Source organism: Henckelia pumila, unplaced genomic scaffold (assembly GCF_033568475.1).
Source record: "Henckelia pumila isolate YLH828 unplaced genomic scaffold, ASM3356847v2 CTG_461:::fragment_3, whole genome shotgun sequence".
NCBI lineage: Eukaryota > Viridiplantae > Streptophyta > Magnoliopsida > Lamiales > Gesneriaceae > Henckelia > Henckelia pumila.
Genome location: NW_027331831.1, coordinates 5,596,130 through 5,668,218, shown reverse-complemented (window position 1 = coordinate 5,668,218; position 72,089 = coordinate 5,596,130). Strand labels below are relative to the sequence as shown.

At 32.6% G+C, this 72,089-nt stretch overlaps 4 protein-coding genes across 5 annotated transcripts in view; 2 read left to right on the top strand and 2 right to left on the bottom strand.

The window, feature by feature from the left end:
* Positions 1-32,345: 32,345 nt before the first annotated feature.
* On the top strand, positions 32,346-34,324 carry LOC140871876 (indole-3-pyruvate monooxygenase YUCCA6-like). Its single transcript, XM_073274617.1, has 4 exons — positions 32,346-33,053; positions 33,173-33,421; positions 33,657-33,779; positions 33,965-34,324. The coding sequence occupies exons 1-4, from the start codon at positions 32,346-32,348 to the stop codon at positions 34,193-34,195; spliced, it is 1,311 nt and encodes a 436-aa protein (XP_073130718.1). The 3' UTR covers positions 34,196-34,324.
* A 12,867-nt stretch (positions 34,325-47,191) lies between these two features.
* LOC140872070 (GTP-binding protein At2g22870) lies at positions 47,192-55,636 on the bottom strand. Its single transcript, XM_073274800.1, has 5 exons — positions 55,043-55,636; positions 53,904-53,973; positions 48,314-48,476; positions 47,641-47,871; positions 47,192-47,340 (listed from the first exon to the last, which is right to left on the bottom strand). Exons 1-4 carry the CDS (start codon positions 55,512-55,514, stop codon positions 47,653-47,655), a joined length of 924 nt encoding a protein of 307 aa, XP_073130901.1. The 5' UTR covers positions 55,515-55,636; the 3' UTR covers positions 47,192-47,340; positions 47,641-47,652.
* Positions 55,637-56,617: 981 nt separating this feature from the next.
* LOC140872079 (uncharacterized) lies at positions 56,618-59,483 on the bottom strand. The gene is made up of 3 exons (XM_073274811.1): positions 59,231-59,483; positions 57,877-57,968; positions 56,618-57,174 (listed from the first exon to the last, which is right to left on the bottom strand). The coding sequence occupies exons 1-3, from the start codon at positions 59,369-59,371 to the stop codon at positions 56,766-56,768; spliced, it is 642 nt and encodes a 213-aa protein (XP_073130912.1). The 5' UTR covers positions 59,372-59,483; the 3' UTR covers positions 56,618-56,765.
* Positions 59,484-70,285: 10,802 nt separating this feature from the next.
* LOC140871605 (uncharacterized) overlaps positions 70,286-72,089 on the top strand; it is a 3,270-nt gene continuing 1,466 nt past the window's right edge. For both annotated transcript variants that reach the window (XR_012147723.1, XM_073274187.1), the window contains exons 1-4: positions 70,286-70,470; positions 71,241-71,368; positions 71,680-71,783; positions 71,897-71,984. Coding sequence is in view for 1 of the 2 variants with exons in the window: in XM_073274187.1 (XP_073130288.1) it covers positions 70,358-70,470; positions 71,241-71,368; positions 71,680-71,783; positions 71,897-71,984 (433 nt within the window). In the remaining variant the exon portion in view is untranslated. The remainder of the gene's footprint in view (positions 70,471-71,240; positions 71,369-71,679; positions 71,784-71,896; positions 71,985-72,089) is intronic.

Below are 72,089 nucleotides of genomic sequence, written 5' to 3'. Positions count from 1 at the left end.
CAAATTTGCAGAGCAAATCCCTCGGATTGCCCTTTTCCCCTGATCATTTCACATAAAGTAGTGAACAATATGTCTGACCAGTTGATGTTGATTTTGGAGGCGATACAAGCCATGTATTGGAATTTCTCCATCGTTACCTTGTCGTACGATCCAACCTTGGCAAGAAGATTCTTGGCCACGATGTTGGTCAATAGCCTGAATGGAGCTTTAAGAGATGTCTTCTGAGCCGGCAGTTTGATTGGAGCATCAGTGGTTGAGAATTCCTTCAACCAGTATGAGCAGTTACCATCGGGAAGATCCGCGCATTTTGTCAAACCCCTGGTGGGCAGATCAAATGTGCTGGCGAAGAACTTTTGATTGAAGGAATAGGACTCTGTCCGGATCAAGCATTTGACAGTCCCATGCTCGATTTGAGCGGTGGCAAAGAACTCCTTCAAGACAGGCAGATCGCAGATGGCGCTGCTTCCCAAAAATTTCTTCAGTCCAGAGGCTTCAAGCATGGTGAAGACCTCAGTGATTCCTGCATTGTTTGCCTCAATAACGGAATCAAAGTTGATTGCAAGGCAAGTCTTCTGGATCGACATGATAGCTGTAGATAAGAACTCGAGCAGAGAGTAAGCAAAAGCTTGATAGTAATACGATAGAACTTTTAATGCAATATGAAAGCTTTAGCAACGGTGAAAGGTTGATATACGAGTGTAAAGAAGTATATATAGGAACCTATGGGCCATAGGGTGACGTCATGAAAAGTATTTTTGAAATTCAAAAAGTTTTGAAGAGTATAATCACCGCGCCCAATTAATGTCATTTGGTTCAAAGCACAAAGCTACTAGTACGGAGCCTGTCAGAGACTAGCTAAAGGCGGATGATATGCCAACATTTATGGCAATGTAACAGCTAAGCGATTAACGTCATACTAGCAATCATTCCCCCTAAAAACATGCATACTAACTTAGATCTACTAAGCCAAGAATATTTCGAAAATATGAAAACTTAGCGTCCGGTAAAGGCTTGGTGAATATGTCTGCTGCTTGCTGATCGGTGGAGATGTATTCCAGCCTGATTTCCTTCTTTAAGACATGATCTCGGATAAAGTGATGCCTGACATCAATGTGCTTTGTCCTAGAGTGCATCACTGGATTGTGAGTGATGGCTATGGCACTTGTATTGTCACAGTAGATTGGAGCTTCACTCGACCGGATTCCATAATCATTAAGCTGCTGTTGAATCCATAGTATTTGAGCACAACAGCTGCCAACAGCAAGGTATTCTGCTTCGGAGGTCGAGGTAGCAATTGATGTCTGCTTCTTACTTGACCACGAAATTAGTCTATCTCCAAGGAATTGACATGTGCCACTTGTACTTTTGCGATCTATTCTACAACCTGCATAATCTGCATCTGAATAGCCAATAAGATTAAGATTTGAATCTTTGGGATACCAAAGACCCACATTAGTAGTTCCTTTAATATATTTAATTATTCGTTTGGCGGCAATGAAATGAGATTGCTTAGGTGCTGCTTGAAATCTAGCACATAAACAAACTGAATACATGATATCCGGTCGACTGGCAGTCAAATAAAGCAATGAGCCAATAAGGCCTCGATACATTGTTACCTCGACCGGGATTCCCCCTTCATCTTTATCAAGCTTGATTGATGTACTCATGGGGGTAGATACAGTTGAGCACTGTTCCATTCCAAACTTCTTTACCAATTCCTTGGCATACTTGGATTGATTGATAAATATTCCAGTTTCAAGTTGCTTCACTTGCAATCCAAGAAAGAAATTTAGCTCGCCCATCATGCTCATTTCAAATTTCTCCTGCATCATCTTAGAGAACTTTGAGCACAACTTGGGGTTAGTTGACCCAAATATAATGTCATCAACATAAATTTGTACTAGTAACACATGATCACCTTTTACAAATTTAAACAAGGTCTTATCGACCGTTCCAATTTGGAAATCATGTTCCAGTAAAAATTTTAGTAGTGTATCATACCATGCACGCGGTGCTTGTTTTAATCCATAGAGGGCTTTGTCAAGTTTATAGATATATTGAGGATGAGTAGGATTGACAAAACCTGGTGGTTGTTCAACGTACACCTCTTCTTGAAGTAGACCATTGAGGAATGCAGACTTGACATCCATTTGATAAACTTTAAAGTCCTTGAAAGCTGCATAGGCAAGAAAGATGCGGATTGCTTCTAGTCTTGCAACTGGCGCGAAGGATTCCTCAAAGTCTATGTCTTCTTCTTGTCTGAATCCTTGTGCAACAAGTCGAGCTTTGTTACGCACAACAGTGCCATGTTCATCGAGCTTGTTACGAAACACCCATCTAGTTCCAATCACATTTTGATTTTCCGGTCGAGGAACTAGATGCCAAACATTGTTGCGGGTGAATTGATTCAACTCTTCTTGCATAGCTTCAATCCAGCTGGCATCTGATAGAGCTTCATCTATCTTCTTAGGCTCTACCTGAGATATGAAAGCTGCATGCAAGAATTCATTAATCATTTGACCACGTGTTTTTCGAGGAGCAGAAGGGTCACCTATGACCAACCCAGGTGGATGATCTTTGTTCCACCTAAAATAATTCCCTAAAGGGTTGTCATCAATTGGTTGACGAACGTCCTCGTTTACTGGATCATCATTGGCAGGAGGATCGTTATCAACCGATGGATCCTCTTCTGGCCTTGTTTGATCACACACAGTAGAGGGAACTGGATCATCCTTCTTTGGAGGATATGGATCACTGTCACTCTCTTCCTGTAGATTTGTGTTTTTCAGTCTATGACTCAGATCATTTATGCTCCCTTGAGTTTGTTCTGTACAGAGAGTAGATTCATCAAAAACAACATGAATGGTTTCCTCGACCGTTAGTGATCTTTGATTGAACACTCGATAAGCTCTGCTAACGGCTGAGTAACCAATAAAAGTTCCTTCGTCTGCTTTGGCATCGAAAGCTGTCAAATGATTTTTGCCATTGTTGTGGATAAAGCACCCAAAAATTTTGAAGTAAGAAATATCAGGTTTTGTGTCATTCCAGATCTCATATGGAGTTTTGTTAAATCGTTTATTAATCATAGATCTGTTTTGAGTATAACAAGCTGTGTTAACTGCTTCTGCCCAAAGCCTTTGAGAAACATTTGAATCAGCAATCATAGTTCTGGCTGCTTCTTTTAAAGTACGGTTCCTTCTTTCAGCCACCCCATTTTGCTGTGGGGATCTAGCAGCTGACAGCTCATGCTTGATTCCCTGATCATCTAGATAATTCATAAGAGTGGTGTTTAAAAACTCAGTCCCTCTATCACTCCTGATTCTATCTATCACAGTAGATTGTTCATTTTGCAAGCGTTTAAAAAGCTTAATCAGGTGAGGTGCAGTTTGATCTTTTGAAGAGAGAAAGATGACCCAAGTAAATCGAGAAAAGTCATCTATAACAACAAGAGCATATCTCATTCCCCCTATGCTTCTTACTGGTATAGGACCAAATAGGTCCATGTGAAGTAGATCTAAGCATTTGGAAGAAGACATACACCCTTTATTTTTAAAGGTTGCTCTCACCTGCTTTCCTAGTTGACAAGCAGGACAAACTTTGTCTTTTATAAAATCTCCTTCAGGCAGACCAGAAACCAAATCATGCTTCCTCAAGTTAGAGATGGACTTAAAATTTAGATGATTTAACCGCTTATGCCACAACCAATGTTTATCATGATGAGCAGTAAGACAAGTAGGTGAAGAAATATGTGAGCAAGACCAGTTTACCTTGTAGGTGTTTAGGTCTCTTACACCGGTCATAAGAGTCTCACCTTTGTCATTTTTTATGATGCAAGTGTGTTTGTGAAACTCGACCGAATGATCATTGTCACATAGTTGACTAATACTTATCAAATTATAGCACAGTTTGTCAACAAGCAACACATCTTTAATAATGATGTTACCATGGATAATCTTACCCTTACCCACGGTTTTACCTTTGGAGTTGTATCCAAAGCTGATCTTTGATCCTTTGCACAGCACAACTTCTGTTAGAAGTTCTGGATTCCCTGTCATGTGCCGTGAGCAACCACTATCTAAGTACCAGGTAGTGTCCTTGATAGAAGTGGTCTTCTCGCCCGTTTGGACTTTTAGTACCTGCAAAAAGTGAAGAACTTTTGGTACCCATATCTAGTAGGGTCCAGGTCGGATTAGCCTTTTCGGGACCCACACCTGAAACACCCTTACAGGTTTGCCCGTGTGTGTGTCCAGAAATCTGTGCGGTCGATAAGCAGTAAATGTGTGTGCTTGTGAGGTTGCTGTGTGCTGCTTGCCTTTTTGAACTTTATCAGTTAGCCTGTACCTCTTTTGAACTGGCCTGCAATTAAAGTACTGGTAAGGCTTCTCCTTTGACCATCTTCTCTTAGAGTAGTTAGACTCATTCCATGGCCTTTTGAAATTAGATTGGTTTCCCTTTTTTCTTTCATTAGGTTTTGGTTTGACCCAAGTTCCTCTTTGATTAGAGATCTGGGGATCCACATATCCCAGCCCTCTATGCTTAGAGCTTTGTTCGTTAGATACTTTCTGATTTTTGTCAAAGCTGCACTCATCATGTTCATATATCGTGCTGGACCTGAAAAATCTTATTTTGTTAAGATTGCCTTTGTCCAGGCTTGACTGAATACAAGATTCCATAGACTGTTCATTTGTTCCAAACCCTAGACCGATTTTGTCATGTGCCGGTCTTTGGATTTCTTGAATCTTGTCAATGGTTACAGAAGATTTATTCCAAGCCTTAATTGTTTCAAGTAGTTTTTTGTTCTCAGTCAAGGTTGCTTGGAACACTCTTTTCAAGGTGTCATTCTCAGTAGCCAGCAGACTTAGCTTGACCTTAAGACCATCAAGCTCTTTTCGCTGCATGCAGCTTGATTCGCTTGACTTATCTTTTAGGTCAGCTCTTTCTGCCTTTACCTCATCGAATTCCTTGGATAATGCTTTGTATTCATTAGTCATTTCGTGTAAAGCAGTAACTAGATCACTTTGAGTAAATTCAGGTGAACCAAAGTCAAATACCTCCTCAGCTTCTTCTTCGACGTCAGCCATAAGGCATTCCACCTTTTCATCATCGCTGTCATCTGAAGAGCTTTCGGTATTGGGGTTGTCAGAGTCAGACTCAGCCCACTTGCTTTTGCTTTCGTCTGCTACTAGAACCCTTTGGTCTCTTCCTTTTCTAAACGTCCTCTTGTCCTCCTTGCCCCTTCTTCTTTCGAAGACTTGCTTCTGATCATTGCTCTTAGGCTTGGTGCAATCTGCAATGAAGTGGCCAGGCTTGCCACAGTTAAAACAAGTAGGACCATCGTCTGTATGGTCCGATTTATGATAATTTTTAAATTTAGAATTGTTTTTACGCATAAATCTACCAAATTTCTTGACAAAGAGTGTCATGGCTTCGTTGCTGATTTGCTCAGCTGATCTCTTTGGAGCTTCCTCGACCGGTGGACGCATCACCGTTGAGGTTAAGGCCTTGGTTGGTTGAGAGTTAGATGGTTCATCTTATGTCCTCATGTTGAGCTCGAACTCGTAGGCTTTGAGATCTGCAAAGAGATCATGTAGTTCAACCTTGCTTAAGTCTTTTGACTCCCTCATGGCCACTGTCTTGATCTCCCATTCTTTGGGCAAAGCTCTCATAACCTTCACAGCAATTTCACGGTTAGTATAAGTTTTTCCTAAAGCAATAAGGTCACAAATGATACTACTGAACCGTTCATCAAATTCAGCCATGGTTTCCCCTGGCTTCATTTTGGCATTGTCATATTTTTGAATGGCCATGGTGAGCTTGTTTTCCTTGGTCTGGTCATTTCCTTCACACAACTGAGTGAGCTTCTCCCAAATCTCCTTTGCTGTGGAGCATGACTTGATTTTGCTGAACATGTTCTTGTCCAGTGTTTTGTATAGGATGTCCCGGGCCACATTGTCAAGATTGGCCTTCTTTTTGTCCTCAGTAGTTCACTCAGCTCTTGGTTTCTCAATCATTTGTCCTGCACCATCGGTTAGAGCTGGGTTGACCTTCATGATTTTGATAGGACCGTCTGTTATGACATATAGCATGTCATCGTCCTGTGCTGCAAGATGTGCCTGCATGCGAATTTTCCAGTCATCATAATCTTCTTTAGAAAACATAGGAATTTTGTTGAAAAAAGTCATGATTTTAAAACTTTAGATCAGCAGTTGAGAAAGGAACCCTCTCTGATACCACTTGTTGGGATCGGTTCAGAGGGTAGAGGGGAGGTGAATACACTCTGAAACTTTTCTTCTTTCTTTTCAAAATGATCAAGTAAAGTTTAGTTCACTTAATCTATTTTCTCAACTTCTAAAACGGTTTGAACAACTTAAATAGTGCGGAAATAGTTCAGAGGTTTTAGTGATGCAAAGTTTATAACACAATGTATGAGCAATATGTAAGATAAATAGCAGTAAAGACTAAGACACGATTTATGGAAGTTCGAAGGCTTAATCCTTCTACGTCTCCCCTTCTTCCACTTAGGAAGGAATTCACTAGAAGACTTTGGTTATTACAACGTCTTGCAATACACCCACTTCAGACTTAGGACTTATCCAATGCCTAATCCGAAACTCCTAGATTTACACAGATAAGATTTCAGAGTAGCTTCAAGTCTCTTCAATAATGAGTACAGTCCGGTTGAGCTTCTCAAACTGCAGAGCGGTCGAGAGGCTTGGAAACCCTAGGATGATCCTTGAAGATCATATATGTAAACTGTAGGCGAGGGTTTATTTGAGCAGCAAGTGAATGATCTTGTAAGTGTGCTCAAGTATTGCTTCAGTATATCAGATGAGGACTTCTGATAGTATTCAAGTGATTGAGTTGATTGAGATTTTTCGTGTTGCTTGTCTTCTCATCACTTCTTGAGCAATCTTCCCTTTATATAGGTCAATCATCAACGTCTTTATTTTGAACGTTCTGATGCTGCATTGAATGCACATTTAATGCTTCATAAATGCATTGATGATTCTGCATGAAGATCGTACACTTCTTTAAATGCAGACAACTTCCAGGGTCCAAAACTGGTATAAACGGTCGAATGCTTTATCTGTAGCCATTCTGCGTTTTTGCCATTTTAGTGCAACCTGTTGTCTCGATGCAAGAGTCAACAGATCTTCTGATACGCCGGTTCTGCTTTTGATAAAGATTTTGCAATGAACGTCTTGTCATAAGTACTTGTCTTGAGATATCTTGATAAGCAGTTGGCATTCTACCGGTAGATAGATTTATCCTCTGCTGGTTTGAATAACCAGTCGATAGGCTTGTGACTGCAACCGGTCGAGAGACAAAGGCGGTTGACAAGCTTCCGGTAGATAACTTGAAGGGTTTAGACGGTTGCGGTAGGAGTTGTAGTAGATTCCTGAAATACAAAAGATTGGCAGCATATTCCTATACAATGAGTTGTTGTTTGTTATCACCAAAATATCGGATTCAACACTATCCATTTTATCAACGATACTAGAAATTAAACTAGGATCCTTAATCCTCTTAAGAAATTCTAAAATATTATTATTATCGAGAACATTAATATTAATATCCTCAAATTGAGACATAAGTTTATAAAACTCATCATTATCATCTTTCCTAGTGCATACTTGTCCTTGAATACAAGCATTACAATCCTCAGTATCGGAATCTGAGATAATCGAATCATTTTTTAAGGCATTAATATCCTCAGAACTATAAGATTCTTTTTCTGAACTATTTTCAGAATCAGAATTTAGAAAGATATTAAATAATTTTTCTTTAATACTATTATCTATATCAAGATTTTTAATCTTTTCTTTTGTCCAACACTTATTAGGATAATGACCTTCTTTACCACATTTATGACAAATAACTTTATATTTTTTCTTGGGATATGACCTTTTCTGTCTACGTAACTCTTTACGTTTTTCTTTCTTATCTTTTTGTTTTTCAGATAAGTGACGACGTTTTTTATAAAATCTGTGAGATCTATTAGATCTACTAGTCTCAGGTAAATTATTCTTATCTTTAGGCATATCAATACCAAATTGGTCACAAAATTTATCAAGTTGTCTTTTTTTCTAATAAATTTTGTCTTTTTATTTGTTTATCTAGCTTTAATTCATTACAAAGAGCTAGACCTTCTTGGATATAAGTGCTAATAAGTTTTCCATAAGTATAAATATCATAAGGAATAGACAAATTATCTTTTCTTAGAATTTTTCTAACTCTTTCAGCAAATAAACCTGGAAGACCATCAATAAATTTGGCTTTCCATTGACTAGTATTACAGTCATGTAATTCATAAATTCTAGATAGAAAAGTATTTTTATACCATCTAAAATCAGTAAGAGTTTTGCAACGTAAATTACTAAGCAAAATACGAATATTCTCACTATTATCAGTAAATCGACCTGTAAAATGATCAATCATAGTCATGATTAAAGTATATACTGCATTCTCAGTGGAAATATTATTCTCAATTTTTATAGTTCCTAAAATTTCATCTCTATGAGTTTGAGATAAATAATTATCCCACCAACCTTTAAGTTGACCAGTAAAGCCTGCTGTAAGCATTTTAACAATATTTTTATCAGTATTACCATTATTCTTACAAACAGTGCTATACATAAGCATACGGTGAGCAATATTATAAATATGCTTATCTGCAAAACCATCAATATTCCATTCATAAATGCTTTTCCCATTCTAATTATTAGAAATAGTATATTCTTGTTCTTCATTAAGAACATCCATAGGAGTAGGTCTACTATAATAATATTTATTATGAGTAGGTCTATCAGCCCATTTTAATTTATTTATTTCATTATCTGAGATAGAAGAATTATCATCCATTTTGCCATCTAAAGTGGAAACATTAAAATTTTTAAATTTTTCTTCTATGAATTTTTTTAATTCTGACATGGAAGATTTTATTTTAAAATCTTTGATATCAGGAGGAGGCTGAATAGAAGAAGAAGCTATGGAGACAATGTTGGTCTCTTCCTTCTGTTGTATATGAACATCTGGTTTAATCTGAATTATAGCAGAAATAATCATTTCAATTCTATTATGTAAAGAAGTAATTTCTTCTCCTAAAATAGTCAAATAAAGATTAGTGTAATTTTGTTTTTCCAAAATTTGGTTAATATGTTTAACAGTAACCTGCAAAGCATCATTCTCAAACAATTTAGAGAAAGAAGCAAAATTAAAATTTTATTATTCTTTTCAATTTGAAAAGATTGCTGAGGAGGATACAAAGATTTCTGTATAGAACCAGACAAAAATTTTATAAGTTCTTTCAATAACATTGATATAATCAATCACATAAGTTCTAATAAACCAAGGAACAAAAGGAATTAATTTATTATGCTTTTCGCAGAAAGAATAGAATTCATATCTTATGATATCATATTCTTTTTCAGAAAAATTTTGAAAATACCAATTTCTGAAAAGATTTCATTTTGGAAGATAAAATTCAGAATTAATCTTTTGCCTAGCAAAAAATCCTTTAGAAAAATCAAGTTTGGGCGTACTATCCATAAAAATAACTATATAAAATTCATTTCTGATATTGTATCAGTGTCTCTAATGTTTTGAACATTATGAATACCATGAACAATATTATTTTTGTTGATAATTAATTCATCAACTACATCCTCTTTAAAGGATTGAGATCCATAGTCTTCTCTTATTTGAGAAGTGGATGCTCTGGATGATTGAGGTATATCAATCATATAGTCTACAGGAGAAATATGAGAATACATGGATCTCGTTCTGGAAAGTGATCTAGCAGAGGAAGACAATAATCTTCTTTGTTCATTATGAAACTGTATTTCTACAGATCCTTCATTATTTTGAACAATATTTTGTAAATCACTATTTATAATAGGATTTCTTGGAACAGCTTGTTCAATTTTCAGGAAATATAATTTCTTTCCATTTGATAGATCTACGAGTAGTGATCTTAGATCTACTAAAATTTGTCTCTATAAGAATTGTTTCATTCAAATCTTTATCTACTCTTTTACACATAGGATTTAAAGTAAATAAAGGTTTAAAATATATTCTATAACAGATACATATAACTTCTGTTCCAGAAATATAATTATAACCATGAGTTTTAACATTTAATGTCAAAGCATCAAGAATATTTATATCAGATAAAGATAAAGAGAGATTTGGATAAACATCAAAATAGACTGATCCATGAGCCAGACTAGACTGAATTATTCCCATAAGGGATTGTTTCCAATTCAAATTTCTACCATCACGTAAAGCTGCTAAAAAGCGTTCTGGTAGTCCTTCTAAAGTAAGAGGTTTAAAAGCAATTTGCACTAAACCTATATGTAAAAACTTATGAGTTTTTTGAAAAGGTAAAATATCCTTTTTGTTTAATAAACTAATTACCATCTCATTTCTATGAAGATGAATAGATTCTTCAGTAGTTTTTACTACTTGTTTTAAACCTAATCGTTCAAAAGTTTCTAATTTATTAACCAATTTTGGTTCTACTTTAAGAATAGTACATTTGTTCAATAATTCCAAATTATTAGGAATATCATATTCTTCAATAATACTGTTTTGAACAGTATCATTATTGATCTTAGAAAGATTCATTTTTATGAAACTTTTGTATTAAATCAATCACTAAACAATACATTATTTACCCCCATGGCTCTGATACCAATCTGGAACCAGGAAAACATAGATAAAGCATTATTATAGGACATGTCCGAAATGATAATCATGAAGACCGAGCGTAATTGTTCTAAATGAGAGTATATCTTAAAAATGAGATGAATTACATTATTTGTAGACTTCAGGAGAATTTTGCAAGCTTAAACTTGATAAAATATCCCAATAATAATAATTAAATAATATTGGACTTTTGTATATTGGCTCGGATCATTGAGCTTGGACTCAACTTTATCAAGCCCACACATATATAGAGGCTACAGCGCAATGCATTTGGGATAAAAAGAAAGGCTATCATTTGAGGATCAATATCGATCCCGAATCCCGAGATCCAATCCATGCAATAATATTGTCCACAACATAAAAATCATTGTAAAAAAATAACTTTAAGGTTGATAATTTTAATATATTTTTTCAATCTTTCCATACAAAAAATAAAGAATTAAAGTATACGACACCTAAGATTTTTAATATGTTCGCATGCATCGCGTGTGTAGTTACGTTAATTGGTCTTGGATTAATCACCATTTCCTAACGACTTTTTTTCTAAATATTTACCACTTCTTTAAAACAATATATATAAAGTTGGTTACTTCGAAAGATCCCTAATAATTCGTAATCTCGATCTTTTAATAGGTTTCTTGTAATATTTTGAAATCAACATGACTTTATCGTGAAGATACATCACTCATGCACAATGATACTCGATGGAAAATAAAGCATGGCTTAGTGTCGTGAAAAAGGCCTTTAAAAAGTTCTTATTTGAACTTATTATATTGAATCTTACAAATCAAAATCAGCATGTGTTTTAACTTTTAATCCGGACCCAGACTGAAATTTGGCATTGGATAGAAAATTAAAAGGCAATTTGATTCTTGTACATATGTTTAAAAATACATTTGTTAGAATAAGTTCCACATCCAAATTAGGTGTTCAAATTAATTGAATCGCATACAATACTTTTTTATTTTTCCATGCTCGATCTCTATCCGGGATTGAGTTGTTGCGCATTATTTACCTAAAGATGTCAAATTTTTGTTTTATTTCAAGTAACGTGGATTTTTTTGTGTGGTTATTTTTCCCCCGTAAGCACTGGATTCAACGAATAGTTTGATTATTTGACATCGATACTCTATTACAACGCTCTTATGGCGGCGATAATGAAACCTATATTGTGTATATTAAACTACCTAAACAAAAATAATTAAAAGAAAATAACAAAATTTTTTCCTCCTATTTTGAAATAGTGGGTGTCGTCATGTTTTTGTGTTTTCTCTTCATTTTTGCTTAGATGGATTTTAATATATGTAACACAAGCTTTATTTAAGTAATCTAAGCTGCATAGAACTAATGTCAAATAAGCAAGATTCGGTGAGTTGATCAATAGTTTTTCCAGAAAAAAATGATCAAAAAAAATTTCAAGTTATTGAATGAAAATCAAAATTCACAAAATAACTCGATTATTTACGGCGGTCGCTCATAATCACTCTGTTTAGGAGCATTAGATTCTTATAAGATACTCATAATTAAAATAGATGTTCATCAATTGTTAAAATAAGCAATAAGGACTTTATTCTTTGTTAGGTCATTCCACAAGGTGATGAAAGTCAACCAATCATTAACATTGGTAAATATTTCTTCATTAATGTCAACATACTTCAAGGTGAAGGGTTCCTCAAACTAAGAATAATATAATTAAAGTGACTTACAAATATTATATTGTTTCTTTAGCCAAATAATTAATGAAGAAGTTCGCTTACGATACCAACGATTTGGTTCGAATCAATTTTAAAAATAATTATATCAATATGGCTTCCGAGATTTTCAAACTAAAAAATGATGATGATGATGATTTCCAGCCTCTTTTTTTTTAATTTTATTTTAATGAAACTGAAAACTGCTATGGTTTCAATTTTCAGAAAATATTTTTGATTTCAGGTTATAATATATATGATAGTATCTCTCGGATCATTTGTGATTTTGAAATAAAAAATTCCAAAGATAGTCATATAATTTGGTGCATAAAGGTTTTTACTTTTTAGTACGTTCTAACGTGTTAAAATTTGATCATTATATATATATATATATATATATATGGGTTAATTGTCAATCACTCCCTAAACCACTTTATAACTTATTTATTAAATCCCTACATAAATAAAACTTACTTTCAACTCCCTGGAGAGAGAAACTTTTGTTTCTAAATACCAATTTTACCCTTATCTCTTAAAATTTTAAAATAAAATGAGAGAATGGATAATAAAAACAAAGATAATAAAAAAAAACTAATCCAAATAGTATATATATAAAAATTCAAATTAAAATCAAAGAACATAAACCATATCATATACATGCTTATGTTGATACAGGAGCAAGTATGTGTTTAGAAAGCAAGCATATACTTCCAAATCATTATTGGAAGAAATATGATAAATGATTAAAAGTTCGAATAGGAGATGGATCAATAATCATGCTTAATACAGTAGAAGAAAAATTAAAAATAGAAATAGAAGAAACAAAATTTGTAATACTCATTATATATCAAATAGAATCAGGAATGGACATTATAATAGGAAATAAATTTTTAAGAGAATATCTTCCCTTTACACAATTTCAAGATCACATAACTTTAAACAAAGGATCATCAATGATTTACATTCCCAAAATACGAACAGCATTTCGCGTAGAAAATGAAGGATTTACAAAGAATTTTCATAAACGAAATACAAATCCAATAGAACTAAAAATAGAAAATATTTTAACGATTAATCCTGAAAAAGAAATCATGAGTAAATTTCATAATATTTGTTCTGAAAATCCTCAGGACAAAATTAAGAAAAAAAAACAATTCATTGCTTCAATAAAACTCAAAGACCCTAATATCACAATCCGTGAAGCACCAAGAAGATGTAACATGGATGATGTAAAAATATTTGAAAAAGAAGTTCAAGAATTATTAAAACTTAAGATAATCATTCCTAGTAAAAGTCCACACTCTTCACCAGCCTTTTATGTTAGTAAGAAAGATACTGATAAGAAAACAATGGTAATTGATTATCGAAAGATGAATAAAGCAACAATTATGGATGGATATTATATCCCAAATAAGAATGATTTACTATCTTATATAGGAGAAATGAAATATTTTTTCAGTTTAGATTGTAAATCAGGATTCTGGCAAATTCAACTAGAACCACAAACACAATTACTTACAACATTCAGTTGTCCAAAAGGACAGTATCAATGGACTGTATTACCTTTCGGACTTAAACAAGCACCTTGTATCTTTCAAAAATATATGGATGAATCTTTTAAATCATATATAGATTTTTGTTGTGTTTATATAGATGACATATTAATTTATTCAAAAACACTAGATCAACATTATAAAGATCTAATGACAGTATTAGATATTTGTCATAAAGATGGAATTATACTTTCTGAAAAGAAAGCACAATTATTCAAAACAAAAATAAATTATTTAGGATTACAAATAAAAGATGGAAAACATTGTTTACAACCGCATATACTTAAGAAAATTCATGATTTTCCTAGTGAAATCAAGGATAAAGATCAATTAAGAAGATTTTTAGGATTATTAACTTATTCTGGAAATTACATTAAGAAACTTGCAGAAATCAGAAAACCTCTTCAGGTAAAACTTAAGCAGGACTATAAGTGGAAATAGTCGAAAAAAGATACTAATTACATAGACACTATTAAAAAGAAAATAATTAGTAATATTTCTGAATTATATTTTCCTTCAAATAAAGATATAATAATAATTAAAACAGACGCTTTAGATGAATACTAGGGATCATGTTTAAAAGCTTATACTGGAGAAAGAAATTTAGAAGAACTTACTAAAACAGCAACTAGAAATAATGAAAAATTATGCAACTATACATCAGGAACTTTTCAAGGTGCACAATTAAATTATCATTCGAATGAAAAAGAATTATTAGCTTTAATATTCACAATTAGAACTTATGAAATTTATCTTATTTCTAAACCGTTCTTAGTAAGAACAGATAATATGAATTTAACATATTTCAAGACAAGGAAAATATCAAGAAATGCAGGGAGAAATGCAGCAAGGCTAATTAGATGACAATTGGAATTGAACCATTATCAGTTCGAGATCCAACATGTCAAAGGAACAGATAATTCATTACCCGATGCATTAACCAGAGAACTTCATCCAAACTATACTATCCGTAGTAACGGAATAACAAAGGAGATCCTAAGTGATCCAGAAAATGACTGTGAGTCATCCGAACATGCCTCAGAAAGAATGGGGGAATATAAATTGATGAAATGAGATTTATATTCAGAAACATGAATTATTTTATGACTTTCAGTCATCCGAACATGCCTCAAAAAGCATGGAGAATATAAATTAATGAAATGAGATTTATATTCAGAAATATAAATTACTCTTTGAGTAAAATAATCAATTTAAGATTGATTTAATTCTTGTAAAAGAATTTATAAATGCAATGATACGCATAATAAAACTATCCGAATTACTCACGAAAAGAGTTATTTTACTAACCATTATATATATAAATATGTTTTTTTGTGCAGAGTATAATCAAGATGGAGCAACTAAGTCAATTAAAAGAACAATTGATTGAATTGCAGGAAGAAATTCAAATTCTTCAACTAAAAGAAAGAAATTTGAGTAGGAAAATTCAAAGGACAGAAGAAAAGATGATAACTTCATCATCATCATCCTCACCAAGAACACCAATCAAAATGGCAACTCCATTTGACAAAATAATGGAGATAAAAGAGAAACAGTCAGCGGTCACATCCAACACTGACAAAGAAAAAGAAAAGAAAAAAGAACCGGTGGACACAGCCAGCACCAAGAAAAATAAAAAAGAATAAAGGACGTTTAAAAGTGCCCTTGAAAAGAAAGAAAGAAAGATGGTCAATCTGCGACCACAAAAACCAATTTTTGAAAAAACAAATTTTCCAAAAAAACTCAAGACTGAATTCTTTGAAACACTAAACTATTTGAGAATAGCCAAACCATCTGCAGAATCTTGGCTACAAACTTGTGACACACAGAGCATATCAAAAGCAAGAACACTGCAAGGTGCTCCAGCGCATGAAGTCACAAGATTCTTTTCAAATGGATTATTAAGTGGATTGGAAGTCAGTCCCAACAATCAAGAAATAGAACTATTTCCATATCAGTTGAGAAATAGTATCATCCAGTTCAAGAAAGCAGTCTTTAAGGACGATCCAGTATTAACATTGAGTATTCACTCAACCCTTCCAGATTGGGATGATAACAAATTCTATCAACCAATGGTATATATTCAATGTCGAAAACAAAAAGACAAGTTCTTATTCGAAGGATTAAATGAAGAGAAACCAGTAATGGATATCTCAACACTTCCTGAGATAAGAATAAAGACATTGATTGATATGATCTCAAAGACAGGAAAGATTGATGGAAACTCAAAGGTTAAAATAAATTTTGCAACCAGTAAAATTTTATTAACCACTGGACACAAGGAGACAATCCAAAAGAAAGAACAAGTCATGTTAGCTCAATTCGAAGCTCCAATCTATGAAGCAAGAGTTGACATGACCCGAAAAACCCAACAAATGTTATGTCAAAGACTAAGAACAATGATTTCCACTCACAAATGTGGACATTGCCAACCCATTCAGACAGAAGAAGCAGCTGTCAAAGAGGACAAACTAGCTGTCAAAGAAGACAAACCAATAAAGAAATGGTTCGAATGCACCAGTGATTCAGAGAGTGACACAATGTAAAAACAAATGAAATCGTGGATCACACCACATGTCAAAGGCATCCACTCAGATGTAAAATGAGCTGTTTCCATTATGTAGTGTCGGGTGGTCCCCCTCTTTTCTTTTATTTTTAATTATGTACGCGTTTCTCCACGCCTATAAAAGGAGATGTTTTGTGCTGTAAAAAGAAGAAGTGAAGTTTGAGTATCTCTCTCTCTTCTTAAAGTTTCTTACAATCTGGTTCATACAAGACGTATGAAAACTATCAGAAACTAAAAAACATAAAATCAAAAACAAAATAAGCCTTATGGATAATAACTAAACAAGCAGGGCGTAAGGAGGATAAGGTTGGAAACCAACCATTGAATATTCATGGTTAGAGTAAACCTGGAGATCCATAGAGCAAGTACCAGTTGATCAAGTGATCGTTAAGGGAAAGCAAAGATTTGGCCTCTGCTCAAAACCAAGATTCATTCAAATAAGGTAACCTTCCTAAACCTACTGCAGCCCTTAATTCAAAGAAATAGTCAAAATACATTAATCATGTCATCATCCTTTATAAGAAATGGAAGATTAATAATAAAAAACTGGTTCGAAATAAAAGATGATCATGAATATGATACATTTCATGAATATCGTTTTAATACTTCTGATTTAACCATATTTGAATCAATTTATCAACTAAAATTTGTATTAATAACCCATGAATGGAACCAAACTAATATGAAAACATTTATCTGTTATAAATGAATCAGATCTGTAAATCCATGAATCAGATCTGTAAATCCATGAATAAGAAAATTCATAAGAATTTTAAGAATTCCGCAACCTGGTATCAGAGCTTAAATAAAGCAGATTATTAATGCCTGGATTAACTTTATATATTGAAATTAAAAATTTATTTGATAAAACAATCTTACTAAAAGATTTACGTCAAATAGATCAATTATGGAATAAAATAAAAGATCTCCAAACCTTTTATTTCAAAAATCATAAAAAAAAAAAACATTTTTCAAGCAACTGGAAAATGATAATTCAAATTTCTGAAAACGATGAAATTGAAGACAAAATAATATTTTATGAATAAGAACAAACTTTGTTATCGAAATCCGATCAACAAAAACAAAATAATAAAAGTAACAATTTTTACTAAATGGAAAATGTATGAAAATACAAAAATGAATATCTTTAATTTATATTCTCAAAATATAAATTTTGATATAGAAAATTGTGAAAACAATTTGAAACATCTTAAAAATTGTCAATCTTCAATTGATAGTTTCGAAGATTTTCAGAATTTATTAGAACAGATAGATTCAACAAAAAGGCTTTTAATAGCCTTAAGAAAATTAAGAAGTTCTATCATCTGTTAAAATGACAGAAGTAACAATTCCAAATCAAAATAGTCAGATGGTTGAATCTGAAGAAAATCAAGAGTATAATTTGAATATTATATTCAATCAAAGTAAGTTTGCTGAAATACAGAAAATAAGGTTTTCTAATTCAAAAACAAATCTAATAGACCAACCAGGAATAATAAGTAAGATTTCAAATTTTATTAATCCCAGAAAAAATTTAATTTATTATTCGATTCGTACAAAAGAACGATCTTGTAAAATAAATAACGAATCAAGGTTTAATACTCTGAAGTTATTAACAACTCAAGATATTAATACCATCATGGCAAAAGCCAGTGAAAAAAAACGATCTGAACTGAAATATGTTCATATCGGAGGAATTGAAATAATAATATCAGCTCACTACCGAGAAGAAATAGATACACCAATTAAAATAACAGTTCGTGACAAAAGAATACGTAATTTCGAGGATTCTATCCTTGGAAAAATTGAAGGAAATTTATGTTACAAAAAGATGAAATTTTGTATTTATCCACAATACAATATATCTCTTTTTGATAAAAACATAAATGACGTTTTAACATTAGATTATTACTTTTATAGAAATATTCTTATGTTAACATAAAACCATCCGATCAATATAAACTATGTTGTCGGTTTAACAATAAGTAATAATTCTCAAACATGAATAATTTCAACAAAACCAACTATTTCTGTTGAAAGAATGTTTGAAAATATTACAAGAATTGAACACTCTCGAAAAGCATTTATTGAAGAAATAAATCCCTATAAAAGATGGAGTTCAGATGACCTCCAAATCACAAAACAGTCTGTACCAAGAAGATCATTATCATTTGCTAGAAATGATGAAGATATTCTTGATAAGATTGGAACCATGAATCAAAATATTCTTAAAATTAAACAAGCTATTGTTAATGAGTTAACCTCATCGCAATGACGTCCTTAATAAAATTAGAAAAAGATCTAGGAGATTTAGAAAATAATATTAATAAGATCAATCTATCAATACAAGAATTATAAAAAAATTTCAAAGAATATATTGATTTAGCAACGACTAGATTAGTAATTGAACAAGAAAGACATAGTAATGAAATATTAAACTATCTTAAGGAAGTTCTTCCAATAGATAAAGGAAAAAGAAAAATGGAAGAAGAACCACCATTCAAAATTGAATCATGGTATAGAAATCCCCTTAGTTATGGCAAACATAAGTATGGAGATGTTTAGTGAAACCGACTTATCTGATTTTGAACAAATAGGAGTAAATACAGAAGAATTATATCATTCACATCAGGACTCAGAACAATACAGAGATATGGATATTTCAGAATCAGAATCTGAATGATTCTAGACCACGATTAAATCTACGAACAAATGTAGAAGGTAGTGGTGGAAGAGATGATGAAGAATTTAAATATAACAGAGACCAATACTCTGGATCTTATAAAGATGTTAGAGATATTCTTAGAAAATAAAAAACATCAGGATTTGTGAAACAGAATATCTTAGATTTAGGTTGTTCAACAGCCAAAGAAAGAAAATCAAAGATAGATCATTGGGCAAATGAACTATCAGTACAAATTCAATTAACACCATTATTAGACAAAAGTGAGAATATTCAAGTTTTAACTCATGGGATGATAAAAATGACACTGGTAGGAGCAGTAAGAACTTGGGCTGAAAACCTAGTAATTACTAATCTACCACAAGGAATGACAGGACATCGATATTTCGAACTATTTGTTGATGCCTTGTACCAAGAATTTTTAGGAGTTTCTAATAATGATGCTAATTTGATAGCTAAGAACATAGAACAAAATAGAGCAATCTTTATTTTAGATAATATTAAATTATGCAATTTATATTACTTAAAAGAATTTATTTGTGATTATGAAACAAACTATTATCAATTAATAGATGATGATAAAAAGGAACATTATAAACTATCTTTAATAAAATACCTAATATACCTATAAACAGTAAAGATGAATTCTTAACTAGTCCTTATGCTAAAACTTTAGGAGGAGCAATTAAATTCATCAAAGACATAATAACAAAGAAATGTCATGAAGTAACACTAAATAAAAGAATCTCTAAATCCTACAAACAAAACAATAAACTTTGTTGTGACAAAATGGAATTCACAGTAAAAGAATACGGTTGCAAAATAAACATGTCACACAAATATTTAAAACGACAGAAACAGAATAAATTTAATAAACCTTATAAATCTTTTAGTAAGAAATTTATTCCCTATAAGAAAAAGAAATTTAAAAAGGATTTTTTCAGAAAACCTTATAAAAGAAAATTTTATAAAAAGTTTGATAACAAAAAACCACCTTGTCCAAAGGGTAAAGGAAAGAATTGCACATGTTGGTTGTGCAACGAAGAAGGACATTATGCGAATGAATGTCCAAAATGAAACGAAAAGAAAAATAAAATTAAACTTCTTGAAGAAATATATACTATTGGATTCTATCCCGTAGAAACAATTGAATTTTCATCCGACGATGAAAATATTTATTATCTTGATGAATCAAGTGAATCAGATTTTGAATCCGATTCCACATTTGATAATTCAAGAAATAATAATGATTAAAATAACGACAAGGGAATTTTCGAAAAGACAAATATAGAGAGTAAATTGAAATTTATGTTTGATTTAGGGAGTTATCTACAAGTTGCCCTATATATATATTATTATTATTATTTGATGCTGTGAACAAATAATTTTAAGGGAAAGTAAAGCATATGTGTGAACATGGTCTATCCGGGTGGATGTGTAATCATTCAATATCTAATTATTGTGAAGTTTTAAGGTTGTCATTAATTTGCGTTACGAACGATGTTAGAAGTACTCTGGGATACTCGACGAAATCTTTCTACACTCAAATTAGCGATAACATTACGACATGTAATTCAAAATTCGCAAAGCTTATAGAGCATATATAAATTGTGAGCGCATGTCTTGAAATTTTGTCTTGAAGTTTTGGATGAAATCTCTATTTATATATTTTCAAGATGGTTCATGAGTTTGAAAGTGTGGGTCACTTTTGAGCTTTATGCAATTTAATAATTTATTGGGCCCTTCCTCTCTTAATAAATTATAACTCCCAAAATTGGTTTTTGTTGAAAAATATTATTATTATTAATATTATGTTGAATATTGAATGTTGAATGTTGAATATTGAGTTGTAAAATGTGGAAAATTAGTGTGTGATGATGTAGATGATGATGTATTTATTTTTGGACTAATCTCAAATGTGGATCTATAAATAGGTCTTCATTTGTGATGAAAAATACAATTGAATTGAGAGAAAAATATTGTGAAGTGTAGAGTTTGATATATTTTGAGTTTTGGAGTTTTTTACTTTTTACCATAAATTTTTACTTTTTCACAACACGTTATCAGCACGATCGCTCGAAGGTTCTCTATATTTTTCGACGCTCCAAAATACAAGAAGAAGTAAAAAATATTCAAAAAGTAAGAATTTTTATTTTACTGTTTATATATTTTTATTGTGTATATATTAATATATAATATCATGTTATGAAAAAATAAGTTTTTTTTTCAAAACTTGTTATAAATCCTGGGAGGATGTTAAGACGACATCCCACACTCCCGGTAAGGGATACGACAAGTATAAAAGCCTCTAAGGTTTTTAAACAATAACATGATATATATTTATTATGTATATATATTAACTATATTAATATATAATTTCATGTTATTATATAAAAGGTTGTCTATGACACTGACCTTATAATAACGTGATATGATATATATTATTATGTATTTATATACTAACCATATTTGTATAATCTCATGTTATTATATAAAAGGTTGTCTACGACACTGATCTTATAATAATGTGATATGATATACTATACCTGACTTTATACTAACTATATTGGTATAATTTCATAACATTATATAAAAGGCTGTCTACGACACTGACCTTATAATAATGTGATATGATATACATAATTATTTAATTATGATTATCATTATATGCATTGCATCATTATCACAAATTTTTATTCAATACATACTCGATTTTTTACCCCCAACGGTCACAAACGGCTAGTTTTTGGCCTATAAATATGTTCACTCAAACTTATTTTCAATCACACCAAAATTCACTATTTCTCTCAAAATATTTTTACTCGATTTTTAGAAGATGGAGATGATGGCATTTATAAGGATATTTTTCATAACGACTATGATCATCATGCTTACGAGTTTTGTATTCACCGGCGATTTTCCACCACAGATTTTTTATTTATTTATATACGCACTTGTAATTTTCATTTTTCCATTATTTTGTATTGTCATATTAATAGAAATTAACTAATAAAATGCATTGTTATTTTTCTAGTACCACCATGTCAAACTTGACAAAGATTGAATTCGTTGCGCTCGATATCACCGGAAAGAATTACATGCCATGGACTCTCGATGTAGAAATGCATCTTGAGTCATTGGGTCTAAGTGATACCATAAAAGAAAATAATATATCATCCTCACAAGAAAAGGCAAAGTCTATGATTTTCTTACGTAGACATCTTGATGAAGGATTGAAATGTGAGTATCTCACAGAAAAAGACCCAATGATTTTATGGAAAGGGCTGAAAGAAATATTTGAGCATATAAGGGAAGTTATACTCCCGACCGCCCGTGATGAATGGAATATGTTAAGATTGCAAGACTTTAAAAAAGTCAGTGATTATAATTCAGCGATGTATCGAAAAAACACACAATTGAAATTCTGTGGACTTGAAGTCACAGAGATGGAAATGCTTGAGAAAACATTTTCCATTTTTCACGCATCGAATATAACTCTACAACAACAGTATAGAGTGCGTGGATTTTCGAGATATTCCGAACTAATCGCATGTCTTCTTGTGGCGGAAAAGAACAACGAATTGTTAGTAAAAAATCATCAATCCCGACCCACTGGATCAACGACATTTCCTGAAGCAAATGTCGTAATGAAAAATGAAAACCAAAATCAAAGGCATAGACCAGATTTTGGTCGTGGACGAGGTCGAGGAAATGGGCGTGGACGTGGACGTGGACGTAAAAATTATCGCGGTCGTGGTCGTGGCCATGGATATGAAAATAATCGAGGTAGTTATTTCAATAACTCATCTCAAAAGAACGTCACGAATCACCCACCAAAAAGGCAGCATGAAAATACGAGTGAAAATGAAAATCACTCAAAAAGATCTGAGAGTGTTTGTTATAGATGTGGCACTCCAGGACATTGGTCACATATTTGTCGAACCCCTGAGCACCTATGTAAGCTCTATAAAAAATCGACAAAGGGGAAAGGAAAAGAGACAAATTTTGTTGAAGATAGTGACAGTTTAATTGGTTCAACTAGTTTCAATGCTGCAGATTTTTTGAATGATTTCGAAGACATTGATTAAAATATTGGTGGGACTACATTGTAACAAATTTGTATTTTTCATGCATTCTTGTATTATAAAGCATGTTATATTTTGCATTTGTATTGTACTTAATTTTTCTTTATTGCATTTTTTTTGTGAAGATTGATATGGAAAATGCTATGAGCAAACATGGAAATAATATCATGGAAATTTGCATACCAGATAGTGGTACAACACACACTATTCTGCGAGATGAAAGATATTTTTTGGAAATAAAACCAACAAAAACAATGGTGAATACCATATCAGGTCCTGTAGACTTGATTGAAGGTTGTGGAAAAGCACATTTTTTGTTACCTAATGGTACAAAATTTCTGATAAATGATGCTTTATATTCACCACAATCGAAAAGAAATTTGTTGAGTTTTAATGACATATACTCTCATGGGTATGATACTGAGACGATAACTGATGGAAATCAGAAATATATGTGTCTTACCACATATAAATCAGGAAAGAAATATGTGGTTGAAAAATTATCAATGCTCCCTACTGGATTGCATTATACACATATAAGGCCAATCGAATCAAATATGGTGGTTAATAGTTCCTCAATATTAACAAATTGGCATGATCGATTGGGACATCCTGGTTCAATAATGATGCGAAGAATTATTGAAAATACGCATGGTCATCCATTGAAAGACCAGAAGATCTTTCAGAATAATAAGTTTCAATGTAAAGCATGTTCTCTTGGAAAACTTATTATAAGACCATCGCCAGCTAAAATCCAAACTGAATCACCCATATTTCTTGAACGTATTCAGGGTGATATTTGTGGGCCAATTCATCCACCATGTGGACCATTTCGATACTTTATGGTATTGATCGATGCCTCTAGCAGATGGTCACATGTATGCTTATTGTCAACTCGAAATGTGGAATTTGCAAGATTGATGGCTCAAATAATAAAATTGCGAAATCAATTTCCCGATTATACAATCAAGAAAATAAGACTTGATAATGCTGGAGAATTTACATCCCAGACTTTCAATGATTATTGTATGTCAATGGGAATCACTGTTGAACATCCTGTAGCTCATGTTCATACGCAAAATGGATTAGCTGAATCATTGATTAAACGTCTACAACTGATTGCTAGACCAATGATTATGAAAACAAAACTCCCTATTTCTATATGGGGACATGCAATTTTACATGCTGCGGCATTAATTTGCATCAGACCAAGTGCATATCATAAATTCTTCCCATTGCAACTTGCATTTGGTAAAGAACCAAATATCTCTCATCTGAGAATTTTTGGATGTATGGTGTATGTGCCTATTGCACCACCTCAACGATCAAAAATGGGTCCACAAAGAAAAATCGGTATTTATATCGGTTATGATAGTCCATCAATCATTCGATATCTTGAGCCTCAGACAGGCGATGTGTTTACAGCACGCTTTGCTGATTGTCATTTTAATGAAGAAATCTTCCCAGTGTTAGGGGGAGAAAAGAAACACATCGAAAAAAAAATCACATGGTATGCACCATCATTGTTACATTTGGATCCAAGGACCAAACAATGTGAGAAAGATGTACAGCAAATTGTGCACATGCAAAGAATTGCAAATCAAATGCCAGATGCATTTGCAGACACAAAAGGGGTAACAAAATCATATATACATGCTGTAAATGCCCCTGCTCGAATTGAAATTCCAAAGAAACAAATTGAAGACACTCATGATGTCATAAAATTCTTGAAGCGTGGAAGACCAGTCGGTTCCAAGGATAAAAATCCTCGGAAAAGAAAAGGCATAGAGAAACACGACGATCATAAAATAGAAAATGGTGTTCCAGAAGAATCACCTGATGATGAAAATATTCTGTCAGAACCACAAACTGACGAGAATCGTGAAATCTCTATCAATTATATTAATATTGGAAAAATATGGAACCGAAAAGACATAGAAGATATTGATGAGATATTTTCTTATAATGTGGCTTGTGACATCGTAAATGAAAATGCGGATCATGAACCAAAATCTTTTGGTGAATGTAAAACTCGTCATGATTGGGTCAAATGGAAAGATGCCATCCAGGTTGAATTGGATTCGCTGAATAAACGCAATGTTTTTGGACCTATAGTCCTCACACCTGAAGGTGTAAAACCTGTTGGATACAAATGGGTTTTTATTCGAAAGCGAAATGAGAAAAATGAAATAGTCAGATATAAAGCTAGACTTGTTGCACAAGGTTTTTCTCAAAGACATGAAATTGATTATGAAGAAACGTATTCTCCTGTTATGGATGCAATTACGTTTTTCGATATTTGATTAGTTTGGCAGTGTCTGAAAATTTGGAAATGTGTCTTATGGATGTTGTTACAGCTTACTTATACGGATCACTTGATAGTGATATATACATGAAAATCCCTGAAGGATTTAAGATGCCTGAAGCACAAAGTTCAAAACCCAGAGAATTTTATTCTGTAAAATTGCAAAGATCATTATATGGGTTAAAGCAATCCGGCCGAATGTGGTATAATCGGCTAAGTGAGCACTTGATGAAAAAGGGATATGTAAATGATCCAATATGCCCTTGTGTTTTCATCAAGAAAACAACATCCGGATGTGTAATTATTGTTGTATATGTTGATGATTTAAACATCATTGGAACGAATAAAGAAATTCAAGAAGTTATGATGTACTTGAAGGAAGAATTCGAAATGAAGGATCTTGGAAAAACCAAGTATTGTCTGGGTTTGCAAATCGAACAAAAAGAATGTGAAATTTTTGTTCACCAGGCAAATTATACAGAAAAGATCCTTAAACGTTTTAATATGGATAAATCAAATCCATTAAGTACTCCAATGGTTGTAAGATCATTAAACATAGAAAAGGATCCATTCCGTCCATGTGGAGATGATGAAGTTATTTTTGGTCCAGAAGTACCATATCTAAGTGCCATTGGTGCCCTTATGTATCTTGCAAATTGCACTAGACCTGATATATCTTTTGCTGTAAATTTATTGGCAAGATTCAGTTCATATCCAACAAAGAGGCACTGAAACGGAATTAAACATATATTTCGTTATCTACGAGGAACAACAGATTTGGGACTTTTGTACTCAAAATACACCAATCAAAGTATCATTGGTTATGCTGATGCTGGATATTTATCTGATCCACATAAGGCACGTTCTCAAACCGGATATGTATTTACTCGTGGAGGCACCGCAATTTCTTGGCGTTCACAGAAACAAACACTCGTAACAACTTCATCAAATCACGCTGAGATTATTGCACTACATGAAGCAAGCCGTGAATGTGTTTGGCTAAAATCAATGACACAACATATCCAAACTTCTTGTGGATTATCAGTAGACAAGAAGTCTGTGACGTTGTATGAAGACAATGCTGCATGTATTGCTCAAATGAAAGAAGGATACATCAAAAGTGACAGAACAAAACATATACCCCCAAAGTTCTTTGCCTACACTCAAGAGCTTGAGAAGAATAAAGATATTGATATCTGTTATATTCAATCAAGTGAGAACTCATCAGATCTCTTCACAAAGGCACTTCCCACGACGATATTCAGAAAGCATATATACAACATTGGGATGCGCAATCTGCGAAATATGTGAAGAATCACTCATGTTAACATGAGGGGGAGTTTATGTGGCTGCACTCTTTTTTCCTTACTATGGTTTTTATCCCACTGGGTTTTTCCTAGTAAGATTTTTAACGAGACAGTATAAAACACGTAATGAAGACAGTCATCATATCACGATCATCATCACAAGGGGGAGTGTTGAAAAATATTATTATTATTAATATTATGTTGAATATTGAATGTTGAATGTTGAATATTGAGTTGTAAAATGTGGAAAATTAGTGTGTGATGATGTAGATGATGATGTATTTATTTTTGGACTAATCTCAAATGTGGATCTATAAATAGGTCTTCATTTGTGATGAAAAATACAATTGAATTGAGAGAAAAATATTGTGAAGTGTAGAGTTTGATATATTTTGAGTTTTGGAGTTTTTTACTTTTTACCATAAATTTTTACTTTTTCACAACAGTTTTGATATAGTTGAATAATTATCTTACAATGGATCATTACTCATATACTGATATATATACGCACACATATTGAAATAAGACCAAAATTTGATGAATCGAAGGACCAAAAGTCTGTATGTAAACCAACTTATGAAATTATGTGTTTTCTATTTTTTTATATAAATATTATGTGCCTTTAATATTACAGTTAATTGTTAAAAAATCCCCCCATCATATGATTTCTTATGATTCAGTCCCTGTCAGATTTTTTCTTTTTCTGCACTCCCTAATCCATTAAAAGTTTGTTTCTACTCCCTGGGCCCACAAATCAATCCATGTGTCATGATTTTGTACTCAATTTGAAATAATTAATGCCAAAAATATATAAATCAATACGTAAATTAAATGTTTTTGTACTCAAATATCTTAAATTAATACCAAAAAAATTGTTGATTTTTGTGATTTTCAAAATACTAATATATGTAAAAAAAAAATGATGAACAAATATTTTAATATAAATATTTTGTACATAAACATGTATGTATAATAAGTTTTGGTAGTAATAAAGTAATTCAAATGTTATACCCAAAATCTTGATTTTGTACTAGATCTGAAACTATTAGTACTCAAATATTGTATATTAGTAACGTATATTTAACTTTTTGTACCGTTTTTTATCCATGAAAAAAGTGAGATTAGGGAGTTTAAACAAAAATTTCTGACACAAGGACTGATTCTTAATTTACACTTGATATTAGGGACTGATTCCCAAATAGCCCTTAATATTACTAGTAGAAGGGGCACACCCATTGTGTGTGTGATATAACATGTGAAAAAAAATGCTGATATTTATTTATTTATAAAAATAATAGTTTTTTTAAAAAAAAATTATTTTGTTTTAATTCATATGATAAATAAATTTTAAAAATAATAATTTTTAGCAGCAATTTTTTTTCTAGATTAGTTTTTGAATCAAACAAGTGTCTCCTCTTTTTAGGTGGTCATACCAAAATAGTTACTAAGAGGTGCTCCTTCTTAATAATATATTAATAATATAGTATAGATAACATATTTATAAGTGATTTTTACTGATCCAATTGCCAACAAATTGTTCCGCTAATTAACGTTGTTCCGCTATGCGTGAACCCGCTGGCGATATTTTTTCAAGTAAAATTTTTTGTAAGATAAGTTGAATTGATACACATATGCAGTGGTAATAATAATATTTTTTTCGATATAAAAAAATATTTACGAGTCATATTTTATCGGAGATTTATCTGACAAAATTGTAGCCGAGACAATGTCGCATAGTTTTTTTTTAAAAAAAAAATTTATTTTTTTACTCCTGCCATTCTGATTTCGTGGCTGCGCAATAAAAATTTAAATTAACAAGTTCTACATTCTCTAATGCTAAAGTCTTCCTTTAGTACTTCAATATTAATTATTTATTCAAATTTTTTCCTTATCTAATTACGATCCTATATTTATATATTGATTTCCTGATCTTGATAAAGACATTTCTCCCAATGATAATTAATCGAGATATTCGTACTCTATAATACTTTCGGCTAATCCTAAATCAGTAAATAACTCCATATTTTTTTCCCTATTTCAACAATAAAGTTACTTTTACTACCTCAAATACTTTCGGCTAATCCCAGTAATTAGTAATTAAATAGAGAAAATAATTGCCTCCTTAATTAATTAAGTCTACGTTAGAGTGACTTTTATTATCTAGGTCAAGGTTATGTATTGCGCATGCGATGGTGGAATTAGGCCATGTCAATACTCATTATGGATTTTTAGTATCATATATATATATATATATATATATATATATATATATATATACATATAGCCAGGAAAAAGAGAATATTTTACTCTTTTTTTTTAAAAAAAAAGCAAAGAATCAAAATATTGTCTGGTATATTGGTTAATTTCGGATTTTGGTTGTCTGGGTTGATGGGGCCGATGTGACACTTACATATACATTAACAATCTGGCTCAATGAAAATTAATTAAAATTTTCGAAATCAAGATGCAGAATTAAGACCTTGAAAGTAAGTTTTTTTTAAAAAAAAATTGTAAGGTATAACCTATCAAATGAATATCAAAATATTTATAATCTAAAATAAATTTTCGACTTTTTTTATGTAGTAGATATATGAACTTGAAATCCACCAATTAAATTTTATGAAGAACTGAAAAAAAAAATGAATATTCCACACGTGGAGTATTTACAAGTTCTAAAAATAAGTGGCTTATGAAGAAAAAATTCATAATCACTTATTTTTAGAGCCTGCAAACACTACCATAATATACTCCACGATTACACACACATACATACACATACATATATGTATATATATGTGTGAGTGTGTGTGTGTGTGTGTTTTTTTTTTTTTTTGTGAAGTTGAGGCAGATCTCTAGGCCCTACATACTATAATACACACACTCATTCAACTATATCATGCTTAATTATATACATGGTTGTATCATGATTATTGACGATTAGTGCACATTGGTCATGTTTGCCAATAGATCATGATCATTATATTTATATTGCCAGATTTTCATATGGGACAGTGCTTAAAAGCAATATATAACGTATAGAACACAAATTTTATAATCTAGTTAATTAGTCGCGATGAACGTAAGTGATTACCCTTCAAAACGGTTTAATTTGAATAATTTTAAAGCTTTCATTTTATTAGTTGATTTTACGTTAACATAAAAGTAGTATTCTAATTAATATATAATACGTATAATCGTCATATACAATTAATCGGAATATATAGAGGTCTATGTTTCATAATCGCTCGATCACTAATATATATATATATATATATATATATATATATATATAGTATTTAATGAAATCGAGATAATTAAATTAATGTATAGACAAAATATAATTTACCGACCCAACGCGCGATCGCTTAGATTCGAGTTTGAGTGGATATATAAATGGAGCCATCCATTATTGTCGGGGTACTTCTGTGTGTGCAAATTAAGTTGGGTAGCATTAATTTGTCCGGCCAAAAATATCTAAAAATATATGTGTTTGACTTGTAAATTAATTTGGATCATTAATTTATCATTTAGTACATTAAGAATTTTAGTGATGAACTTCGATGAATTAAAGTTCAAGAAGATTACAGAAACTGCAAAGAACTGGTCAATAACTTTCAAGATCCATGATGCTCGTAATTTGGGAGGACGAAATTGGGCACTCGAGGAACCAAGCGGAGAAGAAAAGATGATGAAGTCAAAACAATTGCAAGTTGACGAGGCTATCAGTGGAGTTCTGCACTCGATCGGGGAACCAACAGGCAACAACTAAGTAGAAAGAGTGAGAGGAAGGCCAAAACAAAGCAGTACTTAAAAGTTAGTTGTGTTGTTAGTATTGCAAGTAGTGAGTCAATGGAGTTAAATAGTTGAGAAACTGATTCGAGCCAGAACCAGCAACTAAGCAGAAAGAGATAGGAAGACGACCAAGCTGTCAAAATAGTTAAAAGTTATTGGGTTTGTTAGTGGGGTTATTAGTGTTGCAAGTAATGAGCTAATGGAGTTGAATAGTTGAGAAATCGACTAAAGAACCAACTTAATTTAAAAGGACATCCATGCTGAAACAATGATATGCAACTCATCATCGACAAAATAAAACAAATCTCTACAACTTATGTTTCAGTCTTCGATTTTTTCTAGTTTATATTTTTTATTTATTTTTTACAACATTTTATCTAGTTCCTCAAATTTTTTCTCTATTGTAAAAATTTGTTTTCAATTCTTAGTGATATAATAATGTATTCATATCATTTAAAGAACTTATTTTACATGTTCTTCAATTACATTAGTTAAATTTCGGTTAGTTGCATCCAATTCCGGAGAGGTTATAACGATTAACGATTGAAACGAAACTAATAACGTTAGATTAGAAGTTAGGATTTGTGCATTTTTTCATCAAAATTTGGCACGATTTAATTTGTGTCTGGTACACCCACACGCAAAAATTCGAGCCAAACAATATGTAATTTATTCACTTTTTTTTGGTAATTTTATCCATAAAAATATTATATTCCTATTATTAATATTATACATATTTTATCCTCCTAACAAATTTAAAATTTTCGTCCCATAATTAAATCAATACTACAAGCAACACAAGCTAAAAAAATGCGATGAAATTACAATCACACCCCTATATGATAGCCTAGTCCTCTAGGCACTATTTTGGCTAGATTCTCCCCAACATAGTTCCCAAGTAAGAGGAACAAGGAACACAATCTATCCATTATTTAGTTATACTTCTTCATATATTAATATATATCCCAATAATAATATTATATATCACTCCATTCTGTATATATAGGATATTGATACTTATTTAAGGCACCACTAAATAATTTTATGCTAATCTCAATCTTTTGTTTTTAAAGAATTCATCAACACCAAGATAAGAATATTTGGAACCTTTAATTTCTTAGATGCGTCAAATTTCTCTATTTTCGGTAACTGATGGGAATATTTTCTATTTGTACCAAATTCTTTTAAATTTCAACACGATCAAATTTGTTAAATTTTTTTAATCCGAACGACACAAGGTGCATTATAAGAATGAGGAATTTGTAGACTTTACTATAAATTACAAAATGTTATCTTGATTTGACAACTTTGTTCAAAACCAAATGACTAAATTAATTTAGAAAGCTGGTTAATTCGTTAATTGAACTCATTTTTTGCATCACACACTATAAATATGACTCACTAGCTACTTTCTTGAATACACAGAAACTTTTGTAGACTTCTGCTTATGTGAATCAAACAAAAGCAATTTTGAGGCAAGTTTTCAATTCAATTCTCTCTACCATAATTCTGCCATATGAATGAATCTATACGGGTGAATTCAAGAATTGCATATATAAGTTCTGATCAATAATTCGAATCTTATTCGGGTTTATTTAGTTATTTTTATATATATTTAAACTATTAGCATTAAGTTGTGACCATTCTTGAATATCCATGGATGGTTACATGAGAGAAATGGAGGCCAAGACTATTCATGATCCATATTACAACAATGGCAAGAAGAACACTTCTTTCTCGAGGTCGAGACGCTGCGTTTGGGTTCCAGGGCCCGTGATAGTCGGTGCCGGGCCTTCGGGCCTGGCGACTGCGGCCTGTTTGAAAGAGAAAGGAGTGCCAAGTCTTGTACTAGAGAGATCAACTTGTCTAGCTTCTTTATGGAAACACAATACATATGATCGTTTGAGTCTTCATTTGCCTAAACGGTACTGTGAGTTGCCTTTGATGCCTTTTCCTAGTGATTTCCCAACTTATCCCACTAAACAACACTTCATTCATTACTTGGAATCCTACGCCAAAAGATTCGAAATCCAGCCTGTTTTCAACCAGAGAGTGGTGAGGGCTGAGTATGGTAAAAATCTCGGCTTCTGGAGGGTTTGCGCGGCTTCGGCGACGGAGGAGGAGGTGGAGTACGTTTGCCGGTGGCTGGTGGTGGCGACGGGGGAGAATGCGGAGGCGTTGGTGCCGGAGATGGAAGGGATGGAGGAGTTTGGTGGAGATGTGGTGCATACGAGTGCGTATAAAAGTGGAGGAGTGTACAAAGGGAAGAAAGTAGTTGTTGTAGGGTGTGGGAATTCGGGGATGGAGGTGTGTTTGGATCTTTGCAATCATGATGCCACACCCTCGCTCGTGGTTAGAGATAAGGTAACAAATATTAACATTATTTGTCATGTGGAAATTATATATATATTTTTTCGTTTTTATATGTATGTATGTATCAAATACTTTGATCCCCAATTCATGTATATATGTGACAATTCCAGGTGCACATTCTGCCACGAGAAATGTTGGGAAGATCGACTTTCGGGTTGTCCATGTGTTTGCTAAAATGGTTCCCTGTTCGACTTGTCGACCGGTTCCTACTTGCTGTGTCATGGCTCACGCTCGGTGACACTGCTCGATTTGGTTTGGACCGTCCGGGACTAGGGCCGCTCGAGCTCAAGAACTTGTCGGGAAAGACGCCGGTGCTGGATGTCGGAACCCTTCACAAAATCAAAAGTGGAGACATCAAGGTACAACTCAATCACTAGTACCCACTTTTTTTTTGGGGGGTCACTTTTCAATTATGGTTTAGCTTTAACAAACGGCACTTCTAGTTCTAGCTAGCTAGTGTGCCAAGACCCAATGGTTTTGTCAAACGATGATATAAAAAGGATGCTCTTTTTTGCCCTACTTTGCATTTTACACAAGTTTACTATATATATATACACACTCAATGGCTAATTTTTTTAATCAATTTAATTATAGGTGTGCCCCGGAATCCGAAGACTAAGGCATCAATCAGTTGAATTTGTAGATGGAAGCGTGGAACATTTTGATGTCATAATCTTGGCAACGGGCTACACTAGCAATGTCCCATCTTGGCTAAAGGTAATTACAACCATTGTCCGTCATGCAACGGGCCAACAATTTGGTCGATGTTATCCTTTGGGTAGTATCCATATGAACAGTACTACTCATATGTCAGCATCGAAATTTCTTAGACTATACCTTTAAATCTTAAATGGAGGGACTTGTTTTGGCTGAATAATCAATATTTTCCCTTCTCTTCTCAGGACAATGATATGTTTTCAAAGAAAGACGGGCTACCAAAAATGGCATTTCCGAACGGATGGAAAGGCGAATGCGGGCTATACGCCGTGGGATTCACCAAACGCGGCCTTCTCGGGACGTCCATGGATGCTAAGAACATAGCTAATGACATTGAAAGATGCTGGAGGGGTGAAGCAAAGCATTTATCAGTCATTTCTTGGCCACAACACTATTCATACTACCATTGTCTATAATTGTGCATGGCCAGGGAAAGTATATGTATATATGCGCCGGAACTCTCGTGTAGAGGGCGAAATCGAAGCTTCACAAATTTAGGAGAGGGAAAAATCATGTATAGTTTTGTCATATTTGATTTTATATATAAAAACATACAAAATTTAGGGGGAAATTATTTCGAATCAAACCGAGTCATGGATAAATTAGCTCTAGATCTATAACTAAATACGTGATTTGATCGCTCATTAAACAATAATAATTATTGAATCCAAATAATATTCTTTCTAATAAGTGCACTCTTTGCAATCAATGAATCGAACTCGTAGCATTGACTCTAACACTAATTTTATGATCCAATATTTGTCGTTTAATCAAAATCTATATACATTTTGTGGTAAGTAATGATGCAACTAAAATATTTTAACTTGTATAACAGTCCAAATCTTACGGTTCGATTGCACTTCTAACAGAGATAATTATTGTAATCAAGTAGTGTGACTAGGTAAATAATTAAATACAATGCATACATGTCATCGAGTATATGTGTAGGTGTGAGTCTGTTAGTCGATGGATCGAAATTGGAAAGACGCAAAATAGAATGATGATCAAAGAGATCGACAAGTCTCGTCCCATGGACATTAATTCATAAGTATTAATATCAGTGTGCGACATTTTCCTAATTATAGCAATGTGAAATTCTATTGGAAATTACGAAATCGAGTGTATATCATGTTTCAAAGCGATATATTTGACCGTTAAATATATTTATTGCTACTTAACAACAGTAATTGTACATTTTTTCAGCTCTAGCTAGCTCGCACGTGTTTCGTAGTTATATGCATTTTATACATGCGTTATATTAATAAGATATGATTTTTTTAATTAATCCCTTCTAACTATTGTTTAAAAAATGTATTAAAATTTTGTGTGTGTATTAATGTATATACATAATTCTTTTTAAAAATATATATAATTTAACCTTTGAGTTAGGTAGTGTTTACAACCTTTACAAATAAATGATTATGGATTTTTTTCTTAACAAAATTGTGAAGAAAAAATCTATAATCACTGTTTTTAGACATTAAAAAACTGTTTTATAAATCAAATGCCACATAATTAAAAATATATGTTCAACCAATTGGGGCATGCATATACTTCCAATCAGACATTGTTTTCGTGGCTCATCAACTATAATATTGAACTTGAATTTCCCAATCAGAAAACAAATGCCTTTCCCATTTAAAGTAAATGACCATTGCTCGATTTGCATTTCATATTTCCTACTTTTGAAAGCTGTCATACAAAGACAAAATTTAACGCAAAGTGCAATATTCCTTCTTAATAATTTTATGTCGCTCTACTTTTTCTTTTTTTTTTTTTTTAAATCTCAATGATTTTACAAATTGCTGAAGTATTTGAACGTCAGATCAATATAGTCATGATAAAATCGATTTTCTACCTCGACACTTCTTGAACTATATCATGGGGTTACATTTATAGATTTTCAAACCAAAATAAGATTCTTGCTAAAGTCAAATCGTACGGTACCTGTTTAATGTGCTTTCTTTAGTTGTAATGCACTTAAAATAGCACCATAATGTATTTTGTATGTTGGTGCCAATCACAGATTTGCTTGTCTAAATTGAGGGATAACTAATTAATAAAAGATATCGATGGACAGCATTTGGAGTTAGATCAATTTGATCAATAATTTATATTTTTAGTAATAAATTGAGGGATATCTAATTCATACAAAAGAATGTTTTTGCCTTTTTCAAGTAATACATAAACGAGCAGGTCTTTTGTGAAACGATCTCACAAATATTTATGTAAGAGATGGGTCGACCCGATCTATATGTATCTTGATAAGTAATATAATTTGACATAAAAAGTAATACTTCTCATGTGTCGGGTCAATTAATAAGAAATCTGTTTCAAAAAAATGAAATCGTGTTACGGTTTTACAAGAGTTTTTGTGTCTATAAAGATTGAATTTTTTTTCCGGTGTCTCTGAAATTAGTTAGCTTGATAATATTGATTTTTTTTCGATGCACACAAGCATATGTATAATTTACCATTTAATTAAAAATCTATCTTCTCTACTAACTAATTGTCCATCAATTTCGTGAAACTTTAATTAAATTCACAGAAATACCCTCACATCCTCATTTTCTTTTAAACTCGTCTCAAACTTATCTCCAACAATATCTCATCACTTATAATTTTCTATTTAAATGTAGAATTTTTAAATTACTATATTTATTTAATCTTGATCTAAAATTTTGAAATATTTAATTCATCGTGTCGTTCATAAAAATAATATAAAAATTGATTAACATAAAAAAAATTTATATGTACACATCGTATGCAAGAAGCATGTTAAAAAATGAGCTTTACAATACATATTAACATGCATGCAGATGCATGTGCATTCAGAAAATGACTCATCGTCAACTTCAGCATCATCTATTAATTCATTCGTTGATCACATCCATTGTGTGTTTCTGAGTGTAAATGATTAATCCAGGGACCTCCATTTTTTCATGCACATGATCGTCCACCGCATTATTCTTATAAAAGTACAAAGAGCTAGAACATTACATGATCTTTCTCATGAGTGTCAGAGACTATATATTATTTGAAAATGATAAAACATATATATAGGGAAAAAAATTATCTATATATATTATCGATAACTGACAAGCTCGATCGTTGTTTATTTCATACCCAGAAGTTCGTTGCATGTAAAGATATATATCTTAGGTTGCGCTTGGATGAAAATATCATGGATTTCGATTATAGTTTTATTATTATCAATGAAACAGTACGTACTTGCTTATCTACACATTAATTATATAAAACAGAATGAATTTTAACTAATACAATTATTGAGTAAACTTGAAGTCAATCATAATTAATATGAAAAATCCACCATAATTAATATGAAATACTATATACACATGAAAGATGCGTGGATTCGAAGTTTATAGTCTTACTTCTCTAAACAAAAAATAAATTTGAAAACCATGGATTTGAAATCATTTCAATCAGGCGCAACTAATTTAATTTCTTCTGATAATCTTTATTATAATTTATACATATGATAAATGTAAAAAAATTTTAATTTACTCGCTATTAATATTGCTCCAAATGGAAAATACTTATCTTCCAATGTCTTACTTTCTCATGGGAATTTTTCCTTCCGAATTCAGTGGCAAAAACTAAAAAGGACTTGAAATGCTTTTGATATCATTAGAGTAAGACAACTCGATGAGAAAGGGAAACTGAGCATATATAAATGTATTCACTCATCTCATAAATTAAAACAAGAAACAAGTACAATGAATCTTTCTCAATCTAAGCAAATAATTGCGTTCTTTAAGTTTAATGGCCCTTAACATTCTTTTTCGCTTTCAAGATATATAGACAGATTCTACGAATTGAGATGATGAAATTTATATTGTAGGGAGGAAAAAATAACTCAAAAAGAGATATACTCTTTTAAGTAATAATGAAGCTAAGGGAAGAACATTTACATTTTGAGACATTGCACTTAGATTTTGTGTGTGTGTTTCTCTTTTCGTTTTGGGTTCTCTACATTATCAAATTTAAATTTTAATTTGTTATATTTGTTTCTTAGCAATTTTAGTCATTTGTTCTAACATGACGTTGATATAACAATAATGTGACGCACACATGTGTAGCGACACATTAACTATTGCGATGGAAAAAAAGAATAAAATTACAAAAATACAAAACCAAAATTTGAATTTTATAGCATCGAAAATACAAGACTAAAAATTGAAATTCTATCACGCATGCACACACATATATATATATATATAAATCACAAAAAAGCAAACGACTTTTTTCCGTGATCTTACTTGTTCCTAGAAAGTAGTCCATAGAAAAAACAACTAGATATAATAAAATAATGAGGGATTTTCCAAAAATGACCTCTCTTGAAATACCATAATCAATTTTGACTTTTAAGTAAGTTAATTTTTAAAAATAGCCTTTAGTTCCAAAAATAACCTTTAACAATGATTAAAATCAGAAAGTTTATATATAAAAGAAACAACTAAAAACATAGGAACGAATTTTCTACCACAATTAATAGTCAAATGAAAGATAAAATATCATTTTTAAAAATTAATTAATTAATTAAGACAAATTATTATTTTCAATAGGAGATAGATGGTGAAGAGTTAAAATTTTCATTTATTTTTATTTTTAAATATAAAATAAATAATAATAATATGTAATAAAAATAAAAATATTGATGAAGATAGAGTATTAACAATAACAAATTAAATAAAAAAATAACATCATTCATAACAAATTAATAATAATTAAATTAATTTTTTAAACATCTAAATTAATTGATGAATTGTTATTCTAAAGTTAAAATTGAATTATCGATTTGAATAATTTGAAATATGGAAGAGAAAATTACGATTTTGTACCATAATTGAATTACACATATTAGACTTCAAAAATAAAATGAAATTTTAAGAAAATTAATCAACTAATTAAAATATTCATGGACTTCATATCATAAATTTACATTTTTTTTTATAACTATGGAAAAACAAATCTTATTTCGCGTAAAAAAAAATGTTAACAAATAAGCACAACATATAACGAAAGAATTTAAGTATCCGAATCTATTTCAGAAGAGTATTTTAGGATTATTACAATAAACAAGGCTATATTGTGAAATGTTTAACACATAAGACTATTTTTAAAAAATAGTCTTTTGGGAAGGGCTACTTGGAAACAAAAGTATGTCTTAGATCATAGAATCATAAAGTTAACTAATTTTGGTTCGATAATTTTGTCACTTTGTGATTTTGGTCATTTGTATTTTCAGATTTAATTTTTAGTCCTATATATTTTATTTTTTGCAACTTTAATCATTTTTCATCGAAAATGTTGATGTGACACTACATACGTCAGCTCCATAGCAGCGCTGTATTGGTGTCACATCAGCGCCACGTTAGAAAAATACTAAAATTGTCAAAAAAAATAATAAAATTAAATTAAAATATGACAACATGGAGAATTGAAATCAAAAATAATTAAATATACCGAATCAAAAAAAACAATTTTCAAAATTCTTTTTATACATGTCATGTGATCGGAAAACTTGGGCTTGAGGCCTTCCGAAATTGGGCTTTAAGATTTTATGGGCTTTCAGTTGATCATATTAATTTGGACTCTCTTCAGTATTCCCTAGCGAGTTTACCATGCAATTTATATGGAAAACAAGAGTGCCATTTGGAGGACAAAAGCATTATAAATTTTATAACAAATTTCATAAACACATCGCCGTTGGAGGAGAATTGTATTTAATCGGAAGGAAATCGTTTGTAATTGTACTTAGGATATGATAAATAATATAATGTGAATGAGAGTTATTTATTTCAAATATTTGAGACATTCTTCGATTTTGTTTTGTCCGACGTCTGCCTCAAGTTTCACAAGAAGATCCGGTCTCTTATGAAATGATCTTACGAATCTAAATGAATTAGATGGGTTGATCCGATATATATTTATAAAAAAATAAAATTTGACATAATTTTTTTTTAATTAATGAGCGAGTCGAGTCGAACGGGAGAAATGATCATACAGAATTGAAATATATATAAAACCATCTCATTTATAAAATTTGTATGCACGAATATTAGAGTTATAAATCGTTTCCATCCATAAATGATATATGTCTCGTTAGTTATCTCATTTTTCAAATCAAACCAAACCATCTTTCGATAAACCATAATAAGTAGTAATAATAGCCACAAGCTAATAACAATAAAAGAGACAATTTATTTGAGAAGTGCACACAAACATACATTCATTAATTAAGATTAAGAAACAATAAATACACATGAAAGTCCAAAATAAAGAAGGAAATTAAAAGTCTAAAAAGTGAAGAAAGATTGACAAATGTGAGAGAAGACTTGGAAGATGAGGGGATGATAACAAACACTGTTCAAAGACAGAAAACAAATCAAGAGCCTCTCAAGATCCTCTGCTCCCAACATCTCTTTCGCCATTATCATGTCCACCATCGATGCCTCGAAATCTCCCCGAGGATCCCTCGACTTCTTCTCCACCGCCACACAGTACTCTCCCACCATCGAAACGCCGCCCAAGCTCCGTCGAGTACTCCTCCTCGACGACGTCGCTTTCCGCCGAGAGTAGTAAATCTTGGCTGACATTATAAATTGATCGTCGGAACCCCGTAGTACTTCACGATTCTTCTTCTTCTTGTTGATATTCTCATGGGTTTTTGTCATATCGTCGCTGGTGGTTCGAGGCGGCGGCGGTTGCGGCATACTACGGCTGCTGCTTGCCATAACGATATTCTTCTTCGATGCACGACTGCAGGCGCGACGTTCTCCGTTTTCATGGATACTTTTCAGGCGAAAGGACTCGCCGGAGCAAGACGAGAAGCTGAAGAAAGGTTCGTTAATTTCCGGGAACTTGTCGTCGGCGGTGCTGAAGCAGCCGCTGTGGGAGTGGGAAGAAGAACTCCGGTTGGCGGCGTCGTTTTTCTTGCAGGGATAATTGGGACCTGAAAAGCCGTCGTCTGCGAGAGTTTTTTCAGGGTTAATCGTAATGTCGTTTTCAAAAGGAATCATGATATTATTATGATTATGATCATGAGTAGTTTGCATGGAGATGGAGCTATCAGCTGCGACATCTGGTAGGGCTCTGAGGCGGCAAGAGCCGAAAGAAGAAGACAACAAACGAGAAATTATGTGGATCAAGTTGTGATTTTCCATTTTGGAAATATCAAATTTCGTTTTTTGATTTTCATTTTGTAAGTGCATGCATTTTATATAGGGAAGAGGAGCAAGTTCGGGTAGGCTTAGGTCACAAGCATTAATGACTTATCTAATAATTAATATTGAGTTTTGTTCACAAGTGACTCGTATAATAGATGAGTTGACTTGTATATGATAAGCACATAGTTAGATATAATTAATGGACAACATAACAAAACTCATATTATATATGTGTATATTTTATGTGGTGTCATATTTGAATCTTAAATTAGGCTATTATCTCCATTATATATATGAGAATGTGTATTTATTCTCACATGTGCGGGGTAGTATAAAAGATTTAATGTTTATCCATTAATGATGTTATAAGGATAATATTTTATATAGAAAATTGTAATTTTAGTATGGTATATTTGTCATTTTGTGATTTTGGTTTTTTTTTTTAGTTTTAGTCATGCATGTTTCGATTTTGGTCTTTTTTCTAGTTTTAGTCATGCATGTTTCGATTTTTGGCAATTTTAGTCATTTTTTTTCGAAAATGCTTACGTGATAGCATACACGTCAACTCCACATCAGCACTAAATTGGTGTCATATCAGCGCAACATCGTAAAAAAGACTGGAATTGCAAAACAATACAAAAATAACGGACTAAAACATAAATTTGAAAAATAAAAGATCGAAATCACAAAGTGACAAACATACAATTTTTCTTATATTATATATTAGACAAAAAATCTCGTGACACGACCTTACGAATCAATTTTGTAAGATCGATCTCATATTTAACTCGATCCATAAAAATATACTGTTTTTATTATAAAATATAGACTGGGTCGACCCGTCTAACAAATATAGATCTATGAGACTGTCTTACCATAGACATAATATCTAATTAGCTCTTGGCGCTGAACGAAAGACGTTTTCATAAGAATCAATAAATAATGACACGATCTGACTCATGCGGAGGGTCTTTTTGGGAGTCAACTCTTTTATAAAAATAAATAAATAAATAAATAAATAAGGACACGAATTTATGGATCTTGAATTACTTTTATGATCAGTACGTATGCGCTTGATTTTTAAACTTACATCACTTATCCCTCCTAAAATATACATCGTTTAAGTTCACCGTAAATTTGTGAAAATTTGGCCAAAATGTTTAGAGTGGTTCTTTTGTGACACAATTTCATGTAGCAATATCTATGAGATATGTCGAATTCATCTATATAAATTATAAACAAATTAAAAATTATAATTTTGACGTAAAGAATAATTTTTTTTTTTGAATCGATAGGAGATCAATCTTTCAAAATAATTCGAAAACAATTACATGCGAGTTTTTATGAAATATTTGATGCGATTAAATTTAAATATGTATGTAATTGGGTCCGTGGGCATCGGCGTATTTCCTCCGTGACAAAATGTCCCTATGCCTACGTCTCATTAAAAATTCCAAATATAACAAAACAAAGATAATATTATTAATAAAATTTAAAAGTATAATGTATATGTGATTAATTTGTTCCCTAGGATTAATTTTTCAAAGTCCACCACACAAAAATATATAATGGACCGTGGACGTACGTACCCTGATTATTTTTAGAATTATATATATATATATATATATATATATATTTTAAAAAGAATCTCCTTCAATGTATAGATGTTGGCTTACGGTAGAAAATTATTATTTAAACAAAATACTTCTCGAATTTATGCAAAATTTTGAGCTCATCGAATTTTCGCCTAAAAAAAATTTGTAACTTTTGCATTTTGTTTTCAAAAAAAAAAAACTTGGATGAGAGAATCTTGAAATTTGAGAAGCTTCCAACGAGGCACAAACATAAAACTTGAGTGATTTGAAAGTTGAGCTCCAGTGTGTCCCAAATGCTATCAGACACTGTTGGTCTCAGTTTTCAAAGCATGATTTCGATTTATTTTATTAAAAATAAATTAAATTTCAGGAGCATTAATTATTTGGGTAAAATAATAATTAATAACTGTTAATTTGATATTTATGTTTTTATTTTCTTCTAAATGTCCACTATTTACATTTATTTTCAAGGTCAGTACACTTTGTTTGATCAAATTTGAAATTAATTGTATGTGCAAATTCAAATATTGATCCACAAGATGAAATCTTGAATGGTATATATTCGTACTCTATAACCTAATAGCTAGTACTAGCTAGGCTACTCACATTTGAAATGGGAAAGACATATATCAGATAAATTTTTCTGATCCCGGCCAGGTGATAGAGTTGTCGTGACTTGGTTTCGAACTCGAACTTGATATCATGTTTTGAAATTTTGATGAGTTATAAGTCATCATGGGTAAACTCAAATTATATATGTTTTTGGATGACATACATTTGAATTGGATTGAACATTGATCTTTCATGTTTATATCGGGATTTATTCAAACGTAAATACCACATTTTACAAGTAAATTATATTTTACTACAAGGAAATTTAAATAGTATGTAATTTGTGACACAGAGTCACATTTATTGTGAAATTATTCGCAGTCGGAATTCCAAAAATTTGTTGAAACAACCAAAGGCTATCAAACAAACAGTGTGATTAGGACAATGAAAATTCATATACAATAATGATATTTTCGAATTTCAACTACCAATTGTTATATAATTTTGTTGAGAACACGAGCTCCCATCCTAAAGTTTTGACTTGTGGCGCGATGATGATGTGATTGTGTCATAGATTTTTGTAAAGTTTTGTACTCTTTATGTTGTATTTATTCAACTTATAATTTCAACTTTCACATGAGACCCAACTCTTACTTTAATCAGTTGTTACCATTATATACCATTATATATATATATATATATATATATATATATAGAGTTCTTTTATGGTGCTCAACACTATATGCCCACTTCATATCCACCATATACAAGTCAACTAATCTATTGTACCGGTCAACTCATCTATTATACATGATGGACATGAAGTGGGCATATAGTGTTGGGCACCATAGAAGAACTATATATATATATAGAGTTTTGTTATCCTGCCCACCCACCGTGCCCACATAATGTGCCCACCATGAGGTGTCACTCAACTATTGGACGCACAATTAATCACATCCAATAGTTGAGTGTCACCTCATGGTGGGCACATTAGGTGGGCACAGTGAGTGGGCATGATAACAAAATTATATATATATATATATATATATATATACATGCACGTGTCACATCAATTATATCTCACGCATTTGAAAAAAAATAGACAACATTAAATATTTTTACGATACAAATATCTTGCAATGTTAGTGAAAAATATACAACATTAAATATTTTTACGATACAAACATCTTGCAATCTTGCAATGTTAGTGAAAAATATACAACATTAAATATTTTTACGATACAAACATCTTGCAATCTCAGTGAGATGTCTAACAAAAAACATCTAAAGTATTAGAATTATATATCTATATATATATATATGTGTGTGTCTTTGAGGCACACTCGTTGTGTACATAACATGAACATCATACATGAATATTATTTTAAACATATGCATGGAATAAAATATTTATATTTTTAAAATATTTCGGTATAAATGATATTTAATATTATTTAGTAAATGTAAACGTCCCAAAGTCTTATTATTTTTGCCAATAAATTGTTTGATATTACATGATCAAAGTGTTAATTTTATTTATATAATTAAATAAATACATTATACTAATGTACCCGCACTCTTAGGTTGTATTTGAATGGAATGATTTCAAATTTATGGATTTTGATTGTATTTTATTTTACAATGAAATAATAGATCAAATCCTAAATTCATGTAATATTTATTTACACATTATTTATATAGAGGATGTTTGGGAGAACTTATAAGCTGTTTCAGAGTTTATAAGTTATTTAAATTTGTTTAGCAAATTTTTTGTCAATTAGAGGGTGTTTGAAATAGCTTTTAAGCTCTTAAAAATAGCTTTTAAGCTGTTTTAGAGCTTAAAAGCTCTCCGGATCTGTTTGGTAAATTTTTTTAGAAACAGCTTATAAGCTGTCAAAATAAGTTGTTTGACAGCTTATAAGCTGTTTTTAAAAAAGTAAGAGGGGAGGTACTTTTTTCAAAAAGATCTTATTTTAACATTTTATCTCTCTAAAATATCCTTAAATATTTTAATAAATCTCCACCATATTCTTTACCCATTAAATATTAAATATTATTTTTTTAAAAAAAATTCAAATCACATAAATTTTTCTAAAATAAAATATTATAACAATTTTATTTTTTAAAATATATGTTTATTCTAAAACTATTTTCATATATGTATAACTCGAAATATTATTTTCATATAATTATACTATTTTTGGTAATTTCGACGATAAAAAGATCTTATAATACCAAACACATCAACATCTTTAAGTTATTTAAAATAAGTTTATCCAAACACTTTAACAGCTTATTTTTAAAATAAGTTCTAACAGCTTATAAGCTCGTAAAACAGCTTTTAAGCTCTAGGAGCTTATAAGCTCTTTTTAATAAGGTTGGTCAAACACCCTCTTAGTTTATAAGCTGTCAAAATAAGTTGTTTGACATCTTATAAGGACATACACAGTGGAAAACATTTGGAGATAACATTTCTCCAAATGTCCTCAAAACACAAATGTTTGTAGGGAGGACATTTGTGCTAAGTAGGAAATGTCCGGACACTACATTTGTATTTTAACTTTTTTTTTTTAATGATTCTAACTTTTTTTAAAATTTATTATTAAATAATAAGTATTTAATTAAAATAAATAAATGCAATAATAAATATTTTAAATTTATGAGAAAAATTAAAAATTAAATTAATAAAAATAAATAAATGATAAAATGATAAAATGACAATTGTAACATTTATTTTCAAATTTAAAAATATTTTATTAAAATAAATTTGGCATTTTAAATTAATTGTAATTGTCATCACGATGTAACCGTTAAAATAATGTTGGTAATTATTTTTTGAATGAAAAATAAATTAAGAGTAATAAAATATCAGTGAGGTCCACAAATGTTTGGTTTGTAGAATATTTGATTGTTAAATGTGAGATATTTGAAAGGTGATATATTTGATAGATGATGTGGCAAGATAGACCCACAAATATTTGGTAGAAATGTTTGTATTGTTGTGGATGCTCTAAGCTGTTTTTAAAAAAGCAATGTCGCACTTACTTTTTTAAAAATATATCTTATTTTGATATTTTACTTCTTCATATTATTCCTATATATTTTATTAAATTCTCACCACGCCCTCTTCCATTTTTTGCACATAATTTCTCAAAAAATAATTTCTAAATTAAAATTAAAAATATTTTTATTTTTAAATATATATTTAACATTTATGATAAATTTAAAACTATTTTTTATGTATATTACTATTTAAATTATTTTCATAGTATTTTACCCGTTTTGATAATTTCGACAATAAAAGATCTTATAATACCAAACACATCAATATTTTTAAGTTGTTTAAAATAAGTTCATCCAAATACTTTAACAACTTATTTTTAAAATAAGATCTGAGAGTTTATAAGCTCCTAAAATAACTTATAAATTCATAGAGTTTATAAGATGTTTTTAATATGTTTAGTCAAAAAATATCATAAAGTACAATAGATTTCAATGACACTATTATTGGGCGGGATGGACTTGAAAAAATTCATTCTAATTAATATGAAATTCTATTTAAAATGAAAAAAGTTAATTTAAAATTTATACTTTACTTTTCTAATCAATAAAAATACATTTGAATATATTTAAAATCTATGAATTTGAAATTTTTTGATCCAAAATCAACCTTTAAAAATTCAAATAATGTATAAAAGGTTTTCAATTAATTAATTATTTCAAAATATCCATATATATAACGGCTTCCTAACAATTCAAATGACAATCAAAACTACATTTGAATAGAACGTTCTCATTTAAAATATATATATACGAAATGATCAATCTAATAATTGATAATTTAAAAAATATATATATGAAATGATCAATCTAATAATTGATAATTTGACAATAATACGTTAATTTGTAACAAATGGTCCCTTTGGATCGCAAATCAAACCATCATTTTCGAGCATAGAATGTATATTCTACCAAAGATTCTTTGTTTTGTGTAAGACATCGATGATAGACAGTAAAAAGGGTCCTGTAATAAAATCAATAAAAACACGTACACGACAACATAGAGACCAAATCAAAACTACTTCAAATGATTTTACTAATAAAGATTGAGTAAGAATTATATATTTTGTCATATGAAAACCAATGGAACAGACTAAAAGAATACTTTCCATTAATCCTACTTGCTACAAACCATTTGGCTAGCAGCAGGCTCAGGTCCTGCAAGTAAAAAACAATACAACTATGAGAAACAAGATCCCGATCATTCATGGGATCGAGACAAGAACTTCGAGTGGGGAGGTGGAATGAGAACTTGAGAAGTTCAGAGATTTAGGGAACGCGACATCATTTTGTTTTATATTTTAGCACACAATCTTGAAAAAGGAAATAACTTGAATTAAGGGGTGGAGACGATGGCCCCGACACACCCTCTCTACATTTTTTTTTAGACAAAAGGCAAATTCTACGTTTCGTTTAACCAACTGTATCAGCCTCTCATGAGGATTGAGGTAACAATACCTTGCAGGAGGCTTAATGCTTGAGCCAGTAGTTTCTTAACTGAGACATGTGCAGAAGTATCTCCTCTCTTCCTTGGTTTGTGACACTACTGGTCATGATCCAAGGTGGTGCCGTCTGGAAAAAGTTGCGTATCAGCTCCTGAAATTCCTGAACGTTTTCTTCTGGCCGTCTCCCTCCATTCCTTTTCTTTTTCCGTTTGTCACATTTCGTGAATATTAAAGTCATCGGAATCTGGAGAAAGAAACGAACAAAATCTAGACATCACAACTTTCTTGAACCTGCTAAAACCTCTTTATCAAAATTTCTAGCGGTTTTACTTGTTAGTAAAGATGATCCTTAAACCATGTCAAGATAAACGTTAAAAAATTATAAATGGATTTGATAACTTTTCCTGCAGAGATAAACCATTCAAGCGCTTCAATTTGTTAGCTACATTTGGTCTTAACATTTTTTTGCAACACCAACTGAATATTCGTCTACATGAATTAAAAAAGCAGTTATCAAACTCTTCGCAAGTACCAAATAAGTATAACGCTCGTAGCACCAAGTATGGCATAAAGCATTCCATAAAGCCACCAAAAAGGGTAACAGAAAAATGGCAAGAAGCTTTCTAACATAAAATAAAATAAATATTGTTTTGTATTGCCTTTCAGAAGTAGTAGAAATTAAAAACCTGATTTTGTCCCAACCAACTAGCATAATCGAGATCAATCTTTTTTGCGGGAATGCTGGCATCGATCAGAAGGAAAACGGAGACAAGTGTAGGCCGGTTGAGGAAGTAATCCTTGGTGAATTTGTCCCAGTCTGTTCGAATCTCATGTGGAGCAGCTGCGTACCTATTCAACAACAATAGTTAGTCACCGCCACAAGTACCAACAAATTGATCAATTTACTTTGCGGCTAACCGGAACAGAATGAAGAAAATTTCATCATTATTCACTTGAATTTCGCTTTGGATCTATCATCCTCACATTTAGAGCACACTTAAAGGTGCCATGGACTTCAGAAATGCACCAAGAACGAAGCTTTATTGTTACGCGTGGTTTATCAAAGTACTGGGCCTTGGCTTGTGTCAGAAGCAAGGACTGTTTTACTAAACCTTGAACATAGATGCATGACTTGTAAACTTTTAAAAACTATGTTATGTGTTTGAAACAAGAAGATTTTCGTATATCTTACTTACTTTTCTACTGAAAATGTACAGCCTTTTATACAAGTTACATCATCATAATAAAGGTAAATAGATCACTAATTGATCTCAAGATAATTTCCTATTCTAGATAATTTACACAAAAGGAAAGTATATAATATAGTGTCTACAATATCTCCTAAATATTTCTGAAATCTTCAACATTCCCCCTCAAGCTTAGGAATAGATATCTCTCATTCCAAGCTTGCTACGAAGATTTTCGTGACTCGGCTTTGTGAGACTCTTGGTTAGGATATCCGCTTCTTGATCATAAGAGGAGATATAGGATAATTTAATGTCCCCTTCTTCCATTTCATCTTTAATAAAACTTTGGTCTATCCTTACATGTTTCATTCGGTCATGCTGGACTGGGTTGTGCACAATGCTGATAGCAGATTTACTGTCACTGTACAACTTGATAGGTGAGCTGATAGTAATTCTCAAGTCTTGCATTAATCGTTGTAGCCAAATAACTTCACACATCCCTTGTGCAATAGCTCGATATTCAGCCTCGGCACTACTCTTTGCTATTACGGTTTGTTTCTTGCTTCTCCATGTAACCAAATTTCCCCACAACTTCGAGCAAAAACCAGAAGTTGACTTACAGCCATCACTTCCAGCCCAATCGGCATCAACATATGCCTCAATGCTGCGGTTATTATTATTTTTTGAGAGCATAAGTCCTCGGCCAGGAGTTCCTTTGAGATATCTTAAAATATGATTCACTGCTTGTAAATGGCTTTGAGTCGGAGAATGCATGTACTGACTTACCACACTAACGGCATATGCAATATCAGGCCGTGTGAGAGATAAGTATATTAGTCTGCCAACCAAGCGTTGGTATCTACCAATGTCTGCATAAGGTTCATTCTCCTTAATGTTGCTCTTCCAATTTTTTTCCAAGGGGGTTCCTGCCGGTTTGCAACCCAATTTTTCAGTTTCTTGCAACAAATCAAGAGTGTATTTCCTTTGAGAAATGAAGATACCATCTTTACTTCGAGCTACCTCCATGCCAAGAAAATACTTTAAAGATCCTAAATCTTTTATTTCAAATTCTTTCCTCAATTTTCCTTTGAGCTGAAGAATCTCACCACTGTCATCACCTGTAATTAGGATGTCATCCACATACACAATAAGGATGGCCTTCTTTCCACTTTCTCCTGCTTTGATGAAAAGAGTATGATCTGCCTTTCCTTGACTATATCCCAGTCGCATGAGAGTGGAGCTAAATCGAGTGAACCACGCTCGTGGGGATTGTTTCAACCCATACAATGATTTCCGCAGCTTACAAACTTTACCTTGCTCATGTTCTGACTGGAAACCAGGTGGAATCTTCATGTACACCTCCTCATCAAGGTGACCATTCAGGAACGCATTTTTGATGTCTAGCTGGTGCAATTCCCAATCCAGGTTTGCAGCAAGAGACAACAACACGCGTATTGAATTGAATTTTGCCACTTGAGCGAATGTTTCTTCGTAGTCTATTCCATATGTTTGAGTAAACCCTTGGGCCACCAACCGAGCTTTGTATCTTTCAACTTCTCCATCAGCTCTATACTTCACTGTAAAGACCCATTTACTTCCAACCACTTTCTTATCCTTGGGTAGATCCACTATATCCCATGTTTCATTCTCATGCAAAGCTGTCATTTCTTCCAGTACAGCACTTTCCCATTTTTTATCTTTCAAAGCATCATCAATATTTTTGGGAATTTTCACATTGTCGATTTTTGCTGTAAAGGCCTTAAAAACAGGAGACAACCTTTTACAAGTTAGAAAATTTGCAATAGGATGCATAGTACAAGATCTAACCCCTTTTCTTTGTGCAATTGGAAGTTCCAAATCTTTGCAAACAACAGGTTCCAATTCTGGGATCGATGATTGGTTGTGCTGAGAAGGCTTTGGTCTGCGAGAGTAGGTCTGAAGAGGTTTCTTGGAAATTACCTCCTCTTGTACTTCTCTCCCTTTTTCATGAATCTGGATAGGGCTTGAAACAAGTATAGGAGCTGAATTTAGAAGATGAGACACATCTTCTGATATGGGTAACGATACAGTAGGATCCCAAATACTATTCTCGTCGTTATTTTCCCCCTGGAGAGGAGAGCGAGAGTAGAAAAAAGTATTTTCAAAGAAAGTTACATCCAAAGAGACAAAAAACATTTTTTGTGAAGGTGAGTAGCACTTGTATCCTTTCTGGGTTGGGGAATATCCTACAAAAACACACTTGAATGCCTTGGGATCAAGTTTACTTCGGTTTGGCTGTTTGTTATGGACAAAAACAGTACAACCAAAGATTTTTGGGGATAAAGAACTGAAAAGATTAAGGTCAGGAAAACTGGCAGCTAGGGCACTCAAAGGGGTTTTGAATTTGAGTGTTTTCGAGGGTAAACGGTTTATCAAATAGGTAGATGTGAGAATCGCCTCCCCCCAATAGAAATTAGGAATGGAGCTAGTGAACATAAGGGACCTAGCAACTTCTAACAAATGACGATTTTTTCTCTCTGCCACCCCATTTTGTTTTGGTGTATTGACACAAGAGGTTTGATGGTGTATCCCATTTTCTCCGAAGTACAGGTTGAATTCACTTGATAGGTATTCCTTTCCATTATTTGTGCGAAAAACATGAATATTGGACTGAAATACATTCAAGACAAATTTATGAAATTGTTTGAACCAGTAGAAAGTTTCAGATTTGTCCTTCATTAGGTATACCCAACACACCTTTGTGTGATCATCAATAAAGGTTTGAGTTTTAGTGAGGTTCGAAGTTCGAGCAGGTCCCCATATATCACTATGGACTAGGTGAAATGGCTTTGAAGGCTGATACACATGCGTAGGATAATTGATGCGAGGTTGCTTTGCAAGTACACATTGTTCACATTGAAAGGAATGTTGATCTTTATTGATAAAAAGATGAGGATACAAAATTTTCATATACTGAAAGCTAGGGTGCCCCAAACGTTGATGCCACAACATTACATTAGAGTTAGAAACAACTGACATAGACATATTGGATGACTTAGACTGGCTAGAATTCTTTGTTTCCAACAGATAATACAAACCATCTTTCTTCTCAGCAACTCCAATCATCTTCCCCGAAGAATTGTCCTGAAATTCACAATGAGAAGGAAAAAAGGTTACAACACAATTCATATCCTCGGTTAGTTTGCTTACTGACAGGAGATTGTGAGATAAATTTGACACAAATAACACTGATTTTAGTGTCATATTTGATAGACAAACCGAGCCCTTCCCTACAGCAGGTAATACTTTTCCATCAGCAACCCAAAAATCAATTTTGTTGTGGCAACTATTATATGTGTCAAAAATGGCCTTTGTTCCTGTCATATGGTCTGAGGCTCCTGTGTCCACAATCCAGCAATCTGTGTGTTGGGATTTTGAAAGGGAATTCTGATGAATTATACCTGTTTTGGCCATAGCAGCAGTAGGAGTTTTTGAGGTTTGATTTGCAGATCCCGTGGATGCTCTAGTTTGTTGCAACAGTTGACGCAACATGTCCAAATCCTCACTGGAGAATTCTGGTCCAGTAACGCTAGAGGTGGACTCAACAAGATGGGCTGATTTGGGCAGTTTTTGTTGCTTCTTGGGCTTCCAATCAATGGGCTTTCCATGAATTTCCCAGCAAGTATCACGAGTATGATATGGCTTTTTGCAAAAATCACACACCACTCGACCATCAGATTGATATCCACGGGCTACTTCTGGTTTGTACGGCACTGTGTGACGATCTCGATTGAAGCGATTTCCGTCTTGTTTGTGCGCAATCAGAGCAGAACCCTGGGCATCTAAGGAAGAAGTCTCTTGTCGTGGGGAATGCAACATAACACGTTGTCTACTTTCCTCCCTTCGAACTTCAGCAAAATTCCCGAAGAGACGGAAATGGTTTTGTCCCCAGCGACCGTCCATGAACTTCATCCAAATCATGATTCAGACCTTGTAAGAAATCAAAGGTGCGCTCCTTTTCAAGCATCGTCTTGTATTTTGTTGCATCAGTTGTGCAGGACCAACCCATGTCATAGAACAAATCGATTTCTTGCCATAAGTCCATGAGAGAGTTGAAGTACTCTGTCACGTTCAGACTTCCTTGCCTCGTGTTTCGAAGTTTCGAGCGAATCTCAAAACATTGAGAAGTATTTTCTAAGTCCGAATAGATTTCTTGTACAGCTTCCCAGATTTCCTTAGTTGTCTGGTAGTACAAGTATGTGCGGCCAATGCTTGGCTCCATAGAGTTTATGAGCCAAGCCATAACAATGGAGTTTTCGGCTTCCCATGAACTGAAGCTTGGATCAGTTTCTGATGGAGCCTTTTTTGTACCTGTCAAATATCCGATCTTCCCTCTTCCCTTGATTACAAGAATGACGGATTGGAACCACTCTCGATAATTCAACCCATTGAGCTTGTGTTGGGTAATTTGCAGCGAATGGCTGTCAAATGAAAGATTTGAGGATATTGGGGTTGGCGGAACCACCTGGTTTACCACGGTGGAGGATTCTGAAGCCATATTATGATAGGCTGTAAAACTCGCAGAGATGCACACCCAAGATCGGTGGCTTTGATACCATGAAACAAGAAGAATTTCGTATATCTTGCTTACTTTTCTACTGAAAATGTACGGCCTTTTATACAAGTTACATCATCATAATAAAGGTAAATAGATCGCTAATTGATCTCAAGATAATTTCCTATTCTAGATAATTTACACAAAAGGAAAGTATATAATATAGTATCTACAATATCTCCTAAATATTTCTGAAATCTTCAACAGTGTTCAACCAGTTTACGAGGCCATATGGTGAACATCCAAACATATAGATATAGAGCATGGATGCAGCATATGATTTGAAATGCCGCACATTGTAGAAAACCAGGACGCTATGATGTTTAAAGTACAATTATGATGTTCATTTATGTTAAGAAATGAGCAGGTCCATTCGAACTACTGTCTCACAATTATTTATTTGAATATCTAAACGACTCTAACTTTTAATGTCAATCACGTATATGAATCCAATAAAGTGAGCCAAAATCAAGATATTTAAAGTTAAGTTGATACCCATAGCCAGGCAAATCGACGAGGTACCAGCTATCATTAATGCGAAAATGGTTGATACATTGTGTCTTCCCTGCAAATGGAAACATGATAATACAGTTACTTTCACAACAAAAATTTTTCTTTGAATAGTTCCAGAAAAATATTTTCTAACATCTTATACAGGAAATTTAATGCTTCGCTACCTTTTGCATCACAGATTAGACAAACTAAATGTCTTTTATGACAATAAAAATTCAACTCACCATCTATACAAAACCTGTTTAGCTTCCAAAAAATGAACAAAAGAACACACCTAAACACGCCATCAGTGTTGGGTGAAGCAATCTATGTCTATCACGCCGCAAAATGAAAAGTTTTATGGCACGACTTACACATAAGCTTCCCGTAGCTATGGTACTATCTGTTATAAGTTCATTTGATCTCTCACTCAATCACTTTTGAGCACCATTATAAGATACAATAACAAATCCCCTCTATTTGGCAATGCACAAAACCTGGTCCAAAGATGCCTCTTTGATCTCTGGTACTATAGGCTCTTCTTCACTGGGGAGTTCTCAGTAAAGATGGGTTCTTTTTATAGGTTATTTCTTCCAAATAATCCAATCATTCGAAAATTACCTGATTTTCTTATTTTGGTTCTGATAATGTTTAATATCTCTGATAACTATCAAGGAAGAGCAGGCAGCATAACCAATAAACAGTCCCACACAATTACCCAAAAAAGGTGCGAGTAATAGTAATACTCTTAGTCACCATTTCGTTCGTGGATTGACGATGAAATGATATGTAATATAGGAATGGAAAATCTATATATGCATAATGATGTTATGACCTTCGCACCAGGCGGTGCCTCAAATTCTTCCAAAACATCGTCACTTCACAAGTCTGATCATACTTTGTGATAAAAAATTTCCATAAAAAATCACATGCTGGAAAAAGGTCAAACCAAACGGAAGTCAAACTGCAGCAAGTTTCTCCTTGAGTTGGAAAAACATGAATTAAACTTTATGAAAGGCTAAATTACTCATCCCTACGGATTGAAACCAACAATCAAACATAATATCTGCAAAAAAAAAAGGCCACAGCAAAATGATGCCTGGCCAACTAGTCCTGTCTACGCTGCTATAAAATGCACATACCAGGCTTCTTGGAAGTGAGCGCGAGCTTCTTCCGCCTAACGAGCGAATTGAGAAGCGAAGATTTCCCCACATTAGACCTGCCCACGAGCGCGAATTCCGGCATCCCATCGGAAGGACAGTCCTCAGTTGCTACACTGCTCTTCACGAACTCGGAATTCACGACGTCAGTACCATCGCCTGCCGCATACTTACTCAGCACGATATTCGAGCCCTTCAAGATTCTGGCGCCCAAGCTGGAGATTTCCAAAGACGAAACGTCAGTATCCGGCGGCACGAAGAGGGTTTCAAGAGAAAGCGGCGCAGTTTCTTGGGGCTGCGACGGGGCAGCAATAGTTGCGGAGAAATGGGAGATGGATGCAGGAATGGATTTGGATACGAGGGTTGAGGTAATAAGCAGAAGGCTCTTCTTGGGCTTGGGAGAAGTGAAATGAGAGATGAGGTGAATTCTTGGAAGTTGATGGCTTAGAAACATCTCTCTCTCAGCGCTAAGCTATGGCGTTTTCACCTTCAGTGTGTGCGTCACTCCGGATATTTCAACTCAATCTCATTGAAATATTTCTTTTCGGTCGGTTGGATAAGTAGGGAGCAGTCTATGCTAACCTATTCGGGGCAACGTCGAATGGGGTCGGATCAAACGAGATATCAAATAAACTTAATCGATAAGCAGATGAAAAAGTGATAATCGAACTATTTTTAGATAGTTTTTTTTATTACTTTTAGGAAATAATTCGAAGTTTTTTTTCAAATAAATTATTCCTTGAAACATTTGAAAGAAGAAGATGTAGATAATACATTTAAATTAAATATGAATTAACAAAACAAAGATTAGAGGTTTTAAAACATAATACAAAGAAGATGAACCATATAAGATGAAATTCACAATGAAAACTACATATACAAATATAGTGAATAAATATAATAGATAAAGTGCACGTCTACTTTCATAATAATTTGTTGTATTTGGTCCTTCGACAATTTATAATTGATGAATGATCGTAATTACTTCAAAAAAAGTGTAAATATGCTTTGAGGGGTTGTGAAAGTTGATGAAATAATTAAATATTTGATTCATGATTAACAGTTCAATTATCTATACCAATTGGGTGAGTAAGTCACAGAACTTGTCTAACTACTATGTTAGTGCAAAGATTTACTTGCCATAAAAATGTAAATATACACGTGCATAAATCTTAAAAACAGCTAATTTGATCAACCCCGAGTTCCAACTCGGAAATGAAGTGGTTTTTACTAACATGGCTGAATTCAGTCCATGCTTTCGTATTACCCCATCTATATTATGTTTTAAGCACGTCATATTTCGTCTCAAACAGGTAAAATCATCCATTTTTAAATTGTTATATACTTATATAAACTTCATGACCAAATGTGACTTGTGAAAACAACTTCAAATGATAATCCAAGTATCGGCATATCCTTGATCATTGGATTAAAATTTGGCATATAATGCATCGACACAAGAAAATAATGTCTCGCAAACATATGGACCACGCTTCTTATGAAAACGGCAAAGCCTATAAAATTCGAAAAAAACGAACACGTCTTCCTCTTTAGCAGTAAATTGAAGCCAAGAACTCTATAATCACAAAACGTTCATTTCCGGGGTACAAATCAAGGTTTTACACGTATTCTTGTCCTTCATGAAAGTTTGAAAATTGAACCCAGAAGACGAAACCAATCAAAACAATGACCAAGTGACTACCAGTTACCCGCCTTCTTGTTTTTCTTCTTTCAAAGGAAGCAACGATTTTAACCACTCCTTCCAAGGGGCATCTTCTTGTTGCTCGATCCACGAAAGAAAGCAGCTATCCAATAGACAGAAAAAATTGACGTAAAGAAGTTGATAACGAACGGGGATGAATCGAAAATTGGCAACTTGAACAATTGGCCAGATGCCACCCTCTAAAATCAAGGCTGGGAGAAAGTCTCTCTTAACATCCTCTTTGACCTGAGTGGCACTTTTACCCGTAGAAAAACCCATGTAAGTGAAAAACACGAGTAAATCCAAGGGCCCAAAGATTATGCCATCGACTGCTACTTTACTGCCGACAAAACGGAAGGAATTTGGCTGTAGTCGTAGCCTTAATCTAATGAAACGGTCCAGCCCTTCATACCTGCGTGGAAGAAAGATTGAGAACCGTACTACTGCCTCTGTGTGTGTAATGACGAGAATCAAACATTGCTAGAAGTCTAAAGCACCATATGTTTCTAATCCATGAGACACAATTCAGCAGTGAAGATAAAAATCCATGACAAGATGCTTAAGAGAGCTAAAACTCTATTCATATTACTCTTTATATAGGTAAAGCTATCTCGAGACTAGTTTATAGTATTTCCTATAACAAATTACATGAAAAATACATTATAACCTTAATTATATCAAATCTGATTTCAAAATATATTTTTTGGATTTCAACAGCATTCAGTGTTCACAACATTAGTAAATGGCTATTATTGCATCATGAGAATTTCCTGAGATACATTCCTGACATACATGGTACCATGTTAGAGAAGACAGTAGGATACTATCAAATAATGCAACATTGCTTCATCACTGCGATCTCATCTTAGAAATTACTGGGCGAGAATGTTTCAAAATCTTCTCTTTTGTCGATTTCAATCTGGTCATCGTTACTCATCAAGCACATGAGGCAGCAAAGCCACAGAAGACAATCCAATTACCTACTTGTCCATTTTCAAATTTAAACACAGGCCACAACTTAAAAGCAGCAGTTTTCATATTCAATTTAACAGGACCTTTGAGTACAGAAAACGAGGGTTTGCTTCTGAAAGTCATAGCTAAACAGAAAACTAACCAGAAATGCCCAACTGGACCAACAAATCCAAGCCCAAACAAGCTTGTAGTAGCAACTCTTCTCCAATTGATCTTCAATTCTTTATCTTCAACCTGCAAGGAAATAATGGGTTATCACTATTCAGAGTGTGAAAATAAAGCTGTAAATCTTCTCAGATAAATGGATATCCAAATTGTCAAAGCATGGTATGACTATCAGACGAGTGAGCAGGAAGAAGGATAAAAACGTGCATTTGATGCTCATTTTGGCAGGTTTCACGCACAAGGGGTTGATGGCAGTTTAATTTTCAACAAGTATTAGAAACACCAGGAAAAGGAAACAAGGAAGATAAATTTTGTAATATCTGATGCATAAAGGACAAAAGCACAATCAAAATACCCAACGTAAACAAGTGGATCAAAACAACTGGATCTTTCTAATCATTCATAGATAACAGCTTTGCCCATGACTGCAGAAACTATCATGCATTTGTTCCATCCAAAGGAAAAAACACTTATATACAAGTAGATAAACAGCACAGCCTTAAAGAAAGCTAAACGACAGATTGCATAAACATTCTTCATGATCTGAAGAAAATAGGTAGCAGGTTAAAGATGAACATGAGGACTTTATTTTCTTTCACCAACTCAATTAAATTAAATCAATAAAAAGTATAAGAAGAACGGTCATGTGGGAGGTTCATGCCATTTTGGAAAAACAGACAAAAAATCATTTGACTGTCAACAAGAGATGGAACGCAAAGAAAGTCTTCCTCCTCCACTAAAACACTTAATAACTATGCATATCCACATATTATAACATTTGACTTGACATAGTTTGTGAAAAAAAACATGCAACAACCTTCACAAAGATATAGAAACCTAAACATACAGATCAGCAGATGCAGATGTGACAAATTAACGTCATTGATCACTCATCTTCAGGAGATATTAAATGCCCTTTGAACGATGAAACCATAGCAGGACAGACAAATATAAAGGGTTTTCAGTCACCAGCATTTAGTTCAACAAAAAAACCAAGATACAGTAAGTTCCATCCCGAAAATTTCTAGGTTTATCTACCGCCGTGCCATCTGCACCCAAACATCCAAGAAAATTCACACACCATCATCTACTCGAAGCACACACAACACAAACACATATCTCCTTCTACTAACACACAAATATATACAGTCATACAACAACATGAGAAAAAAGAAACACAAATACAGACAGATAAAACAAAATCAGGCGCAACCCATTTGCGCCCACCTCATAAAAATAAAATTTAAAAACAAGAAACTACATAAAAACCAGAGCCACCAAAAATGATCGAGAATCGGTGTAAAAAAAAAGATCAAAACAAAATTCCTCACATAGCTTCTTCTGGAGGTGTATTGAGTGACGGTTTGAGCAGCAATATCACCGGCTCCCCAAATCAAGCCGGAGCTAATCACCTGGGTCTTAACTGGGTGCGTCGCCAAGCAATTCTGGTACCATTTCCACAGCCTCAACATAATATCACAATCATAACAGAGAAAAAAAATGAATTCAAACGAAGAAAATGGAATGCGGGAAGAAACAAAGAGGAGTATATTGTGTTGTGTCAGTTTTAGGTTGAATTTGACAATGGGCTGAATTTTATATTATATTTTATTTTACATATTTTCTCTCTTCCTCTCTTTATCTTTTTATTTTATTATTCGTAATTCAATTTTTTTTATTATCTTTATATATGTCTATTTTATATTTTATTATATTATATATATCCCGAAAAAATTTAAAAACAAATTATTTGTTCGTCTTTGTAATTAAAAAAAATATCCATAACTGATTAGTTTCTTGTTGAACAATAAATCTATATATTGAGCTAATTTTGAGCGGTTTCAAGTTTGATGAACAAATAATTGAGGAAATATGTATTCTAGATTTTTAAATAATATATAATTACATTGTATGTCATGTATTGAGGTTTGAAAGTTTTATTTATAAAATCAATTATGAAAATCTTTGACAAATTAAGCTGTCAAATTATCAACAGTGGGCCATCATATGTTGTACAAATACGAATAAATTAGAGATGATTTAACTAAATATGTTTAAAAATCTTATTAGTGTTTGGGTTCATAAATTTTTATTTATGTTAAATGAATCAAACAATAAGGAAACATGGATTGAGAATGGATATATATTAATACATATATGTAATATATTCAAATTTTAGTTGTTATTTTAAGTAAAGTTTTAAAGAGAAATTACAGAATCTTAAAGATATATTTTATTTGTAAAGTTTTAAAACTTTTTATGACATTTTGTTTTTAAGTAACTTGTAAATTGAGCCCGATATGTTATTGGGCTATACTTTTGATGGGCCCTAGGATGGTCTTTGAGGGAGTTTGGCCCGTGTAGTTTTGGAAGGCCATTAGGCCTATATAAATTTTCACCGCATTTTTTCATTTTATTTTATGGATGGGTGAACCTTTTAAAAAGAAAAAAAAATGAAATGGATGGGTGAACTTATTCGTGCTTAGATTGTACAACTTTAATCGTATGGAGTAGATTTGAAATTCACTTGAATTTTATCTACCTAAGTAATCTAAGTAATTTGAAATATATTCTCTCAAATCCATCAATTCAAGAACAACCTTATAGAATTATCAATTCAACCTTCGATTCGATCAATTGGATTCCTGTAATAAGCGAGTGTAGATATAGAAGACTAGGGGCACAACTCCAAATTATATGGACGATGGTTTCTTTATAATAGATCTATAACCTGACTTAACTCTAAATTAGTTTTACAAATAATATGATTTCAAGAAATTGACTGGCCGGATGTGGTGATTTTATTTGCGCCATGACGTCTCTTAACGAGTCGGTTTACTCGATATATTACTTAGGTCTATGTGGTGTTGGAAGAGTGCAACACAATTATAAGATACTACGTTCAAGGATACTACGTTCAAGGACACTAGATAGTAGAAACAGATGACATCAATACAGCGAGGTCATTTTCTATTCCACTCTACAAGCACCGAAGCCTCTATTATTGTCGAGATTAGTCATTTAAGGCGACAATTCTTACATTTTTTTTTTCTAAATCAATTTCTCTCCACGTTTTACTAATGCAGTTGCTTACGTGATGACAAATAATGTATTAGATGCCAGATATGTTTTGATTTGGGTGATGCCCAAATTTTATGCAATGTTTTAATGACTGATAATTTGAGTTAACGTCAATACAAAGTAGTTATTTTTTTTTAAATGAAGCATATACACCAATAAATACATAAATGGAAACTTGGAGAAAAATTCCTACACACAAAGCATAACGAGTACGAATCCAATCTATGTTCGATTACATAGTCGACTTCTTAAACACCAAGGCATCACTCTATCAACTCGACCATCTAGCCATGCGATCTCTGACTCGGTCCTGCTCCACCTGTTGCCAAGCACACATACAAAGACAAGACAACAGCCGGATTATCCGGTGAGAATAACATTCCCAGTAAAAGAGACTAGCATGCAATATCAGATAAGCATCTCAAAATGAAATATATCAACTTCCAGATATTCAAATATCAACCATGCAATTCCAAGAGAAATCAAAATTAAATGCATGTCTTAAAATTCGGGATTATCAAGTCTGGATAATCAAAAGAGTTGTTGTTTTTGCTTTTGGGATCCCGAGGATGAGATCACGTAAACAACTCACCGACTCTCCCGATCGAGGTGGTGTTACGTATCTCCATCCTCTAGACTTTGGTGCGACTATAAGGAGTATGCTAGCACTAGGCGAACCTCTACGCCTAGGCCACTCGCTTAAAAGCCCCCAAAACGTCTAACATAAAAGGGTCGTCCTGCCCGCTGAAATCAAGGATTTTGGCTCAAGATGAATGCAATGCAAATCATAACTCATTCAATAAATTCAAGTAATTCAATTAACATGCAAGTATGTGATTTCTTCGGAACACTCGAATCAAGTCGGATTCGAGTTACTCGTTTTATTCCAGTCTAAGTCGTCTTATACCTCTTTCAAACGACTATGCTCCAACCTGAAAACAACAACAATAAACTCATTGAAGATTCAATCAAACTTCCTAGTCGATAATAAGAGAATCGATACTATACCGGCTACAATTTCTAAAACGATACAACTCCTGCAACCTCGCAACTCAACGGCCTTCAAACGAATCTGCAAAAGAAGTAATAAAGGCCCGAGATCACTATCGACATTCAAACATGACTTAAAATGGCTCAATCAACTCAACCCAACTATAGCCCTCAACTCAAACCGGCGGCATAACGGCTATATTCTAATCAAACCGAGATCACAGACAGCATAATATCAATCCAATAAACTCAAATCAACCAACATTCAACCAAAACAATCTGATTCCAACAAATCACAAAACTCACTTTTTCGAAAATCCCTCCAAAAATCATAACAATTTCAAATGACGTTCTATTTCAAAACCGACAGAGAATAAACGATCAGAACTCTGCCAAGAACAACATACTAAAAACTAAATCGATTCGAACGACATCCAAAAAATAGAATGTATCTGATCGAAGAAAAACTTACGATAGAACGAAGCTCTTGCTGCCATGATCGCTAATCTGCCTTCAAAAATAATTTCGAACGGACGGATCGAGCTCGGGGTGAAATCTGGAAAGCTTGGAAGGCGTTTTCTCGCCTTCAATGGAGGGAGAGACGATGGAGGAGGAGGGTGGAGTGAATAGAATAGTCAAAGGAGTTATAAATATCTAACAAATCCCAAATTTTTACTTTAGTCCCTGAAAAATCCAAAATTTGCAAAAATGACCCTGATCAAAATCAAGTCGACTTTTGAACTCTGTAATCTCCGATTATCTCAAATAAAGTCAATTAAGATAAAATCGGGGCGTTACAATCCTCCTGCCTCCACTTCTCTTCGATCTCTAACAACCACCGTAGCTCGCCACCGCCGCCGTAGTCACTCGCCATTAATCTCTTTCAACTCGGTTTGCTTTATTTCTGAATTTTTATGTTACGTTGTTATGTGATTGTGTTCTTATTAATTTGTATATTAGGATTTTGGATTGCAAGTTGGTGTAGAAAATGAGATATAGGGTAATGACATTGGTATTTGAAATATCGATTATTGAGACTAATCATTTTAGGGCGAGGCACATACTCTCACACTGTTCTAATTTTTATTTTTTTTTTGGAATGGTTTGCGATGTGGTAACGAGTGGGGAATGATTATTTGGTTGATTGTAGAGCTTGTCCGATGTCTTGCGAATTGGGTGTTATTTAATGGTAGATAACGTGATATCTATATGCATTCTATGCTTACGCAACATGCTTAGGCTGTGGGGCTTTTTTTTAAATAATAAATCTTCGTTGGCTCATTGCAATTTTTCAATAAAATTTCTAGGTTGGTTGTTAAGTGATGTGAAGTCTTCTTAATAGTTCAAACTTGATTTATCAATGATTTTTTTGGGAAAAATAAGGTATAGACGGTTCAAACTAAAAAATCTTTTCTTTGGTTTAATTGTATTTTTTCTTCTTTGTTACCATGAAAGTTGTCTATCATATTTAGGGCATGCTGTTTTATTTTTTGATTTAGAAATGGTTCGAAAACGAGTAGGATGAGGAAGTAATTAATATAGATATGTAGATATGTATTATTTTCTATTAGTATGAGATCTCATTGGTTTCTATTTGTGTGGAGTATTGAAAAAGGAAATTTGTGCTGAGAAACTCAATAAACAGTCCATATGACAGGAAAAGTGCGAGAAAGTTTTTAAGTATTGCATTATTGTACCTCCGTCATTATGTGATGCAATTAGTTTACTATTACAATAATTTGATTTGTGTCGAGGTTGAATTTTTGTTAGGATAATTGAGGATTTTCAAGGATGTTGACTTTTTCAATTACAACGTGGGATTCCCAAAGTGTAGAAACCAAGGGACTAGTCCCGATTGTGGTGTGTTTACTTGCTTATGGACAGAGTGCTATGCTGGTGATGACCCTTTTACATGGAATCATCAGACTAATTTCAACATAAACGGTACAAGGGCACACGTTGCTGCAACCATACTAAATGATGAATATGGGTTGATGAAAATGGATTCAGGAAAATGAGAATGGAGTGGACAATTAGTTTTGGCGTATACTGTATTTTGATCGGATAGATAACTGTCTTGATGAAGTTTGTACTGTATTTTGGCAGAATGGGTGTGTAATTTCCATTTATTGAATCATTAATATGTGTCGGTTGTGGTTATTAACACTTATAAATTGATTGTGTCACACTTTTATACAAAATTTGACAAAAAATGATACTTCACATAACCAATGTTATACTACATTTACCTGTTAATGTACCACGAGTCAATACAACTGGTACTAAGTTTCTGACCTAGCACCAAAATATTATACCAAGTTAAACCAATTTTATACTACACTCATGTAATAATGTACTACAAGTTAATACAACTAATACTATGTTTTTTAATACACACCAACACCACCATGGTAAAAAGTATGAAAGATGTACCAAATTTAACATAACATTATACCACAATAAGTCTCTATCATACTTTTTTTTCCATCTATTGTACTACTAGTTAATATAATCGGTACTGTATTTCTGACCACGAACCAACACCACCATGGTAAACATGTATGGAAGATATACCAAATTTAACATAAACTCATACCGCAAATAGTCTCTATTATACTTCTTTTTCCATCTATTGTACTACTGATTAATATAACTAGTACCGCGTTTCTTACCACGAACCCACACCACCATGGTAAACATTTTGAAAGATGTACCAAATTTAACAACATATAATACCGCAAATAGCCTCCATTATACCTCAGTTTTTATATATTGTACTACGGGACAATATAACACAGTTTCCATTATAGCCTCTATTATACCTTATTTTTCATATATTGTAATATAAACAATACTGCATTTTTGATCATGCACCAACACCACCATGTTAAAATATGTATGGAAGATGTACCAAATTTAACAACAGATAATACCGCAAATAGCCTATATTATACCCCATTTTCCATATATTATACTACTGGGCTCTAAAACAGATACTACCTTTTTTGACTGCGCACCAACACCACCATAGTAAACATGTATGGAATATGTACCAAATTTAACAAACCATCATACCGCAAATAGTCTCCATTATACTTTATTTTTGATCTATTATACTACTGTTCAATATAACCGGTACTACGTCTGACCACACACCAACATCACCATTGATGCTACAAAATTAGGACATTGGATGTATATATAAGGTTGTTTTAACCATAGATGTTACAAACATATACTGATATACATGCGTTTGTTAATCACCTTACATGGTATCAAATTAGATATTAGAATGCATAAACATGTGATAATCATTATTGATGCTACAAAATTAGACATTTGATGTGTAAACATGTGTTGATCACCATTGATGTTACAGAATTAGGACATTGGATGCATACATAATGTTGTTTTAACCATAGATGTTACAAACATATACAATTGATACATATACATGTGTTTGTTAATCACCATATATGCAACCAAATTAGTCATTTCATGCATAAACATGTGTCAATCATCATTGATGCTATAAAATTAGACATTTTATTTATAAACATGTGTTTATGCAATATAATGTCTAATTTAGTAGCATATATGGTTCTTAACAAACATATGTATATGTATCCATTGTATATGTTTGTAACATCTATGGTTAAAACAACTTTATGTATGCATAAAATGTCCTCATTTTGTATCATCAATGGTGATTAACACATGTTTATACATCAAATGTCTAATTTTGTAGTATAAACCAAAATATTTTAGCTTGAAAATGAAGTAGTCAACAACGCAGTACCATTTATATCTATATGTAGTACTTTAGTTAGCAAATAAAGTATAATAACGTCTAACTGTGGTATGAGAATGTGTTAAATTTGGTACATCTTCTATACATGTTTTACATTGTGATGTTGGTGCGTGGTCAGAAACATAGTACGATTTGTATTGATACGTAGTACCGTTGCTTAAAACTGAAGTATAATAACGTCTAATTGTAGTATGAGAATTTGTTAAATTTGGTACATCTTTCATATATGTTTTACATTATGGTGTTGGTGCGTGGTTAAAAACACAGTACCATTTATATCTATACGTAGTACTTTAGTTAGAAAATAAAGTATAATAACCTCGAATTGTGGTGTTGGAGCATGGTTCAGAAACGCAGTACCGTTTATATTGCGTAGTACGTTTACTTAAAAATGAAGTATAATAACATCTAATTGTGGTACGAGAATCTGTTAAATTTAGTACATATTTCATACATATTTTATATTGTGGTGTTGATGCGTGATCAGAAATGTAGTACCATTTGTAGCTATACATAGTAATTTTGCTTAAAATGAAGTATAATAACGTCTAATTTTGGTATGAGAATTTGTTAAATTTGGTACATCTTCCATACATATTTTACATTGTGGTGTTGGTGCGTGATCAGAAACGCAGTATCATTTGTAACTATACGTAGTACTTTTGCTTTAAAATGAAGTATAATAACGTCTAATTGTGGTATGAGAACTAGTTAAATTTGGCACATCTTCCATACATGTTTTACATTGTGGTGTTGGGGCGTGATAAAAAACGCAGTACCATTTGTAACTATACGTAATACTTTTGATTGAAAATGAAGTATAATAACGTTTAATTATTGGATGAGAATTTGTTAAATTTGGTACATCTTTCATTCATGTTTTACATTGTGGTGTTGATGCGTGATCAGAAACGCAGTACCATTTGTAATTATACGTAGTACTTTTGCTTGAAAATGAAGTATAATAACGTCTAATTGTGGTATGAGAATTTGTTAAATTTGGTACATCTTCCATACATGTTTTACATTGTGGTGTTGGTGCATGATTAGAAACGCAGTACCATTTGTAACTATACGTAGTACTTTTGCTTGAAAATAAAATATAATAATGTCTAATTGTGGTGTGCGAATTTGTTAAATTTGGTACATCTTCCATAAATGTTTTACATTGTGGTGTTGGTGCTTGGTCAGAAACGCAGTACCATTTATAATGATACGTAGTACATTTGCTTGAAAATAAATTATAATAACGTCTAATTATGGTATGAAAATTAAACATTCATTCTACCAAAATTAAACATCCAACTTCATCAACATAGTTATAAATGAAAATTAAATATCCATTTCACCAAAATACAGTACCACATTCATCAACATAATTATAAATAGAAATTAAACATCAATTATACAAAAATACAGTACCAACTTTATCAACATAGTTATACATTCGATCAAAGTACAGTGCAAAATACACCAACAAAATTGTTCACTCCATTCTCATTTTCCTTAGTCCTTCTCCATCAAACCATATTCGTCGTTTAGGATGACTGCAACTATGTGTGCCCTTTTACCGTCTATGTTGAAAAGTCTAATTAGTCCATGTAAAAGGGTCATCACGAGCATATCACTCCACCCATAGGAAAGTAAAACACACCACAATCTGGATTAGGCCCTTGGACTCTACACTTTGGGAATCCCGCGTTGCAATTGCCAAGCTCAAGATCCTTGAAAATCCTTAAGTATCCTAATAGAAATTAAACCTCGACACAAATTGAATTATTGTAATAGTAAAAATAATTACATCACATAATGAGAAAGGTAAAATAATGCATTACTTACAAACTGCCTCGCACTTGTCTTGTCATATGGGCTTTCTATTGAGTTCCTCATCACAAATTCCTTTTTTTCATTATTCCACACAAGCAAAAACCAGTGAGATCTCACACCAATAGGGAATAAGACATATCTGTATATCTCCATTACTTCATTTTCTAGATCGTGTATCTTTACCACAGTACTGTTCGTACACTTGGAGAGAAAGTTCACATATTGATGATCCTCAAGTGGTTTGTTATTGTAGTGCTTACCAAATACATGTAATATTTTGTTATTTTGTTATTGTAGTGCTTATCAAGTGGAGAGAAAGTCCACATATTGTGTAGTTTGTTATTGTAGTGCTTACAAACAAAAATGTGACAAATATTTTATTTAATTGATTTTGATTCTAATTTCAGGACAAATTTTAGATTTTATACTAGTATATATAATACCATGTTTCATGGAAATTCAAACTTTTTTCATCCCCTTCATTATATAAGAGCTCGTATTCAATGGCGCAAACCCCAAATTTGATTCAAAAATCACAGTCACATTCGTCAAATACCAATCAACCAAAATGCAAATCACTGCCCCAATGAGCAACACGAATATCAATATAGTAGTAATCATAAAACACACGCCATCATAGTCGATTCCAAACAAAATAACAATAACCCATTAAAAATTGCAGCAATAATAACATTCAGAATAAGGGAAAAAAAGAAAACAAAATCGGATTCATGAAGGAAAATAAAGATTTGAACTGTCAAGACCACAAATAAAATTTTCAAAATTTTGCATACAAATAATTTTAAAAATTGATTTCCACAGCTTCGAGAAAATTTTAACAACCTAGCTGAAATTGAATAAAAAGTTGGACAAATCGAACAAACACATCATAAGATGAAAGATATCAGAAGAAACTCACTTTCCTCTCTTGCTTACATATGCTCGTTGTCCCACGTCAGTGGCAACTTCCAAATCGTCAGTTGCAAGTCCGTGAGTTTTGCGTGGATGCTAGATGTTGGGAGAAGAGATGGATATTGGTGGAGAAAAAATTGGGAGAGGAGAGAAGAGGATGGAAAATAGGTGAAGAAAGGTGCTAGGGATTTAACAGAGCCGCAAGCATAATGAGGAAAGGGAAGAAGAAAAAGAGGTCGTGAAAAGTGAGAAAAAATAATATTAAAAAATGATATAAAATAAAAATTTAAGAAAAAAGAAGATAAAACATGAAAAAAGAAGTGAAAAGAAAGATTTTAGTGGTATTAGGTAGTTTAAAATTTAAATTTATGACATAGGTACTGAATCTAAAACTAAGTTCTTGATTAAATATGTAAACCTAATTTACCGATAAATAAATAAATAAAAGTTACGCATTAATGTGCATGGCATAGCCGCACGCATAGGTGTACAAAGGACAAAGCAGATTCCCACCCATCCAATTATTTTGAGAGGATACAATAGAGAGTGGCTTGGCTATTCCACTAAATGAAATATACGAAGAAAAAGTTTTAGAATCTTGCATATCTAAGTTCTAACGATTTGAATCTAAATAAAATAACATAGAAAGTGGCTTAAATATCATATTAATCTATTCCATAATATATATATATATATATATATATATATATATATAGAGAAACGTGTTCGTGCGTGTATGGATACATAATGAAGTTGTATAGTCATATTTATTATTCCACAGGAAAATTTCACAGTAATATTTCAAATATGCATCATATTTATCATCAAATTTGCGGTCTATCAAAAAAAAATATATATAAATCTCAAATGTATAAGAATCCAATAAATATACTTACATGGTAGAAATATAAGAAACATGATAACTAAGGCCCCGTTTGATATCAAAAGCGACACCAAAAAAGCATTTTTTTATTAAAAAAAAGTGTTTTTTCAGGTAATAATTGCTTAAAAAAGCACTTTTTAAAGTAAAAAAAAAAAAAGCTTTTTCAAAAGTTAAAAATTATATTATAACTTGAAAAAACACTTATTTTAAAAAATCTCTACAAAATTCAAACGGGCTCTAAACCTATTTTTTTCTCAACCAAATAAATAACACGTATAATATTTTGAAATTACTTTTATAGATTTTATGCTTTGAAATATGCGACACGATCAATTGATTTCATTTTCAAAGCTCTTTAAGGAATAAAAGTGAAGTCAAGAGATCTCAAATGGAAAAGGAATCGTTTAAAAGCGAAGATGGTTGAATATGATTCGGCCAAATTTTTTGACAAAGATCGATATTGGATCCAATAAGTGAATTGGAATTTGGGAATAGTCAATTTTTATTTGCAAATATATTTTTAAGAACTCATATTTATTCGAAAAAAAAAAACATTTTTTTGTGATATGCCGAGTTGATGAAGTAGATAAGAAAATGATCAAATACTCATGAGTTTGATTTCTTCTGCCAATATTTTTTGGATCGAACCTCTCACACAAAAATTTTCAAATATAATTTATCCGACTAACTTAATTTGCAGCTTAGTACATTTGACTCGAAAGTTTAACCTGTCCATATTTTGAAAAAACAAAAACAAAGATTACATATATAAAAACGGGTCGGGTCAAGGCGCCTGGTCCTGTGATAGAATAAAACCCGAATACCCGATTAACCGACTCAAATAAAACTTCCAGCTCCGGGAGGCATCAAATTATAACAGAGGAGGATATGAGAGGAAAGCAGAGGGGAATTGCGTAGGGAGTAAGTGAAACCCTAAGAGAGGGAGAGAAGAAGATGGTGTTCTACTTCAAGGTCCGGCCCGAATCGGGGGATTACACCATTTTCATGGGTCTCGACAAGCACGAGAACGAGGAGCTCATTAAATATGGTTTCATCGAAGACATATGGTACTTTCTGTCTGTTTTTTTGCTCATTTCAATTGATGGGTTTTTTTCGCAAGTAGCTGTTGCAATTAGCTTATTTCAGCTGTTCTTGATGATATGATGTTGTGATGATTTTATGGCGTTAGACAATCTTGAGTATTTTTATAGTGATCGATTTGAATTTGATGAAGAAATCCCTCTGATGGTTGTTTAGAGCAGTAATGTCCGTAAAATCGTTATTATTGTATGCAACATTGTGGGTAGGGGTCTTGATCCTGCCTCCTCTCCCTAGTCTATACTAAGGGAGAGGCTCATGCCATTCCACTCCAGAGGAGGTTGGATAATGTTAATTGTTAAGAGGTAGTTCCCTTCTGTGGGAAAGCTTTTAAGTTCACCGAATATCTGGTTTTTGCATTTGGACCATGTTTCGTGTTCACTTGCTGGGCAGGCCAGCAATATATTTATAACACGATCTGATTTTATTTAGACTCACTTCGTACATAACAAATTTTTTTTTTGAGTAAATACAAAGTGTATAATAAAAAGATTAGTCATCCATTAGACGAATCTTATGAATTATTGATTGAAAACCAAATTCGCCTCCTGGTCTGGACACAATTAATCGACAAAATTACTCTAGGGTGTGGGTGCCATCGAATTACTATGCCTCTTGCTGATTTATAAAGGGATTGCCTAAGACATCTATGCCTGCTTGGTCGCTGCATAGATAAGCATTTAACACCTATTTGTGAATTCTCTATTTTTGCATTCTTGACTGGTATTATATTCTGTAGGTTCCATGTGGATAAAATGTCTTCAGCCCATGTTTATTTGAGATTGCACAAGGGCCAGACTATTGATGACATTTCCGAAGGTGTATTGGAAGATTGTGCCCAACTGGTGAAGGCAAATTCTATCCAGGGCATGTTATTGGTTTATGAGTTATTTTGTTACACTGCGTTTCATTTCTAAAGTTTTCATGGTTTCTTTTTTATCTGGTGAATGCCTTTGACTTAATCACTTGCTTGAGGTTTTATCTGGTCTGATTAATGGACCATGTGCATAATTTTAGTTGGCGGCATCAACATGATTGAGGTTTTATCTGGTGAATGTTGTTGACTTAATCACATCGCATGCTTGAGGTTTTCTCTGGTTTGATTGATGGACCATGTGCATAATTTTAGTTGACGGCATTAACAAGCCCCTTACAATTCAAATTTTTTCTACTTTCAGGAAACAAAGTGAACAATGTTGATGTTGTTTATACTCCATGGCAAAATCTTAAGAAAACTGCATCCATGGACGTTGGGCAAGTTGGATTCCACAACCCAAAAATGGTGAGCTCCATTATGCATTTTTTCTTGTAATCACTGAAAGATCCTAGCTTTTGCAGCTTTCCATCTTTTTCTGACTGAGCCTTGAGGTGTAAGTTTATATTTTTCTTGCTCAGGTTCGTACTGTGAGAGTGGAAAAGCGGATAAATGAGATCGTGAACAGGTTAAACAAGACAAAGGTTGAAAGAAAACCTGATTTAAAAGGTGTGTGTGCGTCTCTTCGTTTTTTCTGGTTGCAATTCTTCTTGCTCTTTTATGTTTTCTCACTGGTTCTTCAAGTCATGTGTCTTTGAGTATATGGCTTTTATA

What these genes read in the sequence shown, in the direction of transcription:
- LOC140872070 (XM_073274800.1), bottom strand. Translation starts at nt 55,514, where the DNA reads ATGTTTCTAAGCCATCAACTTCCAAGAATTCACCTCATCTCTCATTTC. An exon ending in GCTCACTTCCAAGAAGCCTG is followed by an intron (nt 53,974 to 55,042) that starts GTATGTGCATTT and finishes TTCCATTTGCAG; the next exon opens with GGAAGACACAATGTATCAAC. An exon ending in GTCGATTTGCCTGGCTATGG is followed by an intron (nt 48,477 to 53,903) that starts GTATCAACTTAA and finishes GTTGTTGAATAG; the next exon opens with GTACGCAGCTGCTCCACATG.
- LOC140872079 (XM_073274811.1), bottom strand. Translation starts at nt 59,371, where the DNA reads ATGTTGAGGCTGTGGAAATGGTACCAGAATTGCTTGGCGACGCACCCA. An exon ending in ACACCTCCAGAAGAAGCTAT is followed by an intron (nt 57,969 to 59,230) that starts GTGAGGAATTTT and finishes ATTTCCTTGCAG; the next exon opens with GTTGAAGATAAAGAATTGAA. An exon ending in GGTCCAGTTGGGCATTTCTG is followed by an intron (nt 57,175 to 57,876) that starts GTTAGTTTTCTG and finishes TCTTCCACGCAG; the next exon opens with GTATGAAGGGCTGGACCGTT.
- LOC140871876 (XM_073274617.1), top strand. Translation starts at nt 32,346, where the DNA reads ATGGATGGTTACATGAGAGAAATGGAGGCCAAGACTATTCATGATCCA. An exon ending in TCAAAAGTGGAGACATCAAG is followed by an intron (nt 33,422 to 33,656) that starts GTACAACTCAAT and finishes ATTTAATTATAG; the next exon opens with GTGTGCCCCGGAATCCGAAG. An exon ending in ATGTCCCATCTTGGCTAAAG is followed by an intron (nt 33,780 to 33,964) that starts GTAATTACAACC and finishes TTCTCTTCTCAG; the next exon opens with GACAATGATATGTTTTCAAA.